The following is a 72,089-nucleotide window of genomic DNA, read 5'->3' on the forward strand; positions in this document are numbered from 1 at the left end:
TTACAATGACCTCATCATACCTGAGATCAATTTTTCCACAGGGCTTTGCTATTTTCTCCCTATTTTCTCGGTAACATGAAATGTTGGCTATTCCTACCATGTTCTTTACACCCACTGTAGATACTCAATTTTTAAACATTCTTGGTTCTCTTTTTATATAACAGTAAGATGCCCTCTAATGTAAAAATTCATTGAACATCTTATATACTAGTGCTATTTTATCACCTTCCATTCTTCAACCTTCCAATTTGCTCTCATCCAAATTATCAGGTAATAATAGCTTTCCCAAAGATTGCCAGTTGCCTCCTTGCCCCTAAAGCAAAATTTGTACTTTCTACATTCTACCTAACTTTCCTTTACTATAGTTTTAAATGATAGTAAACACAAATTCCTGCTTTTTCAATTCTATATTTCCTTATCAGGCAATCCCACCTGTAGTCATGATTTTAATTATACATATACTAACAACTCCCAAATAGTATTCGAGCCTTAACTCTTCCATTAATAAACACATTTATGCATATAAGAAAAGAATTTCTTGAAGGCTCCTCTATGTTTACAATGACATAATAAGTACATTCAGACATCATAGTCACCTAACATCATACATGTCTATTCTTAACTCAGTAAAGTTTGATAAAGATCAGGCAGACGTTCTCCAAGTAATGTCTTAGGGATTCCGTCTCTTTCCACTATATTCCTCTGATATTTTGAAATCCTAGACTTTCAAATTTGTGTCCAAGAGTTAATGGGAGGGCAGCAAAAATAGAAGTGGCAACATTATACCTGTTGACCAGGAGTAGCATATCCTAGAGACAAATAAACTGGGAAATGTAGTTTTCTCACTAGCTCAGGAAGAAAAGGAAACATGGCAAATATACTGCCTCAGATGCTTTCCCCCTCAATGTAAAACATTAAAACATTTTCATATCAATCAAGTACTCTTTCAGTTTTCCTTCCCAGATGAATAGCAACACCATCTCATCAGTGATGCAAACCCCAATCCTAGGGACTATTCCTGACACTTCCTTTTTAACAGCTCCTATATCCATTCCATTCTATCAGCCCAACTTGATTTTACTTTCTTCATATATTTCTAGTCTGTCCATCCATTTATATTTCTACCATTCCCATCCTACCTGAGTCACCAAGAATTCTCACCCAGACTGATGCAATCTTCTTTCGTTTTTGCTTTCTATGTTCACTATACATCTGACCAAATCCATTCTATACTCTGTTGCCAGTGCTTATAAAATGAAAATCTCATTATGTTTGATCCATTCTTATCCCCAAATTAATTTTTATCCCATTTAAAACCTTTTAATCATCTGCCTTAGAATGTGTAATTAAAAAATTAAGTAAACATTTACTGAAGTGTAACATACACACAGAAAAGCAAAACAAAAACAAAAACATGGAACAAACAAAATTCAGGAACAGATGGCTTCACAGGTAAATTCTATCAAACATTTAGAGAAGAGTTAACAACTATCCTCTGAAACTCTTCCAAAAAGTTGCAGAAGAAGGAACTCTCCCAAACTAATTCTATGAGGCCACCATCATCCTGATTCTAAACCAAAGATCTCACAAAAAAAGAAAATTACAGGCCAATATCACTGATGAACATAGATGTAAAATCTTCAACAGAATACTAGCAAATCAAATCCAACAATATGTTAAAAGATTCATACACCAGAATCAAGTGTAATTTATCTCAGGGATGCAAAGATTCTACAATGTCTGCAAATCAATCAGTCCGGCATATTAATATATTAAACTGAAGAATAAAAACAATATGATTATCTCAATAGATTCAAAAGAGCTTTTGATAAAGTTCAACATCCATTTATGATTAAAAAAAAAAAAAAGCCTTCCAGAAAGTCGGTATATAGAGAGACTACCTCAACATAATAAAGGCCATATCTGACAGACCCACAGCCAACATCACACTAAATGTGAAAAGCTAAAAGTATTTCCTCTAGGATCAGGAACAGCTCAAGGATATCCACTCTCACCATTGTCATTTAACATAGTTTAGGAATTCTTAGCCACAACAGTCAGAGAAGAAATAGAATAAAAGAAATCAAAATTGGAAAAGAAAAGCTATCACTGTTTGCAAATGACATGATGCTCCACACAGAAAAATCCTAAAGATGCTACCAGAAAACTGCTAGCGTTCATCAATGAATTCTATAAAGTTGCAAGATAAAAAATCAATACTTTTATTTTGTTTTACATTTCTATACACTAACAATGAAGTTGAGAAAGAAAATTTAAGGAAATAATCCCATTTACCATAGCACCAAAATGAATAAAATACTCAGGAACAAACCTATCTAAGTAGGCAAAAGATCTGTTTTCTGAAAACTATTAGATGCTGATGAAAGAAGTAGAGGATGACAAAGATGGATGGAAAAATATACCTTTTTTTTTGGATTAGAAGAATCAATGTTATCAAAATGACTACACTAGCCAAGGCAGTCTACAGATTCAATGCAATCCTAACCATATTACCTATGGCATTTTTCACAGAACTAGAACTGAATGCTTTTAAATTAGTAAGGAAACACAAAGGACCCTGAATAGGCAAAAATATATTGAGAAAGAAGAACAGAGATGGAGGAATAAGGCAACATGACTCCAGACCATACTACAAAGCTGCAGTCATCAAAACAATATGGCACAGCCACAAAAACAGATATATTGCTCAATGACAGGATAGAAAGCCCAGAAATAGACCCACAAAGTTATGTTCAATTAGTCTTTAACTAACAGGGCAAGAATGTACAATGGAGAAAAGACAGTCTCTTCAATAAGTGGTGCTGGGAAAACTGGAGAGCTACACATGAAAGAGTGAAATTAGGACACTCTCTAACACCATATACAAAGATAAACTCAAAATGAATTAAAGAGCTAAATGTATGACCAGATACTATAAAAGTTTTAGAGGAAAACATAGGCAGAACACTCTTTGACATAAATTGCAGTGATATCTTTTTGGGTCCACCTCCTTGGGTAATGAAAATAAAAAGAAACATAAACAAATGGGAGTTAATTAAACGTTAAAAATTTTGCATAGCAAAGGAAATCATAAAAAAAATGAAAATACAACATATGGAATGGGAGGAAATACTTGCAAATGATGGGACAAATAAAGGATTAATTTCCAAAATATAGAGTTCATATAGCTTTATATATATAAAAACTCAGATGATTCAATCAAGAAATGGGCAGAAGATTTAAATAGACATTTCTCCAAAGAAGACATACAGATGACCAAATGGCATATGAAAATATGCTCAATATCACTAATATTAGAGAAAGACCATAATTCTTCTTATATCATACAAAATCCCGAATATTCTGATTTCATTTAGAGAAACTCCACCAAACTCCTATCATATTTTTCAAGTTACATATGTTTCATATCATATGTTTTCTGTACTTTTGAATCTCTCAACATGCTAGCCAGTTTTCTGTCTCAAGACTTTTGGCTATAGCATTCCTTCCCTTTAAATTCTTCTGTTATTTTTTACTACATAATTAGAATTCTTCTTTTAGATCTCAACTTAAACATTGCAGGAGGAAATTTTTCTTTAATCTTCCAATTTAGGGAATATTCTCCTATTTTACCCTCTGTCAGCTTGGCGTATTTTTTTTTTCATTTTACACACCATAGTTGTAATTTTATTTTATTTATTTTTTATTTTTATTTTTTATTTTTTTAATACTTTTTTTTATTTTCCCACTGTACAGCAAGGGGGTCAGGTTATCCTTACATGTATACATTACAATTACATTTTTACCCCCACCCTTTCTTCTGTTGCAACATGAGTATCTAGACAAAGTTCTCAATGTTATTCAGCAGGATCTCCTTGTAAATCTATTCTAAGTGGTGTCTGATAGGCCCAAGCTCCCGATCCCTCCCACTCCCTCCCCCTCCCATCAGGCAGCCACAAGTCTCTTCTCCAAGTCCATGATTTTCTTTTCTGAGGAGATGTTCATTTGTGCTGGATATTAGATTCCAGGTATAAGTGATATCATATGGTATTTGTCTGTCTTTCTGGCTCATTTCACTCAGTATGAGATTCTCTAGTTCCATCCATGTTGCTGCAAATGGCATTATGTCATTCTTTTTTATGGCTGAGTAGTATTCCATTGTGTATATATACCATGTCTTCCTAATCCAATCATCTGTCGATGGACATTTGGGTTGTTTCCATGTCCTGGCTATTGTGAATAGTGCTGCAATGAACATGCGGGTGCACGTGTCTCTTTTAAGTAGAGTTTTGTCCGGATAGATGCCCAAGAGTGGGATTGCGGGGTCATATGGAAGTTCTATGTATAGATTTCTAAGGTATCTCCAAACTGTTCTCCATAGTGGCTGTACCAGTTTCCATTCCCACCAACAGTGCAGGAGGGTTCCCTTTTCTCCACAGCCCCTCCAGCACTTGCTATTTGTGGACTTATTAATGATGGCCATTCTGACTGGTGGGAGGTGGTATCTCATGGTAGTTTTGATTTGCATTTCTCTTATAATCAATGATGTTGAGCATTTTTTCATGTGTTTGCTGACCATCTGTATATCTTCCTTGTAGAAATGTCTATTCAGGTCTTTTGCCCATTTTTCCATTGATTGATTGGCTTTTTTGCTGTTGGGTTGTATAAGTTGTTTATATATTCTAGAGATTAAGCCCTTGTTGGTTGCATCATTTGAAACTGTTTTCTCTCATTCTGTAAGTTGTCTTTTTGTTTTCTTTTGGGTTTCCTTTGCTGTGCAAAAGCCTTTCAGTTTGATGAGGTCCCATGGGTTTATTTTTGCTCTCATTTCGATTGCTTTGGGAGACTGACCTGAGACAATATTCATGATGTTGATGTCAGAGAGTGTTTTGCCTATGTTTTCTTCCAGGAGTTTGATGGTGTCCTGTTGTATATTTAAGTCTTTCAGCCATTTTGAGTTTATTTTGATGCATGGTGTGAGGGTATGTTGTAGTTTCATTGCTTTGCATGCAGCTGTCCAGGTTTCCCAGCAATGCTTGCCGAATAGACTTTCTTTTTCCCATTTTATGTTCTTGCCTCCCTTGTCAAAGATTAATTGACCATAGGTGTCAGGGTTTATTTCCGGATTCTCTATTCTGTTCTGTTGGTCTGTTTGTCTGTTTTGATACCAGTACCACACTGTTTTGATGACTGTGGCTTTGTAGTATTTCTTGAAGTCTGGGAGAGTGATGCCTCCTGCTTGGTTTTTGTTTCTCAGGATTGCTTTGGCGATTCTGGGTCTTTTGTTGTTCCATATAAATGTTTGGATTGTTTGTTCTAGTTCTGTGAAAAATGTCATGGGTCATTTGATAGGGATTGCATTGAATCTGTAGATCATAGTAGTAATTTTATATGTAACTATGTGGTTACTTAAAATATACTTATCCCTTCCATATGTAGTATGAACATAAATAAGGATAACATGGGGATCTTTCATTTCCACATACTGTACACAGGACCTAACACATAGCAGAGATTCAGTAAATATTTAGTAAGTGAGTGAATGACCCCCAAATTTGTTGTTTATTTGTAAAATGTTTCCCAGGAAAGTCTGTACCAATTCATGCTGTCATTTTCAGTGAATGGGAATCCCAATCTATCACATACCATCACTAACACAAAAATCAAAATTAATTTTACCTTCTATTGAGTTTAAAGTTATTTCCTATTAAATTGTATATATGCTTTTTGGATGGTAAGGGGTTTTATGGCTGCAATAATTTAAAATCACATTCTACATTTGAAGCATGGAAAACTCCACCTCTCCATTCATTTTGAAGTTCCAGAAAAACAAAAAGTTCTAAGTCTTTCCTTTTATTTTCTATCCAAGAGAGTCTGCAGCTTCAATTTTCTGCCACTATATAGGCATATGGGAAATCATAATTTTTTTTTTGTTTGCTCCCCACATGAAGTGGAACTAGCTGATTCTGTCTTTTGCCAATTTGGAGTATGGCCTTTCATTTCCCAAGGTCTTATATACTTTCAGAAGTAATTTGCACTAGGAGAATGATATTAGCAACGTGACAAACAATGGAGCTTCAGGCCCTCATTCCTACATGCAAAAATGAAGTAGAAAACAACACGGTAACTGAAATAAATTTGTGGGAGGCCCTGAAACCACTCAAGTTTCTGCAGCTGCCAAATAGAGTCCCAATTAAGGAAAAAAACACACAAAAAGCATAGAAAATTTTTTTTTGTCTTCATCCTTGTGCCACTCTTTCCTTAGAGGAGCACAGCTTGAACTGTTGGGAAGAAGACATCCAATTGCCTGCTTATCCATCAAAATGGAAGGAAAGGAGCAGAACAAGCTTGCAATGTGTGGCTTGCCTGGGGTTACGCAAGGGATTTATTTCTGTCTTACCTGACTTGGAGCCTAGACAGGAATGAAAGCAGAGTTTAGATATCAGGTTGGAGACAGTAAAAGTAGGGGAAGGCATTCCTTCCAGCAGGTGAAATAATGCAGGGGAATTGAAGACCCAAGGGTGTCTGAGAGTAAATAATGAGAGAGGAATATATCAAATATCTAAGTCCTTGAGAAAAAGCAGGATTGAGACTTTTAGGGAAATGAAGACATTTAAAAGAGCAGCGTATGTAGGTAAACTGGGACATATGTGTACACGCCCAGGGAAGATGCATGTGCTGAGGGGAATGAAAATAACAAGCCTTCATGATAAACTAATTACTGTGCTCAATTATGTGGATCCACTCTTCAAACATGCTTTTTTTTTTTTTTCCAGATACCCAATTTTCAGCTAAAGATTATGAGGCAAAGAAAGAAACAAGGAAACATGATCCATTTAAAGGAAGAAAATCAACCTCCTAAAGAGTCACAGGATTCAGACTCACTAGAATTCCCAAAGAGCTAAAGGAAAATATAGAGAAAAACTTAATATATATAAAAAATTAGAACAATATATAAAAAAATGAGAATATAAACATAGACAAAAATTAGAAAAAACAAACTATGACTCTGGAGCTCAAAATGCAGTAACTGAATGCAATGTCAAACTTGGAGAGGCAGAAATAATAATAAACTTGAAGATATGTTATATAAAGTTATTGTGTGTGTAGAAAAAAATGAAAAAAGAATCAAAGCCTAAAGAATTTCTGGTGAACCATTAAATAGACCAATATATGCATTATGGAAGTCCCAGAAGGAGAGGAGAGAAAGGGAAAGGGGGCAAGAGTTTATTTAAAGAAATAATGATCAAAATTTTTCCAAATTTGAGGAAAGACATGGATATACAAATATAAGAAGCTTAATGAACTCCAAAAATCCAGAAAATCACACCGAGACATTATAATCAAACTGTCAAAGTAAAAGAAAAAGAGAGACTTGAAATCAGCAAGAGAAATTTAGTCATCATCTGCAGGAAATCCTCCATAAAACTGTGAGTGGATTTTTCAGCCAAATTCTTGAAGGCCAGGGGGCAGTGGGATAATACAATTAAAGTGTAGTTGAAATAAAACAAACAAAACTATAGACTAAGTATACCATATGCACCAAAATGGTCCTTTTAAAAATGAGGGGGTAATTAAGAAATTCCCTCATAAGCAAAAGCTGAGGAGGTGGTTCATCACCACCAGCCTGGCCTAAAAGAAATATTGAGGAAACCCTTCAAGTTGAAGTGAAAGACACTAGAAGCAACTCAAAACCAAATGAAAATATAAAGCTCTCCAGGAAAGGTAAATATATAAACACATATAACAATAGGCATATTATTATTCAATTTGGTAATTCCATTTTTGCTATTTTCACATATTAAATGTAATGGGTGACATTAATAACATAAGCGGGAGAAAGTCTAGTTAATTTGTTTCCTGCTCCCCTCCTCATAAAGAAATTCATGGCTCTTCTAATAACAGATTGAAGACACAATTCATCTAGCCTTCTTGTTAAGATTATCTGAATAAATAATTTTAATGAAGGGAGTTCCTGTTGTGGCTCAGTGGAAATAAATTTGACTAGTATCCATGAGGATGTGGGTTTGATCCCTGGCCTTGTTTGGTGGGTGAGGGATCCGGCGTTGCAGTGAGATGTGGGGTAGGTCAGAGATGCAGCTTTGACACCCCCCCTGTTATGGCTGTGGTTTAGGGCTGCAGCTGTAGACCCCTAGTCTGGGAACTTCCATATGCCCTGGGTGCAGGCTTTGAAAGGAAAAATAAAAAATTATACATATATATAATATATATAATTATATATATATAATTAAGGTGGGTGGTTGTTAAAAAGAAGATTTGAAACAGGAAGACCTTATATCAAGTACTATTAAAACTGAATCATGATGGGAGTTCCTGTCGTGGTGCAGTGGTTAACGAATCCAACGAGGAACCATGAGGTTGTGGGTTCGTTCCCTGGCCTTGCTCAGCGGGTTAAGGATCCAGCATTGCCATGAGCTGTGGTGTGGGTTGCAGACACGACTCAGATCCCACGTTGCTGTGGCTCTGGCGTAGGCTGGTGGCTACAGCTCTGATTAAACCCCTAGCCTGGGAACCTCCATATGCTGCAGGAGCAGCTCAAGAAAAAGGCAAAAAGACAAAAAAAAATTAATCAGGATGGCTTAGTGCTCTTTGATAATGTAACTGCACCTTTTCCTTACAATAAAAAAACATTAGGTAGGTGCTAAATATCCTACCAAAATGTAGGTACAGAATACATTTGTGGCAGCTTTGCTTATAGAAGAAATAAGACAAATTACCCCACTTTCGTTTTTGAGATGCTGAAATGATCGCCATTTCTATTTACATCAGCTTAACACAGAAACTCCAAGCACACCCCCACACCTCTGCACAGTGATCTCAACTCTTGAGAAAAATGTCCCTCACATTTGATAAATGTGATATTATCCTGGAAGATCTATGATTATACCTGTCTCTTGAGAGTTCTCACTTTCCTTATTTTGCATCATTATTTTTCCATATTTTCTCCTCTCTCTTTTCTTTCTTTCTTTTCTTTTCTTTTTTTTTTTAGGGATGCACCTGCAGCATAAGGAGGTTCCCAGGCTAGGGGTCAAAATCAGAGCTGTAGCTGCTGGCCTACACCACAGCTCATAGTAATGGCAGATCTTTAACCCACTGAGCAAGGACAGAGATCAAACCTGTGCCCTCATGGATGATAGTCAGATTTGTTTTCTGCTGAGCCATGATGGGAACTCCTCCTCTCTCTTTTCTGACTACTGCTTTATTTATTTATTTTTTAACTACCTTTTTCCTAGCCCTGATTTCCATATTTGACTTTACCTCTCACCTGCCACACCTGCCAAGTACAACTAGATTACTTTTTTTCTTTTTCTTTTCTTTCTTTCTTTTTTTCTTTTTTTTTCTTTTTTTTTTTTTTTTTTTGCCTTTTAGGGCCTCATCTGTGGCATATGGAAGTTCCCAGGCTAGGGGTCCAATTGGAGCTGCAGCTGCCAGCCTACACCACAGCAATGGAGGACTCGAGCCACATCTGTGACCTACACCACAGTTCATGGCAATGCTGGATCCTAACCCACTGAGCGAAGCCAGGGATCAAACCCACATCCTCATGGATACTAGTTGGGTTGATTTCTGCTGAGCCACAACAGGAACTCCCAGATTATATATTTCTTTGTAGTCACATTTTGACAATTTCTCAGCCAATTTTTTTTCTAATGGGTCTCCCTGGAGAACTGATCATTTTGTGTATCTAAATGATAGTTCCAGTGGGTTCTAAGGAGTTCTGTGCAGATTGCTGACAGTGGAAGGATTAATTTCCTATGTGCCACATTCCTCTAGAGATAGATGACAGCCTCTCATTTCAATTCTTAGGAGTCATCAGGAGGAACTGGTTTTAGTCATTATATTCAGATAAAAGAGCAGATTTGGGGACACGTTATCAATGTAAGATTTAATGAAAGAAACTGTGGATGCTCTGATGCTGACTGACACTGAGGAATACCTTGCTTATTTATGAATAAACTGGTCCCATCTGAAAAAACAAAGATTCCCCCTTGAAAACAGTCCCTCCTGGTAAAATTCTGTCTTTGCTGAAGGGTAGAATCAATTAATCATCTTCAGATCACATCAGCAAATTTTAACATCAACTCTTATGCATGTGGCACAAAAAATAAATGGAAATACTTTGGGGAAATGAAAATGAAAAAAGGTAATACTTATATACTGGAGTATAAAATATGCTCTACAGTGGGATCTTTCTGAGCTCCAGGATGTGAAATGAATGGCATCTTGTTAGAGCTGAAGAAATCCATGTTATCCTTTCTAAGTACAGAGATAGCTCAACGCAAAACGTCTTGCCTGGTTTGACAACCAAATAGAATTCAACATAGAAGCCACATAATCACAGGGTTGAAAGAAATGGAATTTGTTCTCAATCAGTGCTGCGATGAACTCTATTTAAACAAATAAAAATATATGTGGGAAGAAATAGAAACAGAATATTTTGAAATGACAAAACCAAAAACAGCTGGATCATTTCAGCATGGCTGATCCTATTTTCTTGCCATAGCATGTAATTTATAGCTTTGTTAAATAACTTTTGTTTATTAAAAGAATCCAAGCATATTGCTGATTTTTGTTTCAATTGTAATAGCAATTTGAGCAAACAAATGACCACTTAAAGCCATGCATTCATGGGGTATAATTTGTTTCAGAGTGCTACCATTTTAAATATGGAAAGCGTTCCCATATTTTTCTCACATCTGTTTGTTCAAGGACATTTAAAGAGTGCTGATTTATCCTCTTTAAATCAATGTACTTTTATGCAGCATTTATAATAGCCATTCTCAGCTACCTAAGGAGAGCAACAAATAAAACTATTTTGAATGATTATATCTACAAGGCTCTAAGAAAATAATAGGTGGGGTACCAGGAAGACCCGGGTCCTGACCTTCTTGCAATGCTTATACCCTCAAGGGGTAGATATCTGGCACCAGCAGCCTATATACACATGAATTCATCCATCCAAAGAATAGTACATTCTTCCGACATTAATTGTAATGTTTAGGCAAAGGTTACAGATCTACAGTATGGCAAGGTTAATAAAAATAGAAGTGTAGCATCTGATAAGGTTACTATCTTAGAAGTTAGAATCATAGGCCTCAGAAGCTCATTAGATGTGGAACTGAACAGCAATAGCCAAGTCAAATTGATCTACGGTTTTAAACCTCTGAGCCATGGAGTGCCATCAAGTACTGCCTGAAAGAATAATTAGATGGATAATGGAATGCATTTTGGTTAGAAGATTGTATATTCATTTCTGGAAATGCTAAGATTGAGACACAAGTGAGATCTCCAAGTGACGCAAATATACATTCCAAGGGCTGGCCTAGCTCAGTCAGACCATAATGCCTAAATATCACTCCTAAAACACACCAGATATTTTCAGATCTCCACATCTTTTTATAAGCACTAACACAGATGACCTTTGAGGTCCTTCCCACCAGACAAAGCATGAGACAGTCTTCAGTGTTCCAGTGACAAATTCTCTTTTCTTTTTCTTCAAAACTCAGGTCTTCAACCACGCAGCTCTGTTTCTAATTTAATCCATGCATTTCTTTGTTATACATTATAACGTTGTTACTCTCCACTTCTGCATACAGTCATGTGGGCGTAGAGAGAACCACTGTCTGTTTTGTGCTTTCTAGGGGTTGCATATTAAGTGGAAAGTGCGCAATTAAGTACTAAAATAGATGAATTAGTTCTAAGGCTTTCTAATACCTTCTGAATCCCCTCTTTAAAGCTTTATCACATTGAAAAATTTCAGAGAGGGATGATTGTCCATTAGACTCTAATAGCCTTGAAGAGGGAGTTATTGTCATATTATTTTGTTTTGTCTTCTCTGGAGCTTTATTTATAATGGAGATCAAGGAACACAACTTTTAAGGATGGATGGTTAAGGGAGTGCTTTAGAAATACAGAAGCACAGGGAGTTCCCATTGTGGTTCAGTGGGTTAAGAACCCAATTAGTATCCCTGGGGATGCTGGTTAAATCTCTGGCCTCCCTCAGTGGGTTAAGGATCAGGTAGTGCCATGAGCTGTGGTGAAATCACAGACACAGCTCAGATCTGGTGTTGCTGTGGCTATACTGTAGGCCGGCAGCTAGAGCTCCGATTCGACCCCTAGCTTGGAAACTTCCATATGGAGTAGGTGTGGCTCTAAAAAGACAAAAAATAAATAAGGTGACTGTTTTAGATAAGTAGAGAGGGACTACAAAAAGGTAAGGCATTATTTTATGTACCATTCATTCATTTATTCATTTAGTACTTATTTTAAATGATGAATAAACATCCTAAGCAGGAGGAGGGAAAAAAAAAAAAAAAACTCAGAGAAAGATACAGAAGTGAGAAAGGGAACTAAAGATTCCTGAAATACTGACAGAACTGAGCAGAATGTTAGGCAGGGTTTGCTTTTCATAAGAAGGAGTGGCCCTATTGAGGAGGCGGATTGTTTAAAGGAAGATAGACCTGAGGGTGTGCACATAGCTAATTCTTATAAAGTTCATTTGTGAAAGAGCACAAAAGACCACATCATTTGAACCTAAGCTACGTGCTTTACTGTTATGCAAATTTTCAATTACACTGCAGAGTAATTTTGACAAGGTGGGTGCCATCCAAAAGTTATTTTGCTTTTTAAACAGCCAGTGTGCAAATTAATAACTTCATGGCACAGAGCAAGCATATTTCAGACCCAGAGTTTTTCTTTTCTGTTTTAGAATATTACATGTATATTTTGAAAATAGAGTTTTCAAAACTCCCAAAGATGCTATCTTTGGAAATCTGAGGGTTGCCCCTTGGAAGTTTCTGATTGGCTGCATTAAAGCCATGCCCAAGCTTGTGATGGGCACTGCAGGCTGTATACCTTATTTTTAATTTGTAAATTCTGTTTAAAAATCTCAGTAAAACATGACAGACAGGGTCGTTTGCAGAAATTATGACACTATTCAAGTAGTTGAGCTTCCTGAGTCTATAGCTACTGTGCCTTGTTGCAGCACTTGAAGCAAATAATATAGCAACGTGCTTATGACTTGAATGAGCTTCATCCATTCTAGTGACTCCCAGGGAGATTTGTGAATGGCATGTGGGTGGAAAACTGATGAGTATTTCTTAGACATGGAAAATCAATTCATTTGTAGTGATGTTCTACTCAGGGAATGATATCATCTTTGGTCTATTAAAAACAAAACAAAACAAAACCTTGGAGTAAGTAGGGTTGATGTTTCTGTACAGGACTTGTTCAAGAGCCTCCAAGACTGGATGTGAAGGTTCAGGAGAAAATAAGGCAAAAGGCATGTATCAGTCTCTGCTTTGTACTTATGACCCTATTGAGTCACTTGATCTCTGTAAATCTCAGCTTTTTCATCAACAAGTTGCCAAGTTGAGCAGTGAAACTTTAAGTGTTCTTTGACAATCAGTGAGATAACTAATTACTTAGTACCTGGGAAGTGGTAAACCTTCAGTAAATAATAGCTACTTAGGAATTCCTGGCTGGAGATTAAGAACTCCAGAATAGAAGTTCTTAATAGAAGAATAGAAGGACTATTCTATTCTTCTATTAAGAATCAAAGGTGGAATAGAAGGACTGGAGTTCAACTTCTCTCCAAAAAAAATAACAAAATCCAACCCAATGCTGAGCAATCTTCAACAAAATGGACTAGAAACTTTCAAAAAGATATCCTACTCCAGAAGACAAAGAGGAGGCCATATCAAGAGGTAGGATGGGTGATTACATGATATAAGTAACCCCATACCTCCTGGGTGGGAAGCCCCATGGGCTGGAAAGTAACTGTATCACAGAGACTCGCCTACTAGAGTGAAAGTTCTGAGCCTCACATTAAGTTCCCACACCTGGGGATCTGGCATTGGGAGAAAGAGCCCTTGGAGCATCTGGCATTGAAGACCAGTGGGACTTGTGTATAGGAGCTCCGCAGGACTGGGGGAAACAGAGATTACATTCTTAAAAGGTGCACACAGATTTTCATGTTTACTGAATTCCAGGAAAAAGTGAAGTCTCCATAGGAATCTGGGTCAGATCTGACTGCAGTTCTTTTGACCATCTCCTGGGAAAACAGGGTGTGACTGTGGCTTGTTTTGGGGGTAGGGCATTGGAAGCAAAGCTCTTGGGAATATTTATCAGAGTACATTTTTATGGAGGTGGCCATTTTGGGAAAATCTGTCCCCACCCATCAGTGCTGAGAAGCCCCAGGCCAAACAATCCAAATGGGATCACAGTCCCACCCATCTGTAAACAGGCTGCCTAAAGACTAGCCAGACACACAGCCACCTCTAATCTCACCCAGAGACAAAGCCCCACACACCAGAGGGATTAGAATCAGCTCTACCTTCCAGTAGGCAGGCATCAGTCCCTCCCATCAGGAAGCTTACAGCAAGCCCCTGTACCATCTTCAGCCACAAGGGGGACAGACACCAGAAATAAGAGAGGCTACAACTCTATTATTTATAAAAAGGTCACCATACAAAAAAACCTATAAAAATAAAAAGACAGAAAATTATAACTCAGATAAGGGATAAATGAAAAAAAAAAATAACAGAGAGAGGGCTAAGTGATCAGAAGATTCACAGCAGGGGAAAAACCTCCAAACAAGATTACTTTACCCAACAAGGCTCTCATTCAGATTTGAAGGAGAAATCAAAAGCTTTACAGATAAGCAAAAGCTGAGAGAATTCAGTAACACTAAACCAGCTTTACAACAAATACTAAAGGAACTTCTCTAGGCAGAAAAGAAAAGGCCACAATGAGAAACAAAAATACCACAAATGACAAGGCTCACCAGTAAAGGTATATATACAGTAAAGATACAAAATCATCCATGCACAATTATGCCACCAAAATCAGAAATCATGAGTAGAGGATAATACAAATGCAGGACACTGGAGATGAAATTGCAATTAAGATATCAACAACTTAAAGCAATCTCATCTACATATGTATGGAAACATATCAAAACTTCAGAGTAACTGCATACCAAAAATCTACAACTGATACACAAACAAATAAGAAAAATCAACTCAAATACAACACTAAAGATAGTCACCAAGACACAAGAGGAAGGAACAAGAGAAGGGAAGAAGAAAAAGCAACAAAAACAAATCCAAAGCAATTAATAAAATGGCAATAAGAACATACATATTAATAATTACCTTAAATGTTAATGGACTAAACACCCCAACCAAAAGACATGGACTGGCTGAATGGATACAAAAACAAGGCCTATATATGTGCTGTCTTCAAGAGATGCACTTCACTTCTACAGACACATACAAATTGAAAATGAGAGGATGGAAGAAAATATTCCATGCAAATGGGGATCAAAAGAAAGCTGGAGTAGCAATACTCATATCAGACAAAATAGAACTTAAATTGAAGAATATATTAAGACACAAGGAAGGTCACTACCTAATGATCAAAGGATCAATCCAAGAAGATGTAACAATTTTAAATATCTACGCACCCAACATAGGTTCACCATAATATATAAGGCAACTGCTAACAACCTTAAAAGGAGAAATTGACAATAACACAATCATAGCGGGGGCCTTTAACACCCTGCTTATAGCAAAAGACATATCAACCAAACAGAAAATCAATAAGAAAACACAGACCTGAATGAAGCATTAGATCAGATGGACTTAATAGATATTTATAGGACATTCCATCCAAAAGCATCAGATTACACACTCTCCTTAAGTGCACATGGAACATTCTCTAAGATTGATCACATCCTGGGCTACAAATCCAACCTTGGTAACTTTGTGAAAATTGAAATCATATCAAGCATCTTTCCCAACCACAACACTATACGACTGGAAATCAACAACAAGAAAAAAACTGCAAAAAACACAAACACGTGGAGACTAAACAACATGCTACTAAACAACCAAGGGCTCACTGAAGAAATCAAAGAGGAAATTTAAAAATACCTAGAAGCAAATGACAATGAAGATACGACACTGCAAAACCTATGGGATGCAGCAAAAGTTGTTCTAAGAGGGAAGTTTATAGCAGTACAAACCTACCTCAGGAAGCAAGAAAAAGCTCAAATAAACAACAAACCTAACTTACAGCTAAAGCAGCAAGGGAGAGAAGAATTGACAAGACCTAAAGTTAGCAGAAGGAATGAAATCATAAAGATCAGAGCAGAAATCAATCATATAGAAATGAAGAAAACCATAGAAAATATCAAAGAAACAAAAAGGTGGTTCTTGGAAAAGTTCAAAAAAATTAATAAGCTCTTAGCCAATCTTATCAAGAAAAAAATAGAAAGGACTCAAATCAATAAATTTACAAATGAAAAAGAAGTAACAACACACATCACAGAAATACAAAGTGTCATGAGAGACTACTGTACGCAACTATACACCAATAAAACAGAAAACCCAGAAGAAATGGACAAATTCTTAGAAAAGTACAATCTTCCAAGACTAAACCAAGACGAAATAGAAAAGATGAACAGACTAATCACAAGTACTGAAATTTAAACTGTGATTAAAATACTTCCAACAAACAAAAATCCAGGACCAGATGGCTTCACAGGTGAATTCTATCAAACATTTGGAGAAGAGTTAACACGTACCCTTCTGAAACTATTCCAAAAAATAGGCCGAGGAAGTGATACTCCCAAACTCATTCTATGAGGCCACCATCACCCTGGTACCAAAACCAGACAAAGATTCCACAAAAAAAGAAAACTACAGGCCGATTTCACTGATGAACATTGATGCAACAAAAATCCTCAACAAAATACTAGCAAACCGCATCCAACAATACATTAAAAGGATTGTACATCATGATCAAGTGGGATTTATCCCAGGGAGGCAAGGATTCTTCAATATCTGCAAATCAATCAGTGTGATACACCACATCAACAGACTGAGGAATAAAAACCATATGATCCTCTCAATAGACACAGAGAAAGCCTTTGACAAAATCCAACACCCATTTCTGATGAAAAAACCCTTCAGAAAATGGGCATAGAGGAAACCTACCTCGACATAATAAAGGCCATATATGACAAACCCAGAGCTGATATCATTGTCCATGTTGAAAAGCTGAAAGAATTCCCACTGAGATCAGGAACAAGACAGGGATGTCCACTCTCTCCACTACTATTCAACATAGTTTTGGAAGTCCTAGTCATGGCAATAAGAGAAGAAAAATAAATAAAAGAATCCAAATTGGTAAGGAAGAAGTAAAGCTATCACTCTTTGCAGATGAGATGATACTGTACCTAGAGAATCCTAAAGACTCTACCAGAAAACTGTTAGAGCTCATCCATTTGGCAAAGTTGCAGGATACAAAATTAATACACAGAAATTGACTGCATTTCTATATAGTAACAATGAAAGATCAGAAAGAGAAATTATGGAAGCAATCCCGTTTACCATCACATCCAAAAGAATAAAATACCTAGGAGTAAATCTACGTAAAGAGACAAAAGACCTGTACTCTGAAAACTATTTGACAATGATGAAAGAAATCAAAGATGGCACACATAGATGGAAAGACATACCATGCTCTTGGATTGGAAGGGTCAATATTATCAAAATGACAATACTACCCAAGGTAATCTACAGATTCAATGCAATTCCTATCAAATTACCAAGGACAAATTACCAACGACATTTTTCACAGAACTCGAACAAAATGTTTTAAAATTTGTTTGGAAGCACAAAGGACCCAGAATAGCAAAGACATCCTAAAAAGAAAATTGGAGCTGGACGAATCAGGTTCCCTGACTTCAGACTATACTACAAAGCAACAATCATCAAAACCATATGGTACGAGCACAAAGACAGACATGTAAATCAGTGAAACAGGATAGAAAGCCCAGAATTCAACCCACGCACCTACAGCCAACTAATCTATGACAAAGGAAGCAAGAATATACAAAGGCAAAAAGAACACCTGTTCAATAAGTGGTGCTGGGAAAACAGGACAGCTACATGGAAAGGAATGAAAGTAGAACATTCCCTAACACCATACACAAAAATAAACTCAAAATGGATTAAAGACCTAGGTATAATACCAGACACTATAAAACTCTTAGAGGAAAACCTAGGCCTAATGCTCTCTGACATAAATGACAGCAACATCTTCTCAGATCCACCTCTTAGAGTAATGACAGTTAAAAGAAAATAAACAAATGGGACCTAATCAAACTTAAAATTTTCTGCACAGCAAAGGAAACCCTAAAAAAAATTAAAAGACTACCCACAGAATGGGAGAAAATCTTTGCAAATGAATTGACTGACAAGGGATTCATTTCCAAAATTTATAAATACCTTTTGCAGTTCCATACCAAAAAAACCAAAAACCCCATCAATATATGGGCAGAAAATCTAAACAGACAATTCTCCAAAGAAGATACACAGATGGCCAAAAAACACATGAGAAGATGTTCAACATCATTCATCATTAGAGAAATGCAATTCAAAACCACTATCGGTGCCACCTCACACCAGTAAGAATGACCATCATCAAAAAGTCTACAAACAATAACTGCTGAAGAGGGTGTGGAGAAAAAGGAACCCTATTACACTGTTGGTGAGAATGTGAATTGGTGCACCACTGTGGATAACAGTATGGAGATTCCTCAGAAAACTAAACATAGAACTACCATTTGATCCAGCAATCCCACTCCTGGGCATCTATCCAGAGAAAACCATGACTCACAAAGACACACGTATTCCAGCGTTCAGTGCAGCACTATTTTTAATAGCCAAGACATGGAAAGAACCTAAATGTCCATCGACAGAGGCGTGGATAAAGAAGATGTGGTACATATACACAATGGAATATTACTCAGCCATTAAAACGAACAAAATAACTGCATTTTTAGCAATATGCATGGACCTAGAAATTATCATGCTAAGAGGTGTCAGTCAGACAATGAGACACCAACATCAAATGCTATCACTGACATGTGGAATCTGAAAAAAGGACAGACTGAACTTCTTTGCAGAACAGATACTGACTCACAGACTTTGAAAAACTTATGCTTTCTAAAGGAGAGAGGTTGGGGATGGTGGGGATGCTGGGGGTTTGGGATGGAAATCCTATAAAATTGGATTGTTATGATCATTGTACAACTAGAAATGTAATAAATTAATTGAGTAACATAAAAAAAGGAGTTCCTGTCATGGTGCAGTGGAAATATATCTGAGTAGGAACCATGAGGTTGTAGGTTCGATTCCTGGCTTCACTCAGTGGGTTAAGGTTTCCGTGTTATTCTGAGCTGTTGTGTAGGTCACATCCATGGCTTGGATCTATTGCACTGGCTGTGGCATAGGCTGGCAGCTACAGCTCTGATTAGACCCCTAGCCTGGGAACCTGCATATGCTTCAGGTGCAGCCCTAAAAATACCAAAAAAATAGCTCTTTAACTCCTGATATCCTTAATATTCTCTTCACTGTGTGCTGTCATACTAGCCAAGCTATGGTGTGCCTAGCATCAGGTCACTCTTAGGAGCCAGCTAACATCCTTTGAAGAGAGTAGTGTTTTTATTTTTTTTCACTATGTCTTTTAAAATATTTAGTGGTTTCTCTAGGTTTTACCACATAGCTCTGAAGTTGTCAGAATCAGTTCTAGATTTATACTAGCTTAATTCCACATATATAATAAACATTACGTCTATACAACTCTGTTCCCTCCCCCATGCTTTGTGTTAATGAGTATTATATATATATATATATAAACATACATTATTAGTGTTACAAGCTCAGTGATACATTGCTATAAGTATAACATTACCATCTGTGATCGTCTCCTTAGCCAGTAAGTCTTGCTCCCATTCATCTCCTCTGTGCTGTTATTAGAAAATATATTACACATGTATAATATATTTCCATATGTTATGGAATTAATTATATATATATATTTATGCATATATAATTATATTTAATTGTTTTTAAAATAAATTGAGAGAAGAATTTAGAAAACTAAGCCTTTAAACTGTGCTTTATAATTATATAATTATATTTATCAGTGGTCTTTCTTTTTTTCAGGTGGATTTGAATTACTCTCTGGGATCCTTTGCTTCTAGCCAGAAGAACTTTATGATTTCAATAAATTCTCATAGTTTCATTTACATGGGGAACTTTTAATTAATTTCACCTTTATTTTTGAAAAATAGCTTTTCAGGACACAAGATTCTTAGCAGTTTTTTGTTTGTTTAGTTTTGTTTTTTTTCCCACCCCTCTGAATCAGTTTCTCACTGCTCTCTGGCTTTTATTACCTCTGCTGAGAAGTCAGTTGAAAATCTTATTGAGGTTCCCTTGGAGATAACAAATTGCTATCTTGCTACTTTCAAAATTTTCCCCTTGTCTTTGATAATTCAGCCTTTTTTAAAATTATGGATTATAACTGTGGATATCTTTGAGGTTATCCTATTTTGAACTCACTGAGCTTCATGAATGTGTAGGTTATTATTTTCAGCACATTGAGGAAGTTTTCTGTCATTTTCTCTTTGGACATATTTCTGCTCCTATCTCTTTCTTCTCTTTCTGGTACTTATTTAGGTGTGTTTATTGTGAAGCTCTCTTAATTTTTCCCTTATTTGTTTTTTGGCTTACATAAACTCTATCTTCAAATTCACTTATTTCAGCTTCTGCTAGTTTAAATCTACTCATACCTCTTTAGCTATTTTATTTTACTTTTATTTGTTATACTTTTTTGCTCCAGGGTTTCACTTTGTTTTCTTTTTGCTCTCTTTATTGATACTCTCTATTCCTTTAAATATGGTTTCTTTTTGATTCTGTGAACATATTTATAATGGATATTTTGTAATCCCTTCATTGTTTTCCCACCTTTGGGTCATACTTTCCTGCTTCTTTACATGCCTCATAAACTTTTGTTTTGTTTTGTTTTGGCTGGAAATTGAACATTTAGTAGCAACTCTGGATACTTCCTTCCCATTGGCAGTGTCTCATTATTTTCTTCTTTTTGTCGTGTGTTTGGCTGGATTATTTCAATGCAGTCTATTTCCCTTCTCACCGTGTTAATCCTAAAATGCTCCGCAAGGATGCAAAGCTTTGAGTGTTCCCACAGCCATCCTGGGACTCTCTTGTTCTGTTTCTCTGATCACATCCAGCTGTTAGGTTCCACTCTTCAATTGTTCTCAACACTGCCTTGTGGCATAAGTTGCTGTATAAACTAATAAAATCAGATTGTGGATCTTCTGCATCAGGAATAGTTTCCAATATCAGGTTTTGACATTTATTCTGATTCCAGGAGGGCTCCTGTCAGATAAATTACTCCTTAGTTTTCTCCAGTTAACTAGCTGGCCTAGATTCTAGCCTGTGTCTTGAATCTCCTCCCAGTTATACTTTACCACAACTTCCACTGTTTTTAATAGTGTCTTTATGCTCAAACTTCTTCACTCTTTGTTGTAAAGAAAACCAGTTCCTTTGAAAGAGATTAAGAGTTCTCTGTTTTACATCCTCCTTCTCTAAGCAAGATCTGTAGACCAGAATTCTGGAGTAGGATGTGGTCTAGGAGGCAGGTTAGAAAAAGACCGTTTCAGCACACTTTCCTGGCGCAAAACCACTGCCTCATGCTCAAGGCAAGGACAATCACCTTCTTACTGTGCTGTGCCTAATGACGCTTCACATATAAGAGCTCACCCAGGATTTAGCCTCCACAACAGGAAGCTGGGGTCAGGATAAGAAACATTGACATCCTGCTCCTTCCAGGAATGAAGTCCTCTGTCTGAGAGACAAGGGGAGAGGGATCCTTGTATTCTTGGCTGGAGGAACCTGGAGTGGTGTTTCTATCTCACTGAGATTGGAGCAGAGGGAGAAGGCAGTCTTGCTTCAGACACCACAAACTTTCCCCTTTCTTAACAAGTTTCTGCTGATGTTCTTGAATGGCTGTTTCTTCATTGACTGTTTATCCTTCACACCTTCTTTTCCAGAGAACTTAAATGGTAATTTTTTTCTTTCTGTTTTTTTTTTTTTAAATTTCTATTCTTTTGTTTTTTGGGCTGCACCCATGGCATATGGAGGTTCCAGGCTAGGGGGCAAATTGGAGCTGTAGCTGCTGGCCTACACCACAGCCACGGAAACATAGGATCCAAGACGTATCTGCAACCTGCACTACAGCTCACAGCAATGCTGGATCCTTAACCCACTGAATGAGGCCAGGGATCAAACCTGCATCCTCTTGGATGCTAGTCAGATTCGTTAATTGCTGAGCCATGACGGGAACTTCTTAAATGGTATTTTTTGAATATATTTTTTACTACATTCACTGGAGAGAGGATCAGTGGAACCTCCAACACTGTCGTACAACAGGTAGATCTCTTGTGGTTATATCTGCATGGACATTAGTTTTTATGCATAGACATTGCAATCATTAAAGAAGAAATAATATGGTAATTGGGGTTTAATTCAAAGTATTAGAAATGTGGTTAGAGATGTGTATGAAATAGGCTTAGGAATAATTAAATTGAGTAAAGGATGATCCAAGCTTATTAAATATTTCTCTCTCTTTTTCTTATTTTCTCTCTCTTTCTTTATCCTTTTCTCTCCAAACATACATATAGGGTGTGTGTGTGTGTGTGTGTGTGTGTGTGTGTGTGTGGTATGTGTGTGCAATTTCAGACAATATCTGGATCATATAAGAGAAGCCTACTCAGTAGCTGCCTCTGGTGTCTGGGGTAGGGAATGTGGGTGAGAAACTCAGTTTTTAGGATTTATCTTTTTCCCCTAAAAATGTTTTAGATGATTCTAAAATATGGCCATATTTCTAACTTGAACCCATAAATATAGTGCAGTGTATTATTTTGTAAAAAGCAGATCTGTTCAAGATCAATGATTAAGTTAGTGACAGAGTTATTAATTCTGAGATTGGGATTCAGACTCTAAAATCTGACTCCTAATTCAGGACCCACTTATATAATGCCACACTGCCACCCCAATTTTAGGGTGGTTTCTTCTGTTCTTTAGACAAGCAGGGAAAGGCCCATTAGAAATTATATGAGAAAATGTAGTTACCCAAAAAAAAAGGAAAAAATATTTTGGAAAATTGAAGTTAGCATGTACTTGCTTCATGCAAAGTTGTAACTAAAAGTTGACTTTGATTTAAATTACTTTTGGAAGAAGAAACCTGGTTGTGAGCAGGGAAACTAAATCATCTTATCAAGAGGAGCCTACATCATGACATCTACTGATTGTGATCCATATCTGCCTAGGTAATATATTTATTTAACTTAGGCCTCCCAGGTAAAATGAATCTTTGTGTAATTTTTTCAATAATAGCAATAATAATGACATATGTGCTCATAAGAAATATAAATGAGTAGGTCATGTATTATAAAATCACAGACTGAAAAAAATGGAATATTTAAAAACTTTAATAAATCTTAAATATTCCATAAAAGTCTTCATTTCTCAATGCTCCTTAGGCATCATAGTAGTGCTATAATGTTTTAAATTATCTTTATATATCTTTTTCTTTTTTCTTTCTTTTTTTTTTTTACAGCTCTGATTTGTAGAGTTTACCAACTTCTGCGATATAAATACTCCATAATTGGCAGTCCTACTGTGGCTCAGAAGGTTAAAAACCCAGTGTTGTCTTCGTGAGGATATGGGTTGGATCCCTGGCCTCGCTCAGTGGGTTAAGGATCCTGCATTGCCGCAAGCTGCCCCGTAGGTCTCAGATGTTGATTGGATCTGCTGTGGCTATGGTGTAGGCCTGCAGCTGAAGCTCTAACTTAATCCCTGGCCTAGGAACTTCCATATGCTATGGGTGCCACTAAAAAAAAATAAATAAAGTATTCTGTGATCGAGTTCAATCTACCAATGGATTAACAATGAGCCAACAGAATTCCTGAAAGTTTATCAATTGAATCTCACAAGCTGGCATGTCGGCCCCAGCACATCCACTGAGCGCACTGCCCAGTGAGAGCATAGGCATTTCAAAATTAAACCAAATTCAGCTCTAGGTTTATAGAGATAGTAGTGACAAATGGAGAGTTTGAAGATATGATGTCTGGTTTTATGTGTCAACTTGTTGGGGCTATGAGGTACTCAAAATAGTTAAACATTATTCTGCATGTGTCTGTGAAAGGGTTTCTAAAGGCGATTAACATTTGAATTTGTAGACCAATTAAAACAGACCTTCCCCAATAACATGGGTGATCCTCATCCAAAGACCTGAAAAAACAAAAAGGCAGAGGAAGGAAGAACATCTTCTGCCTGAATGTTGGGGCTGGAACATCTCTCTTTCCCAGCCCTTGCACTTGAAATTAAGTTGGCTCTCTTGTATGTTGAGCCTCCCAGCTTTCAGACAGAAAGTTACACCATCATTTCCCCTGGTTGTCATGTGTTTGGACTCAGCCTAGATATACCAGAAGTCCTGGCTTTCCAGCCTGCCCAACATAGAGTGTGGAACGTCTCAGCCTCCATAATTATATGAGCCAGTTCTTCTATCTATCTATCTATCTATCTATCTATCTATCTATCTATCTATCTATCATTAACCTATCTATTTATCTTCCTCTTGGTTCTGTAGAATCCTGGCTAATATGAACATTTCTACACACTTCATCTTTTACAAACAATGTTTAAGCAAAATGCTAAAACCTTTTGTTTCTTAGGTTAAGTCTTACATCTGGTGTAAGTACATTTCTACCTATATCAGCCTAGGATAAATCTCTTCATTTCTAAACACATGATATAGTTCATTAAAATAATCACCATTTGCTGAGCGCCTATTTGAATAACATGTACCAAGCACTCTTGGGACATTGCATTTATTGTTTTGAAATTTTATGAAAATACTGCCTTGACAGAACAATATGTGCAACAAAGAATCATAAAGTTTGTTTCAGCGAGTTAAGGACCTTGTAGCATATAAGATTCAGGACCCAAATACTCCATTCAAAGCCTATCTAACACCAAAGACCACACTCTTTCTACCTCATTCTCTGTTTTTATGCCTCTTTTTTTATTGTTGGATCTCAATCCATATGCATCAGTCTTACTCTCCAAAGGATATTAGCGTATATATTGTTGGCAAGTGAGAGAGACTGAAATGAACACAAATGGAATATCTTGGTCACGCACCACTGGCAACTTGTGCCATTAATTTCACGCTCCTAACAAGACTGGGTGTAGCACTGTTAGTATTATCCCAGTTATACGGATGAGGAAACAGGCTCAGATGATTTTCCATGATCAGGCACCTAGTGTGTGGCCAAATAGAAGTTAAAACCCCATTCTCAAATGATTTGTGTTCCTTGCACTATCTGAATATTCTTTATAGACATTGTAGTCATGTGACTTCCATTAAATCATAGGCTCATTTTACAGTGTCTTCCCATATATCATTCTTTCAAGCACTGAGATTCCAGTGATGTTGTCTTCTCATGAATTAAGAGGATAAAATAGGCAGGTGTTACAAGGATTCTCCACATTATACCAGAATGATGGGTTGCTCTGCCACTTCTGGATATGAAGGAAGAGCGAGGGCAGGGGTAGCGGAAAGGTGTCTGAATTTCTGCCTTCTCACACTCACAGGCTTTCCTCCAGCTTGCAGAGCTCAAGGTGGGAGGGAAAATGCTCAGATGATGTCTCAAGGAAGCTGATTTCAGCTGGAGGAATGGTGTGCAGTCTGATTAGGAATGACTATTGGGACCATATCCCAATGTCACTTTCTTCCTGCCCAGTTTGTCACAGTCTCTAAGGTGCCACCATGGGATGATATTTCTTTTCTTTTTTTTTTTTTGTCTTTTTGCCATTTCTTGGGCCGCTGCTGTGGCATATGGAGGTTCCCAGGCTAGAGGTTGAATCAGAGCTATAGCTGCCAGCCTACGCCAGAGCCACAGCAACGCGAGATCCGAGCCGCGTCTGCAACCTACACCACAGCTCACAGCAACGCCGGATCCTCAACCCACTGAGCAAGGCCAGGAATCGAACCCGCACCTCATGGTTCCTAGTCGGATTCATTAACCACTGAGCCACGACAGGAACTCTCCTGGATGATATTTCTGTAGCTCTCAGAGGTAGGTCCCTGAAGCTGGATGAGATTTCATTCTCTGTATAGAGCAAGATGAGTGAATGGATATTGACATTGGGCTCTTTGCTGAACTCTGCCTTGGACAATTTTCTTCACACAGCTAAGTTTTAATCTCTTGCAAAAAATGTACAGTAATATAGCTTGATAATTACCCCTGATAATGGCCTTCACCAAAATTAGAAAGCAGGAAGTTAAAACAGGAGGTTAAATCATAGACCAAGCTATCCTAAAATTCTCTAAGGTATTTACAAATATTGAAATCTAATTTTTGGCCATTCCATAACCCATCTTCCTTCATTCACTATTGAGGGAAAATAATCACATATTTACATTGCTTTAAGTTATGGAGCACATTCCATCATTAGTCAGCAATTAAATGAAATTAGAGTAATTTCCTTGGCTTTGCAATTACGTTGTTTTAGTACATATTTCTCAGTCAGTAAGATTGGAAAATTATTTTCTCATTCCATTTGACGTTCTGTATGAAGTCATGAAAATAAATTGGACCCAGTGTTGGATGGTTTAAAAGAAAGTGGAGAAAAGATAGAATGTGAATGTGTACAGAATGTTTTCTCAAGTATGTAGATACAGGGTTGTATAAAAATATATATTCTTTTCAGTTGAAAAAGTTTTCAGTTGGGCTGAGTGGGAGAAGTTTATTTTTTTTTAAATAAGGCAGAGCTGAGAGGCCATTTTACGTGAATTACAAAAAATCAGTGGAAACTAATAGCCTCCCATTTCTGTCTACAGATGTCACCACTGCAGTAGGTCTGGGGTCAGCCTTGTTACTCTTACCAGGGTTCCTGGCTAGACTGTTTCTTAAGAAAATACATTCTGTATTTCTTTGTTGTAAATGTGCAAAGTGTCTGTAAAATGTTTCCTATCACTCACAAGTAAGTGTTGCCGATTGTTCTCTTGTCAAAATGAAGAGTATTGCCCACAATACTTATGGGAATAGAGAATGGTGGGATGACAAATAAATAAGAACTTGACTTTAAGCTGAACTTGCTCATGGAATCACCCATCCCCCAGGTTCCAGCACATGAATTCAGTTAGCATGGCTGAAGGATGTAGGGCTCACTGCTTCCATGGTAAACATGACATTCTTGAGATTTTTCTGGAACAAATTCCTAGACAGCAAAATGGCAGCCTTGGAATTACTTGGCGATAAGAGACTCAGAAAATGTTAAACTCCATTGCTCATCTATGCATCTTTCCACAGCTTAATTCTACCCGGGAAGATGGAAACATGGACTGGGTGATTATCTGGTTTTCTTTTAGGCTGTACGTTCATTTGAAAGGTTGAATGAAGTTAAGCCCCCTTTAGAATTAAGCTGCCATTGTTCTCCTGATAGTCTTGTAGGTGTCATCTCATTGCAAGGCTGAGAAAGAGTAACACACTTTCAACAATTAATAATACAACTGTGAATTTCAGTGCTATTCTATACCAATCACCCTGCATACTTTAAAAGTTCTGAAAACGGAACTTTAGAAATATCTAGATCACCTGGAGGATCTTTGGAGTGGGTAATAATTAAGGTAATCATTTAGGAGTTCCCGTCGTAGCTCAGTGGTTAACAAACCCAACTAGGAACCATGAGGTGGCGGGTTTGATCCCTGGCCTTGCTCAGTGGGTTAAGGATGTGGCGTTGCCATGAGCTGTGGTGTAGGTTGCAGACAGGCTTGGATCTCGCATTGCTGTGGCTCTGGCGTAGGCTGGCGACCACAGCTCCGATTGGACCTCTAGCCTGGGAACCTCCATATGCTGCGGAAGCGGCCCTAGAAAAGGCAAAAAGACAAAAAAAAAAAATCACCATTTAAAGATGAGGCAAAAAACAAAGCTGTGAAGTGTCAGGTTCTGTCTCAGACACTATTATATACTAGGTATGTAAACATCTAAGATCACAATAATGATTAGACAAAGGTTTTATTATTACCCTTTTTCAAATGATGTAATTAATGCTCTGAGAGAAAATCTCCTACAAATGGGGAAGGGACAGACCTCTTCCAAAAGGACTTTCTCTGTCCCCAAGCTACCAGGATTAATCTATTGAGATTGGGGTCTTTCCATTTTGCAAAAAAGTAAAATGATCAGTGCACATCCTAAGCATCTCTGCTTCGATTAAAATGCAAGTTTATTCTCCTTTAAGGAAACCTAATTTCTCAAAATGCTGACCTCCCAATAGCTGTCACGCCCTCTTCCTGGCCCCTTTCATCATCACTTGGCAATAACTAATCTGCTTTAAATTTTTACGTGTTTGCCTGTCAAATTTCTGGACATTTATTATAAATAGACGCACCACTTTTTTTGTTACTGGCTTCTTTCATATAGTATAATGTTTATGCTATACATTAAAGTTATATATGTATACATAAAATTATCTATGAAGGTGCAGATATCAGCACTCATTCTGCTCAATGCCAAACAATATATTCATTGCATCAACATGAAACATTTTATATATTTATTCTCAGTTGATGGTATTTGAGTTGCTCGGCTATTATAAATAACAGCATTAAGAAAATTGTGTGAAAGTTTTGTGTGGATGTTTTTAGTTTTTGTATATACCTAGAAACGAAATTTTTGGGTAACATGGCAACTCTATGTTATACATTTAGAAGAACCTAAAGTTGTGTTCCAAAGCAACTGTACCATTTTATATTCCCACCACCAGTATATGAATGTTCAAATTTTTCTACCATTTTGCAGCACTTATTATTGCTTGATTTTTTTTTAATTATAATCTTCCTTGTGGTTGTAAATTGTATTGTGGTTTTGCTTTGCACTTTCCTAGGAATTAATGATGTTGAACAACTTTCCTGTGCTTGTTAGTTATTTGTACATCTTCTTGGAGAAATGTCTACTCAGATACTTTGGTCCATTTAAAAATTATCTTTTTTATAATTGAGTGTTAAGTACTTTTTATGTATTCTAAAATCAATCTAGTATCAGATACATAACATGCAAATATTTTCTCCAATTCTGTGGATGGCCTATGGACTTTATGGTGTATTTTGAAACAAAAATTTTCTAAATTTTGATGAAATCCAATTTATCTGTTTTTTTCTATTGTGTTTTGGGGGGCATGTATAAGAAATATTTGCCTAATCTAAGGTCACAAAGAGTTAAGCATATTTTTTCTTCTAAGAGTTTGAAAGGTTTAGCTCTTACGATTGTGTCTTTGAACTGTGATGAGTTAAATTTTTTTTTTAATGTGAGTTAAGTGTTCAGTGTCATTCTTTTGCATGTGGATCTCCAGGTGCCCCTGCACAATTTGTTAAAAAGTCTATTCTTTCCTTATTTTGAAACTGAACATTGAAGTGAGTAACTTTTTTTCTGGATTTTCTGTATGTTTTCATTGATCTATATGTCTATCCTTTGGTCAGTACCAGTATTTCTTGCTTATTGATTTTCTTGACTATTGTAGCTTTGTATTAGATTTTACATGGGAAAATACGAGTCCTCCAGTTTATTCCTCCCTTATCAAGATTTTTTTGGCTATTTTTGGTACATTTCTTTCCATATGGATTTTAAGATCATATTGTAAATATTTACCAAAAAAAGACATCTGGGATTTTATAGGGCTTACACTTACTCTATAGATAAATCTTAGGAGTACCGTCACATTGACAACATTAGGTTTTCCAATTCATGAACACAGAATTTCTTATTGGTGATTTAGTTCCTCGATTTTTTAAACGACATTTTGTAAATTTCAGTGTTCAAAATTTGAGCTTCTTTTGTTAAATTTATCCCTGTTTTTTTATGCTATTGTTGGTAGAATTATTTTTGTAATTTTATTTTCATATTGTTTGTTTGTAGTACATATAAATATAATTGATTTTTATGTTGACATTGTATACTGCTGCTTTGCCAAACTTGTTTATTAGCTTGAAAAATTTTTAAGTGAATATCTTAAAATTTTACATATGCAAGAATATATCATTAAACATCAAGATAGACTTATATTTTTCTTTCCTACTTGAATGCATTTTGTTTCATTTTCTTACCTAAGAGCCCTTGTTAGAACTTCCAGTACTACACTGAATAGAAGTGGCAGAAGTAATATCTTATTATCGTTTCTGATCTTAGAGGAACAATTTCATTCTTTAACAATTAAGTATGGGTCTTTTGTTTTGATTTGGTAGATGGCTGTTATCAAGTTAAGGAATCATCTTTTACTTCACATTTGTTGAGTGTTTTTATCATGAAAATGTGTTGGATTTTGATAACTGCACTTTATGCTTCTATTACAATTATGAACTGGTTTTTATTTTATTGGTATAAATATAATTGATATTGATTGTAATATGATATTGATATATTTTTGGAAGTCAAGCTAACTTTGCATTACTGAGTCATATCCAAGTTTGTCATAATGTATGATCATTTTATCTGGTTTTGGATTCAGTTTTTCATTATTTTTCTGAGAAATTCTATATTGATATATTAGCCTATAGTTTTCTCTCTTATGACTTTCTTTGATTTTTTGTTATCAGTGTAATACTACCTTATAGAATGAGTTGGAATGTGTTCCCACTTTTATTTTTGTGTTTGTGAAGTTTTCTTATGTTCTGTTTTATTGTTGATCTTCTGTCTAATTATTCTATCCATTATTGAGAGTGAGTTATTAAAGTTTTTGACTATTATTGCTGAATTGTCTATTTATTCTATAAATAGTTTTTTTTTTTTGCTTTCTTGTATTTTAGGTCTGTGGTTAAGTGCATATATATTTATAATTATTATGTCCTCCTTACGATTTGTCCTTTTTTTATTTTATTTTTTTAAAATTACTTATTATTATTTTTTTCCCACTGTACAGCAAGGGGGTCAGGTTATCCTTACATGTATACATTACAATTACATTTTGTCCTTTTTTTTTTAATTGTAAAATACCCATTTTTTTTTTCTTTCTTTTTCTTTTTTGGCCACAGTCGCAGCATACAGAATTCCTGAGCCAATGATTGAATCCAAGCCACAGCTGGTACCTACACTGCAGCTACAGCAATGCCCAATCCTTAAACCACTGTGCCAGGCAGGGATCAAACTCGCATCACCACAGAGACACCACCAGATTCTTAACCTGCTGTACCACAGCAGCAACTCCGAAATGCCTATCTTTAAACCTTTTTGTTTTAAAGTATATTTTTATGATATTAATATAGCCACATCCAATATTTTTTATGGTTGCTATTTACATGATTTTTCTTTTTGTTTTAACCTATCTGTATCTTTGAATCTAATGTTTTCCCTGTAAACAGCATACAGTTGTATCACATTTTTTTAGTCTTACATTCTCTGCATTTTTGTTTTTTGTTCTGTTTATAATGGACACCCTCTTGCAGAGGGACTCTTGCAGGAGAGCTCCCATCCCATCCCAGGGAAGGCAGGAAGATGGGGGAGGGTGATTCAAGCAGCACTGCTCCCGGGGGTGTACCACTGGGAGGTCTGGTGGACCAGAAAGTGTGGAGCCCTTCAGAGCCACCTTCCCCACCAGACCCCCAGGCATTCTGGAGCCAGTCATGGCTCAGGGCACAGTGGAAATGCACCCTGCAGCAACCAGTCACTGGCCACTTCTCTGCCTTTTGATTATACTGTTTAAATAACTTACCTTCAATGTTGTACTGATATGATTTTATTTGTGTCTGTCTTTACCTTTTTATTTTCTTTATTTCCCTCTGGTTTATGATGCTTTTGGTTTCCATCAACCTCCTTTCCTGCCTCCTTTTGTAGTAAGCAGATGTTTGCTATTGCAGTATTTTAATTCCATTAATCATTTTTACTCAATTTTTAAAGTCTTTTTTTTAAGTTATTGCTTTAATGTTTACCTTGTACATTTTAACTTACCAAAATCTACTTGAGGTATTACTGAATTAATTTAGTGAGTTAAAGAAATACTGCTTTTTTGTAGTTCCATGTCCTTTTTCTCCTTTCTGAGTTATTACTACATGTAGATAGGGTACAGACCCAAAAATAGATTTTAGAATTATTGCATTGCAAAATTTTATGTCTCTTTAAAATGCCAAAAAGAGAAGGAAAGAATTATATATTTTTATTGTATGTTATAATACTAAACTCCTTATTTACCATTTCTGGCTCTCTTCATTTGTTCTTGTGGGGTTCGATTAACCATCTGGGGTTATTTTTTTCTTTCAATACAGCTTTGCTCCCACCCATCAGCGTTTTGCTGTTATTGTCCAATATGTGACATTTGTATATATTCTAAGCCCAATAATACTATTATCTACATATTGCTTTATTATTTTTGTAAAATTGATTCATAGGAAAAAAGAAGAAATATGCATTTTTGATTTTTTTATAATTACATTAACAACTTTATCAGTGCTCCTTTTTGGGGAGGAGTGGGTATGTGCATTCAAGTTACATCTTGTGTAATTGGTTTTCAGCATCAAGATCATCTTTTAGCATTTCCTGTAAGGTATACCTGCTAGAAAATTTTCTCATTTTTTGTTAACTTTGGAATGGTTAACCTTTATTTCTTCCTAAACTGTCAAACTAGGAAGTCTTATCAACAGTTCTAGCTGTACCCTTTTTAGCCATCCTCAACAAAGTGCCAGACACATGAGTGTGAGCATCTTAGCTCCTCCAGGTGAGCCAATCCACTGGCTGAAAATTCTTTCTGTGGTTACTGTGTGGAACAGAATGCCACAGGGAATCATGTAATGAACAATCTTTTGTCTTAGTCAACTGGGGCCGCTATTATAAAAATACCATAAACTGGGTAGCTTATACCCAATAGATATTTATTTCTCACAGTTCTTGAGGCTTAGGAGCTCATGATCAAACTACCTGTAAAACTACCTATCAAACTACCTATCAGTGTCTGGTAATAGATGATTCCGTGTTCATAGATGATGCCTTCTTACTGTGTTCTCATGTGGTAAAACAGGGGAGAAATCTTTTACAGGAGCATGAATCTTATTAAGGGGGAATGCCCTCAGGATCTAATCACCTTCAAAATTCTCACCTCCTAATACTATCATCTTGAACAGTAGGTTCTCAAAATATGTATTTTGTGAGGATTCATTCAGTCTACTGAATGAAGAGAGGAAGAAAAAGCTGAAAGTTATATTGAGGACATATTGGCTCTCTGACATTCTGACTATGATCTTCTGTTAACTATTTATCATCTATCATCATCATCATCTATTTTCTATCATCTATATATCTATTATATATCTATCCATCTATTATTATAATGTCTATCATCTATCTATTATCTATCATCATCATCTATCATCTATCACTCTACCATCTGTCCATCTCTGTCTTTTTTTTTTCTTTACTTTACTCTCTCTGCTAATCAGGATTCACCAAAAGAATTTTAGAGCTCTCTAATTGATTATTCACAATTTAAAACTCCAGCCTTGTCTTATACTAGGTCTTTTGTTTGTTGGGAGATAATGAATAAGATATAATCTTCCATCGAAGTGTTAATAATTTGACAGCTGTTTAATGAATCACTCTGCAAGAGTTCTGAATTAGGAAGAGAAAGGTCATTACTCTCAGGGAATAAGGACCTCAGATTTACACTTTCTTAAAATTCTAAGTTAAGTTTGTTTTATTTATAAATGAGTAGTTAAAAATAAGGTCATGCCTATAACTGCTTAGACAGTATTTTCCATATTTTAAAGAGTTTAATATCTCTTTTTCTCTGGATAACATTTAATTGCACTTATTTGTATCTCACAAGTGAGTGTTTATTGGAGCACTGTCTCTGCAAGATCTCTGGAAGCTGTTGGACACACCATCTAACTCTTCTGGAAGAGAAAGAAGGCCCCTAAACTTCTTTGTGCAGTATATGCAGAGTAAAGTCCAGAGACGGCACCCAGATAAACAGGCATTTTTCTCTTCTTAAGTAAGGAGAAAATAAAGTAGAACTTTTTCTTATTTACTTATATTTCTTTTAACTAGAGAGGATTCAGGGACATACCTTCCTTGAGAGCAGAAGAAATAGGGTTCATTCATAAAATCTCCAAATGGAAATCAAAAGTTCATGTTTTCTGTACCCTTCCTTAAACTGTCTCTTGGCATCGAAGAGAGGTGGTTTGTGAAGTGGATCAATAGGGCAACTGAAATGAGTGGGGAGGTACTAAACTCTAACACCAAGAGAGAGTAACAGCAATTTTTCATAAATATGTCTCATATATCCAGCTGTATTTATAGAGAAATTTTTTCACAATTAAACAAGACTAAAGCATTACAATATCTGAGTACACCTACTAAAAATTAAGCACACCTTCTTAAAACATTTAGAAAATTGAAAGTTCAAAATATCTTGCAAAATGATGATTTTCCTGGATAATAGTGTTTTGTAGGGGAAGTTTAGTTATGTTTCTAAGAAAAGTTACAACTGCAATGAATGTTGCTTTTGAAATCCATTATGGTGATTTGATATAGAGCAATCAAAATTATAAATTTTCACATTGAATGCTCTCTTTGGGAAACAGACTTTCTTCATTTGAGTAGGCCTCTTTGTATGCCAAAGAGGGAGAGAGTTTTACTTTCACTGTCCATGGACTGAGAAACATGAAACATCAAAGTGGTCTGAGCCCAGAAGTCAATCTAGTGATTTGCTCAAGGTCACTCAGCTTGTCAGTGTGACCCATGTGCATTCTTGGTTCTTGATCCCAGGCCAGTAAGCTTTTGATGACTTTATCTAATAACTAAAGTCACCTTTTCTAGATGAAAAAATTTGCTTCAGTTAAGAGAGATATTTATCTCTAAGGTAATTTCTCATATATATTATACAGACTTTCCATTAAATAGATAAGAAAACTGATCAAAAAGTTCAAACAGGTTGCCTAAAATCAAACATCTAACACATAGCAGAGCTGATGCAAAATCTTTGGATTCCATTTTTTGCTGCCTTTCAAAATATTAGGCAAGACTGTCTACTATTAGAACAGAATATTTAGTCCATACATAATTAATCCAAACAGAATTTAGCTTTTTATAGTAAAAAATGTAATATATGTAGGACACAATAGTTTATTATGATTTTTTCATGTCCACATTCATGGCATATGGAAGTTCCTGGGCCAGGATCAAATCTGAACCACAGGTGCAACCCATGCCACTATAGTCAGAATCTTAACCCACTGTGCCACAACAAGAACTCCAATTTGTTAGGATTTTTATCTTTTGGATCCTTTTGCCAATACATTTGATGTCTTTGAAAATATAAATTTTAAAGAACATTATATTAAAGTTCATTAAATGGATATCCATTTAATTAGTCCATTTGTATCTTTTGTTTGCATTATTTGCTTTTTACTGCAAGGATACAATTAATATTTAAATTTTATTGTGCAGACTCCTCACACGCATGCTATACTCCAATTGGCAAGTGTATGCTTCTGATCAGAATCTTGGCAAAGTCGCTGACTTGCTGTGTCTGGAGTTCAATTTTCTTTGTTTAGTTCACTAATACCATTTGCAGTGTTTTGAAAGGTAGCCTGATAGCTGTTCATCTAAGTAATTGACACAGCTAAGGCTCACATGAGCCCCCTGCATTTACCTCCTTCACAAACCATTAGCCAAAGCAATTTTATTTCACTTTCCCGCTAACTTATTCTTCAAGTTGCTGATTCCCTTGGCAATTGGATTTAGTAGATAAAGGTGAATAAGGGCTGGTGTTTATTTTATAAAACTCAAGTTCAGCTTTCAATCTAATTCTTCAGTGTTAAAGGTGGTGTCTACACTTTTGAGGAAAAGACTTAAGACATTTCCTGTCTTTGAGTCTCTTGATGTTCTTATTAGACATAACTGGTGCTTGAGATGATCAATATGATGTTGTTATCTCTGTTTATATAGCTTGCTTCTTCCAATACAAGTCAATATAATGATAATTTTCTTTTTTTTCATGGTATAAAATCAATGTATTGTATTAGACATGTTGCTTTGTGAAGAGTAATAGATTTCAAATACAATGCTGTTGTACTTTGGATTTTGACTGTGTGATTGGCTTATCAAGATCTATATGAAAATTGTCAATTCTGTAATGCAATTTAGCACCAGAAAAGGGCCTAGGCTCTAAGGGAAATTCATAAGAGGATTTGAAAGAAATATCATATCCATTTCATTGCCCTTCATGTTTGTTTATTTTAGGTTATTTAGGATTATTAGTGAACTGAAAATATTGTTGATTTTGTTTTTTTAGTGTTAAACAACTAAAAGGAGATATACAATGCAGTTGAATCAATCAAGAATATTTATTGATTATTTACAACTTGAATATTTGACTTCAACTTCTTTAACTTTGATAATTAGATGAATCAATTTATGAATGGACCTCTTCATTAGTTCACACTGGAAGAAATTCCCAATAGAAAGATTCTGTGATTTGTCAAAGGTCACCAAGATTTTTAAGTGTAAATAATTCAAATGCAAAATTTTTAACCACCACGAGTTCATGTAAATAAAACCATTGTTTATGAAACATACTGTGGGTATTTAAACATGAAATGACTAAATAACTGTATGTATTTGTGTATGGCTTTTGCTCTTCTCTGTTTTCAAATTTAGAATCCAAATAATTCTTGTTAAAAGGAATTTTGTGTTTTGATTTATTCTCACTTGATTCCTGGGTCAGAATTTAGAAAAGATATCAGCGGATTCTTAGACCCTAGGCTTGTGACGAAACCAAATGTTCCATTTTTTTTATTGTTTGCCATTCCTCTGAACTCACTCTTCTATTGATGTTCTCATTTTCTTTACTCAGTACTGCCTATCTTAGTATTCCAATTTTTCTCTAGCTTCATCTTTCCTGTCTTTTTGGTCACTTCTTGCTTTGCCTGGATTCAATGAACATTTTCCTACAACATTCTCTTTGACAAGCTCTTTTTTCTACTCTACATTTTATTTTTTTGTGATTTTAACTATTTTTTTCATTTCATAGATATCCCAAATCCTTACGATTTTCAAATGTCTATTTGTTTCCATCAGTCATTCCCACCTCTACTTATCTTTTTCACATGGATTTATTGACATCACCTCAAAATATTCTTCTAAAAGCCTCATCCACTTCTAGAAAGAGGAAGGAGATGGCTGTTGCTCTTCCCATGCTCCTCATGTTGACTAATACTATAAGTAACAATTTCAATAAGTCATGTGGGAAAAGTTATTTGACTTCTCCCTCTGAGAGGGACACCCATTTATTTTCTTTCTTTCTTTTTTCTCTTTTTCCCTAGTGCTTCTGTTTTCTGCCTTGTGGACTGTGATGGCTCTGCGCATATGCATCAGTGCTCTCACCATCTTGCACTTTCTTGCAAATGCCTACATCTTTCTTCCTCTGTTATTACCCCTGCCTTTCAAAGTCTATCCTGTGTTAATCTCATTGCTTGGATTTTAATCAACTGTTGCAAAACCTAGGTTTCTGTGTAGGACTATGTAGATAACAAAACCATATGAATTGAAGCTCCCACTTGGGTTACCTGAAAATCCTACAAAGAAAACTGTCTCACTTTTTTTTTTCTTCTTTTTAGAGCCACACCTGAGGCATATGGAAGTTCCCAGGCTAGGGGTCAAATCACAGCTCCAGCTGCCAGCCTACAACACAGCCACAGCAGCACTTGGATCTGAGCCACACCTGTGACCTACACCACAACTCACAGCAACACTGGATCCTTAGCCCACTGAGCAAGGCCAAGTATCAAACCCACATCCTCATAGATACTGTGTAGGGTTCTTAACCTGCTGAGCCACAATGGAAACTCCTTTCTTATTTTTTTGAGAAGGATAATTTCTAGCCTTCACCATGCAGCTCAACTTCTTTGATCTCTCTCATTCTTGGTAGATAACTCTAGATTTCTACTCCCAAGACAGGAAATATCTTCAAGGAGAAGTTACCCAAACTCATCACCACACTACTACAAATTCACTTGTATGCCATTCCACCCTAACTCCTTCCCTTGTTCAGCATCTCTTTGTCCTTTAAATATTCACATTCTCATGTTTCAAGTGCACAATAGGCTTCATGAAAACTATTAGTACAGATTTCTAACAAGAAATCTTCCAGGTATGTCCCTTTTCAAAAGGCCCCTGAATTATTTTCATGAATTAGGATAGAGAAACATATCAAATCCTCTCTTATAAAGTAACCTCTATGATTCTGTCCTATTGTGTACTGAACACATTTTAAAGGTCTTTTTCAAGGGATTTTTATGAATTGAAGAGAAGTATCCTTAGAGAAAGCCCTGCTTTTCACTATTTACTTTCCTTCCAAGGTATTTCCATGAAAAGTGGGGTTTAGTTTTTGCTGATACTTTACTTCTACTGAGTGGAAGTCTGCATAGCAGTGTTACAGCTTCATCTTGTTTAGGGGAAAAATACTTTGTAATACATAGAAACTATTTTTATGGTCAGATTTCATTGATCAAGTTTCAAAATAATTATAATTCTTTTCATAAAAATGCATTCTACATTTAAACATAAATTATCTATAAGGACACAGTTTATTACTTTTCAAAAGATGTAACTATGATAATATATTTTTTTACAAAATTCATATACACAGGCTGACATGCTCGACCTTTTCTTTGTCACTGACAGTAACAAAGAAGATAAACTTAAGATATATATCATTACTGCTTCAAATATAACCCCCATTATGCTTCCAAGGAAATCATATTAAAACACAGATCTGATTAAGCCGTTTTATGTTCAGAACAATTTTCTGTCTCCCATAAACCTCAGAATAAATTAAAATCCTTCAGAATGGCTTTGATTCTTTAAACCAAGTCTTTGCTTAACTGTCAATATCTCTTTCCAGTCCCAACTCTTGCAACCATAGTTGTCATAGTACATAAATATTCTGTGTACATCCATGCCTTTTTGACTGCCTATTTTCAGTTTCTTTTGCAATGAAGGAAAGTCAAATCTTTCCTCTGATAGTTATCACAATTTTTTAAAGCGAATGATTGAATAAAAATTCATTAGCTTTCTAAACTATTCTTCATATTCTGTGCCTCCACTCTTTCTCTACCATGACACATTTGCCTGGGACTCTTTATCATAGACTAATATTTCTCCATCTCTTTTTCTTTCTCCAAACTCCTGCCTGTCCATCCCTTACTCCATCATCAAAAGAATGATTTCTTAATTTAAAATACATTAATGTACTCTCTCTTTGAAAAGTACACACTAAATTGTCATTACCTAAAGAATCAAGGGCTAAGTTATTGGCACTCTACTCAAAACATCCACAATTTGTGTTCAAACTGTCTCAGCTTATACATTCCTATGCTCCCTCCATGAATGCAATTCCAAAGAAGCCCAAATACTCATCATTTTCCTGAGCACATTTTCATCTCTATTGCTGGTTCATGTTAAGGAATCTAAAATGTGGCAGAAATGAACCCATCTGCAGAGCAGAAATTGACTCACAGACATAAAGAACAGACTTGTGGTTGCCGGGGGGGTGGGATGGGATAGCCTGAGATTTGGGGGTTAGTAGATGCAAATTATTATATTTAGAATGGATAAGCAATGAGGTCCTACCATACAACACAGGGAACTGTCCAGTCTCCTGGGATAGGACATGATAGACAATAATACGAGAAAAAGAATGTATGTTTATATATAGAATGCTTTCATTGATTTACTTAATATAAATTTCACAATAATCCTGCTGTTTTTCTTTCACATGGTATCAAGATTTACAAAATGTTTCAATGTAGGTTTTTGTTATTGTTATTCAGAACCTTTTTTTTCCTTTTTTTTTTCTTTCTGGTGCTGCAGAGATGCCACCAATCCCATCATGCTACAGTGAGAACTCCAGAACATTTTTATTTAAATATGGCTCTGAAAAGCTTTTCTTTCAGGACTCTGATACCAGGTGTGTGGGTTTTCTCAGACCATCCAATTATCTAACTCTTCAGATACTGACTGTGTGTCCTCCAAATTGATTCAGTTGTGACACTAACTACCCAGAGTTAGTAGAGATCCCACAGGCTAAGAGCTCAGCCCTATGAGACTGTCCCTAGTCCAGACATCAGTCCTTCCTGATTCCCAGCTACCCCCTCCTCAGGCTCAATAATTTGCTAGAGCAACTCTCAGAATAGAAGGAGACACTTTGTTTTCATTTACCCACTTATTATATAGAACACAACTCGGGGACAGCCATATGAAAAAGGTGCACAAAGTGAGGTGGTGGGGTACAGGGAGCAGGGCTTCTGTGCCCCCTTCAGACACACCTTCTACCCACCCCCTCAGCAGTTGGCTGTGTTCACCAGTCTGCAAGCCATTCACCAATTCAGAATTTCCCCAAACCTTGATGCTTCAGGGTTTTTATGTAGGTTTCATTTATGTTGGCATGATTAATTCAATCATTGGTCATTGGTGATTGAATACAATTGTCATTCCTTTTCCACTTGCTGTAGGTCTAAGTGGTGGAGCTAAAAATTCTAGTCCTCTAACCAAATGGTCATTTCCTCTGACAACCAATCCTCATCTTGAAGCTACCTAGAAACTCATCCAGAGTCCCTTTATTAGCATAATCTCAGGAAAGCTTAAAAGGGGCTTACTAGGGATAAGGAAAGATGCTTTTGTCACTCATCATTCAGGAAACCAATGGTTTTAAGAGCTATGTGCCAGGAACCTGGAACAAAGATCAAATATAAGTATATATATCACAATGGCTTAAACAATTATGATTTAAACTTTAAGGATATGTGCCTATTTAGACTCATCTTTTGTCATCCAAATCAATTTCTAAACTCTTAATTGTGAATAGCAACGGTGGGTTTTTCTTCATGAGAGTTAAGCCATGGTTCTACTGCCACTAATTAAAATCATGAATATGTTACTGCACAGTCACTCAGACCCCTTCCCTTAAGGGGACACAGGACAACACAGGACCAGAGGAAGGGGCAGGGAAAATATCTGTGCCTGCTTTGCATTCAGGCTTATTCCTGTTGATGGATCATAAGACAGAGAGGAAGTTGTGCTTTTAGTAAGCTCAAGGGTCTTTTCCATTTTTCTTTGTGAATGGATTGTTTCTGCATATGCTTTTTTATACTGTAGAAATCCCTATGTTCAGAAAAAAACAAAGTTCTTTTTCTTTTTTTTTTTTGCAAAATTATTGATGAATTATGTTTACCAGCTATTGCCTGCTTCTCACAAATTGGCAAAACTAAAATTAAAAAAAAAGTTTGGATTCCTTTAAAGTTCTATAGGAATTCAAATGAACACATTCATAAATATTTTTTTTTTATTTATAAAATTTTTATGGCCACACCAGTGGCATATGGAAGTTCTCAGGCTAGGGACTAAATCCAAGCCATAGCTGAGACCCATGCCAGATCATTTAATCCACTGTGCCAGACCGGGAGTCAAACCTATGCCTCAGCTGTGACCTGAGCTGCTGCAATAAGATGCTTAACCCACTGTACCAAGATGGGAACTTGAATGTGAAAATTTAAAGTATTTCCAAAATAAACTCTTAAATTTGACCCCCTCTGGCATAGAAAGTTACTATTTTTCACTAACATATTCATATACATAAAATACACTATATTTTTTCCTCAAATTGATGTTTTCTCTATAAAAAGTCAACATTTCCTGAAATGCCCTAGTTCCATGCAACATAAACAAGGGTGAAGTAGCTGATGATTTTCCGAGGAAGCATTACATTGAGGAGAGAGCCATACTTACATGCTTGCTTGCTCCTGCTGGTAGCTATGTGACCTGATTGATCATGTTCCTCTTTATCTGGACTTCAGTTTTCTTGCCAGGAAAATTGGAGTGACTTAGTTACCTCAAGCAATCTTTCCACGCATAAATGCTGTATTCTCATTGTCCTAGTCACAGCATTCTAGGCAGGCACACTGAAGGATAAGGGTAGGTAGGAAGCTGAGGTCAGCAGAGCAACAATGCTCAGAATTCAAACAAAGAAGGCTATTACCTACCAGCAATGAAGCCATGAAGCAACCTTGCTGTTTTAGTTGTCAGATCCTGCCTTGGGGTAGTGGTAGAGAGCATATTGGGTCAGAAATCCTGGCTGCATGTTCTAAGTATGTATTCATCAACAAGACCCTTGATATCTTTTTCTTTGTTTTAGGGCCCCACCCTTTGCATGTGGAGGTTCCCAGGTCTACAGGTCAAATTGGAGCTATAGCTGCTAGCCATAGCCACAGCTGCAGCAGCCCAGGATCTGAGCCGCATATCTACACCACAACTTATGGCCAGATCCTTAACCCACTGAGTGATGCCAGGGATGGAACCTGCGTCCTCACGGATACTAGTCAGGTTAGTTTCCACTGAGCCAAGATGGGAACTCCGAGACCCCTGATATCTTGAAATCTCAGATTTATCATCTAGCACTTGGACACTATCCTTTCATGAAGGAAAATCAAATGATATTATTCATCATGAAAAAGTAGATTCTTATTTATAAGAAATGATTTCTCAGGAAGGACCAGAAGAGAGTCTTCCTTGTTTTGGCTCACTACATTTGATGTAAAAATGTTTCAATTGTTAAATAAAAGTTTTGGTCATCTCAAGTTTAGAATTTGAAACCTTGAAAGTCTTCTTAGACTTTCTCCTTCAGGAAGATTTAACAAATGTAATTAGCATGGACATTTGAATTTTATGTAAATGTCCAGGAGCAGAGCAGGAATATAGCACACTTTAAAGGAGTGAGCAAATTGAATCTCATAAATAAATGAAAGCTCCAAGATCCAATATTTCCTGCTTTCTTTTTGCAGGATGAGAATTATCCTTGACATTAAAGAGATAGATCATCCTCTGAGCAAAAAATCATTACTTTCTAAAGTAAATAAAAGCTAAGTGTTTCCAATTAAAAGTTAAATGTTGAAGAAAGGAGAACTTGGCTTTTAAAATCCCACTTTTCCTCTTTGGGTTTAATTTTGTCAGCTAGGGCAGTTATAGCATCACCTAGTCTTGTCTTCAGCAGCATGGCAGGTAACAATCCATATGTTATTAAACACTGACAATGAGATGAACTTGGAGAAAGCAGAGGAATGACTCATTAAGTAACAGAAACTTTGTGTATGATCAATAATTGAGTAATTCAACAGGGAACCTAAAAATCATGCACACAACTGGCATCAATCAGTCGCTCCCTTTTTAATCCCCAGTATTTACAGGTTGCCCAGCTGCCTCTCTCCTCTCCTTTTGTCTCTCTACAAGATGTTGCCAAAAACATCTCTTTACCTCTCTGCCCATCAATCTTGGCTTGCCTGTCTCTCTTTCTTCCTGTTTTCACATCATTGCATCAGGCCTGTTTCAGTTTTACCTTAAGTGCAGTCTTTTGTAACATCTTGTCATTTAAGATCCTGTTGCATGAATGCTCTCCATACATGGCATCCTGCTAATGGTTTAACTTTCAAATTGCATCCAGAAGATAACAGAAGGGGGCTGGAGGGAAGGGCTCTACATACCAAAAGGGCTTAGTTGGTGAAGCCTTCCTCTAATTGCAAACTAGCTTAGTGTGCCATTCAAGTAAGAATAACATGATGTCTCTGAAAGGAAGGCAGATTTGGTGCCCTGTAATTCCCTTTCCATTCTAAGGAGGTTAAATTCCTTAGATTCATTTGAATCCAAAAGGAAGCTTTAGGAGGACAAAGCACCCATCCTAATAGAGGTCTAAATTTAGACCTCCACGTTTGAGCTGTTCAATCTTGCTTTCCCAAAAAATTAAGTTTTAATTGAAAGAGATGGTGATTTTACAGCAACTTCTCACTTTGCGTCACCAGCCAAGGAAATCACCTTAACTTACTTATCCTTTCACTGTGTTTTTTATTTGTAAATTTTCACACTAAATGTTTGCTTGGTATTGGAATTTGCTACCATGAACACATTAAATAACATATCCCTCTAAGTGGCATTTATATACATTTCTATCTAGGAATCAGTCACTTAAATGGATAAAATAATGGGAAAAAAATGGCAAAGTGAATTGCAATTCACAGGTAAATTTCCGGAAACATAAATCAGAGACACCTTCTAGATAACTTTAACTTCAAATCAGAACCACATTATGCTTTTTCATAAATAAATAGCAAATCATTCATTTATTCCAGAAATATAACTCTGTTATCAGTTATTATAAATTGACCAAAGAATCCCTAAAGCAAAAGTTATTTTTATAGTTTCAGGAAATGTAGGTTGCCATGGAAACCCCACACTTCATTTGCATCATCCTGTTACCATTTCCAGTTACAAGACCAAGAGCAGTGGCCCTACTTACATTAGTGTAGCTATTTATTTATTTAGTTCTGTATAGAAAGGTCATTTTTGCTTTCATATGTGTTTATCAAAGATTTTATTTTCATGGTCATTGAGATAACTAAAGTATTGAATAATTTGCCTGTAGACCAAGTTTTGACCCACCATAAAGTTGCAATTATCAATTTAACACATTTATTAAGCAACAAAATTCTTTCTTCTACTGGAAGAAGTTTATCATATAAATTAGAAAAAAATAAATTGAAGTTTAAGAGTTAATAATAACTGAGATAATTCTGCAAAGCCTCTAGAACTCTGATTGCTGTTCTAAATCATATGCAGTATGTGTATACTTGTAATTTGAAATATGCAAGTAAAATATATATTTAAAAATTAGCACATGCCAACTTGCCTATCATGGAGGAAAAAAAGACCATGATTTTCTTTTTATTTAGTTCTTCAACATGAATATGAGTTTCCTTGATTACAAAGACGGCTGGGTAATGCAAGGAAATATGAGATTTATGGAATTAGAAGATTGAGATATTAAGGCATTTTGACACTGAGACAGACACCGAAAGTCTGGATGCAGGCAAATGATAAGCCTTTGAGAGCAGATATAACACGTTAAAGTTGTCTGCTTAGTTTCAATCTAAGACACTATTCTATGACCTAGGTTGATGGGACTAGCTCAAGCATTGCCTTCTTTAGCCACATCCTGATTGTCATTTCTGCGCTTAGAGATTTCAGAGAAAGAAATACGTATTCCCAGATTCTGTTGTATCTAAAATGTTAGTAGGTGCAAACTATGATATTTAGAATGGATAAGCAGAGAGTGCCCGCCATAGCTCAGTGGTTAATGAACCCAACTAGTATCCATGAGGATGTGGATTTGGTCCCTGGCCTTGCTCAAGTGGGTTAAGGATCCAGCCTTGCCATAGCTGAAGTGAAGTTTGCAGATGCAGCTTGGATTCCGAGTTGCTGTGACTGTGGATGTGGCACGGGACTGCAACTACAGTTCCAATTCCACCCCTACCCTGGGAACTTCCATATGCCACAGGCACAGCCCTAAAAAGACAAAAAGACCAAAAAAAAAAGAAAAAGAAAAAGAATGGATAAGATATGAGGTCCTACTGTATAGCACAGGGAACTATATCCAATCACTTTGATGGAACATGATGGAAGATAACATGAGAAAAAGAATGTGTGTGAGAAAAAGACTGAGTCACTTTGCTGTACAGCAGAAATTGGCAAAACACTGTAAATCAATTATAATAAAAAATGCTCTGGATTGTACTATGCATATGCCAAGTCTTAGAAGATGGAAGTTAGCAGCATGGCTTGATGCCAGAAATAGGGTGCTTAGATCTAGGGCAAAGGCTGCGTTTTCTGTGTAAGCTATTGTAGTGTTTCTGCCTGTGGTCCCTAATATCACAGGTATCCAGAGTCAGGGATGGGAGAAATTTTTATTAGCATGGTCCCAAAATGTGGGTGGGCATTTTTGCCCACCCCACACTATTCTTGGCTAAGTAGCATCCAGTCTTGATTCATCGATTCTAGAAATCCTATAAGCTGCAGAATACCCTAAAATAAATCTCTTTCATACAATCGATGTTTTACAATTAAGAACTTTTATCATAGAATTTTCTTGTTTACAATTAAGAACTTTTATCATAGAATTACCCTGTTAAACTGATAGTTTGTGAGTGCTCAGAACACTTTTCTGTAATGAAAAATGATTTCAGAGTTACCCAAGAAATTTTTTCAAATGGCTATTCTTTATTGCCTTACCAAACTTCATTTCAACATTCTATTATATCGCCTGGTATACCAGAGCCTCCACAGATGTGACAGTCCTGTGTAGATTAAAAAAGGTGAATAGTTGATTCCAATATGCCAACATAATTAAGAACCATTGACCTAAGTCAGCCATCCGAATCTGCCTCACATTAAACTTTCATTAAAACTTGAGCCTGTGAAACTTACAGAGCCCTGGGTCTATTGAAACAGATTCCCTGAGGTACAGACTAGGAATTTGTATACTGAATAAGTTCCTCAGGTGACTTTAATACTGCCAGCTGGGGACTTTGCTAGGTCTCAGTGTTTGGAAGGCACTTACATAAAAAATAAGTCAGTTACCAGTTGGGCCTAGTATAAGTTCATTGAACTCAAACATTTCTTTATTTGAGAGGATCAGTAGATTACTCAAGCAAGGGAAAACTGTACAAATCGTAGAACTGGACTTCCAAAAAATACTTAATAAGATGTCTCGTGATATATTGGCAAAGAAGATGAGTAAGTCAAGCTGAATGCACAAATCAATTCAATGGGCATTCTGGTGTGGCTCAGTAGGTTAAGGATCCTATGTAATCTCCATGAGGATGTGGGTTCAATCCCTGGCCTTCCTCAGTGGGTTAAGGATCTGGCATTGCCACAAGCTGCAGTGTAGGTCTCAGTTGCGGCTAGGATCCAGTGTTGCTGTGGCTGTGGCATAGGCCTACAGTTACAGCTCTGATTTGAGCCCTAGCCTGGGAATTTCCATAGGCTGCAGGTGTGGCCATAAAAAGAAAAAAAAAATTGATGGGTTGGATTATTCAAAGGTGCAATGTCTATACAGAAAAGAATCTGATCAAAAAAATGATATCCTTCTAACCTAGAAGTTCTATCTGCCAAATAATCAATATAGATTTAATATAGATTAAGTTGTATTACAGTAAAAACAAAGTTTGATTTTTTTTTTCATGCTGTAAGTTGTTGATTTGCTAGAGGCTCTGATTCACAACATTCTCACCATGGCCTTAGGCTGAAGGAATGACCATAATTTGGAGAACCTCTAATGGGATGGGGTGGAAATAGATATGACTTAAAAGGTGTTTAATATTCTCCACACTTATCAAATATGTACAGTGTCATTTTTCCCACGTTAAGCAATTCCAATACTAATTACCTGGAGTTGGCACATACCACAGAGGTTAAGGGCTCAGTCCTGCAAGACTATCTTTTTTTTTTTGGTTGCACTCATGGCATGCAAAAGTTCATGGGCCAGGGATCGAACTGCAGTGACAACGCTAAGTTTTTAACCTGCTGGGCCACCAGGGAAGTCCATGGCTGCCTTCTTGACAGGCCAGTTACAAGTCCTGGCTATCTGAACCTCTGCCTAGCAGATCAAGGATTCCCATGCCCCTTTCCTTGGGTTTGATATTTTTCCACAATGGCTCATAGAACTCAAGGAGATGGTTTATTTACTATAACCAGTCAGTTATAAGAAAGAATACAAATGACCAGCTGGATTAAGAGGTATACAGGGAAAGATCTGGAAGGACCTCAAGTGCAGAAGTTTTCTGTCCCCAGTAAATTTGGAGATGATTGTCCTCCCATGTAGATGTGTTCACCAACCCAAAGAGTCTCAGGATCCTGTGCTCCATCATTTATGAGTTTTAAGGAGGTTCCATTACCTATGTGATTAAATCATCAGTGGCCATTAGTGGTTTACTCAGCTTCCAGCCTGTCTCCCTTCCACAAAGTTTAAGGAGCTGGGCTGAAGTTTCCTATTATCTCATCACATGGTTGATTCCTTTGTCACACAGCTCTCTCCTGAAGCTATCTAGGGGCCCACCAAGAGTGCCCTCATTAGCATAAACTCAGGTTTGTTTGGAAGGTATTTATTTTAAAAAACAAGAGATCTTTCTCTTACTCTGTCACTCAGGTAGTAATAAGGATTTTAGAAGCTTGGTCCCAGAAACTAGTGGCAGAATCCAAATATACATTTCCTTATTATGTCACAGACTAGAAAATATGCATGCCTTTTAACCTTCATCCCATTGAATAAATTAGATACTCGATCAGGCCAACTTTAAGGGGCTGGAAGAAAGCAATTCTGTAAGCAATAGGATGCAGATAGGGGTCCCAGCAGAAAGAAAACTAGACCTGGCTTTCTTGACACAAGAGAAATTGTTTTGGCCTAAGCCATTTTGGGATCTAAGCCTGGCCACAATGCTTGCTCTTGAACAAGTCTCAGTAATCAGTGAACTTAAATAAAAAAAGGAAGGCAGGAACAGAGAAAATGCAGTCAAATAACAGTGCAGTGATAAAGTAGAGTCCTGGTTCCTCCTCAAGGGGTGTGTGTAGTAATATCTTCGAGATTTGCAGGAACAAAGGCCCCCAACCAGGGGGAGGATGGAGTAATGATATTGACCCTTCTGACTTCAATCAATCAACAAAAGCTTGGACTCTTTCGACTTTTGCCCCAATTCTATACTCAGGTCACCTCTGCTCAAGCCCCTTCATGAATATGCATGTACCCTTAGCTGAAAAATTACCCCAATTTTGCTGTTGGGGAGACAATGCTTTGGGAAAGATTCCCAGTGTTCTCCTTACTTACTGCAAATAGTAATAAATCCTTCCTTCTCCCCAATGGTTGTGTTTATTTGCTCAACATCTATTAAGAGGCAAACCCAGTTTTATGGTATCAATTCTATTTTTTTTTTGGCTTTTTAGGGCTGCATCCATGGCATATAGAAGTTCCCAGGCTAAAGGTTAAATCAGAGCTGCAGCTGCTATCCCATACCACAGCCACAGCAACTTAGGATCCAAGCTGAGTCTGTGACCTACAGCAACACCAGATCCTTAACCCACTGAGTGAGGCCAGGGATCGAACCTGTATCCTTGTGGATACTAGTTGGGTTCATTACCACTGAGCCACAAGTGGAACTCCATCAATTCTATTTTTTTAAATTTTCTTTTTTGTTTTATTTATTTTTAAAATAAATTTTATTGGAGTATACTTGACTTAGAAAGTTGTGTTAGTTTCAAGTGTATATCAAAGTGACTCTTTTATACATATACATATACCCATTCCTTTCCAGATTTTTTTACCATATAGGTTATTATACTGTATTGAGTAGGTTACAATGTGCTATGCAGTAGGTCCTTGTTACTTATCTATTTTATATATAGTAGTACATGTATGTCAATCCCAACCCCTAATTTATCCCTCCCAACCCATGTTATCCCTTAGGCAACCATAAATTTGGCTTAAAAATCTCTGAATCTGTTTCTGTAAGTTCTTTTGTATCATTTTTGTTCGATTCCACATACCCATTCTACCATGAGCCTAGGAAGAGAATTCAAAAATGAGAATTTGCATATTAAGTAGGTGAGTCAAATATCCGTCTTAATGTTATATATTGAGACAAATTATTATTTTACTTTATTATTATTATTGATTAGTATCCAATTCTGATATTGAATCTTGAATCTCAGCCCACCAGATCTGGTACACTGGGTCAAATGTGATGGTGGGAAAGAATAAAATGTCAATTTTAGAAAAAAAAAATCTAGTATTTTGTAGGGTAGGACTGAAGGGCAAACTGTTCATTTATTCTTCTAGATCAGTGTTTACCATATGGGCTACACATTAGAGTTGCCTAGGGAATTTTTAAAAAATCCAGATGTCCTGATCATACCACAAATCAATTTAAATCAGTATTTCTTGGAGTGTGACCAGACTCCTCATTTAAAAAAAAAATTCCCCAGGCAATTAGAATGTGCAACCAAGGTTAAAATCTACAGTTTTAGATCAATGTTTCTTATGCCTGTGTACATACAGGAATCATCTGCAGTGTTGCAGAGTGTTGTAAAATTACACTTGCTCAGCAATCCCTGTTCCAGGCTATGTGCAGTTAAAGTTATAGAGATATGGGTTTCAATTGAATATTAGAAACATTTTCCAATAGAGAATGGCTCAGAGATGAAATGTGTTCTCTTGGTAGGCAGTGATTAACACTAACCGAGTGACCACTTGACAGGACAGTGCAGGAGGATGTTTCAAGACGGCCTGGGTACCAGCCCTGCTCTCCTTGGAAAACTGGTCTGTCTGTCCTATCTGGCAGTGCACTCTCATAAACCAGCATCAGTGTTGCCCCTACCTGGTGAGAGAGTCTGAATCTCCCAAGGGGCTGGGGGAAACTGGGGTACAGAGATATCCAAGAAATACTACCCTTAATGAAAACTTCACTTTTATCGGAGGTATCTTTATAAGGTATGTGCACTCATGGGGTATGCTACTATGTTGGCTCTCTGTAGTTGTTTTGTGCATTTCTTTATCTTTTGCTTACATTATTATAAATTTTATTTTATTTGATATGTCTTTTTATGGCTGCACCCGCGACATATGGACGTTCCCAGGCCAGGGGTCAAATCGGAGTTGCAGCTGCCCCTCTATGCCACAGTCACAGAAATGCAGGATCTGAGTCACATCTGCGAACTACACCAAAACTCACGGCAACGCCGGATCCTTAACCCACTGAGCGAGACCAGGGATCGAACCCGTGTCATCATGGATACTAGACGTGTTCGTTAACTGATGAGCCATGACGGGAACTCCAGGAAATTTTATTTTATTTAGTTATTTTTTTGCATAAAAATTTTGATGTCCTTTTATCAATTACTGTCACTCTTAAAGACAAACATGTAGATGCTGTAGAAGGCATCCAAGTATTTGGTCCTATAGGATAATGTTTGGATCTAATACTAATGCTAATTAAACATTCATTTTTAAAGTCCTGATTTCATTAGCATGTAATTATTTTCTGTCTTTCACATAAAATAATGGAAGAATAACAATCTGTGTGAAACTCCAGCCCCCATCATTAGTTAGCTTTATTACATCAGTCACTTAACTTCTCTGAACACTGGTCTCCTTGTTCCTAAAATGCTAGTTATAAAATCTAGCAAGCAGACACTCCACACCAAGTGTAAAAGGTGTTATAATGATCTGAGTTCAGTGGGTATTAGTTATTTTCATTTCTTTCCTGTTACAACTAAAAATAACTCTCTGTGAGCCACTTAACTAAATTAGGTATTTTCATCTCAATTATTAACTCAATGAGGACAAGTGCTTTCTATTTTCACATTATGTTTTCTGTGTGGCATGGAAAGAGTTTTGAAATATTAATATTCACTGCCTACTCCACAACCCTCCCTTTTTCTGAAGTTATCACTATCCTTAACCCTAATTGATTGAGTTGGGATTCTTCACTTATGACAGAAAAATGAGTCATGCAGCAGAACAAAGCTATAAAAAAGTGTCAGATTGTTGGCTTGTCATGTTCAAGAGCTTGGGCTTAAACATAGATGAGGATTTTGAATAATGGCCCAAAGCAAATTTTCCTCACTGCTTATGATATTCAGGATGAGGGTGGTGGATAAACTGGAGGGAGAAGCTAGGGGATTTAGCTACTGATAAACTTGAAGATACACTCTACTCTCCCCTTGACACCAGTGAGGCTGTTTCCTGATAGGTTTAGAAATGCTGCTGCATTTCTAAAGAGTCTGGAGATAGTTGATTGAATGAGAGAACTAAGCCTCCATGTCCTTGCATCTAGGATGGGACCAGTTACGTAGAAGTCTTGGGAAATGGAGAAGATGGTTACTCAAGTCAATTATTGGCATTTAGCGCAATTGAGGCATTCTGGCCAAGAGAGGCTGGTCTAGGTAAATGGACAAAAGCAGCCTCTCAGCTTTTCCAGTGGCTCAGAAGCAGGTGGGAGCACCAGAGTAACCCATGTAGACAGGAGCCAAAAGCAAGTGTTACTAGAAGGAATCCAGACCTGGGAAGGCTTGACACTAAAATGAGGATGTGCTCAGGGATGGGATCTGTGAACTGATATGTTGAAGTCTGATGTGAACATGGTGAACCTCAGGTGTCTCAGGGTGGATGGATGACAAGCAAGGACTAAGGCACCTCCTCCAGGGCCATGCCCATCCTCTGCAGGAAGCCTCTCTACTTCCTAGGTTCTGAGAAGGCAAATGAAGACCCTTTATGTACTGTGGGCAAGCGCAAAGAGGCAGAGTGGAGTAGAGATGGTCAAAGTAGAAATTAAAATTTAGACAACGAGAGTTACCTTTCTTTTTGGATACTGGAATTTTTACTTGTTACGTTGAATTTTGCATTACTCATAATTGAAGTCAATATTTATTATAGTAGTCAATTGAGTTATTGGATGTGAAGACTCAAAACTATCCTATAACAAAGTTTCTCAAATAGTTGTTATTGTCCTGTGTAAATATACAAACTGAAAGCCCTTATTTTATCTCAAAAATGATGTTTCTAAAAATATTTTACTTAGGGAAATAAATATATAGATGAACAATGTTGACCTATGGGGACATTTCATTCATATAACAGTTTATTTTTTTAAATGCAATTTTATAAACAGATGATATTTTCTTTCTGTTTTTTATTTTTATGCTAAAGATAATATAGAGAAACTAAGAGACTTAATATTAAAGAAATTATATTTTTTAATTTGGACATAACTCTAACAATCAATTCCATTGGGATTTTCTAGTTCTCTTCCATAGAAATATAAAAACGAAATAAAAGTTTTATTAATAATTATAGAGATATTAAATACCATGTGTTATAAATCATAGCACATTAATGACTAGTGTTCAGCAATATCTTCTTTCATGTCATATTTGGAGCAGAACTGATTTAAGTGAAGGTAAAACTATGAAGTATGTGCAATAATTACTGAACTTATTAGAAAAATAATTCAGCAGTTGGAGAATGATTTCAAACACTATTTCAGATTCTTGCCAATCTCTTTTCCAGTGGGTAGAAGCTTTGAATCATTAGTACATTTCTCCATAAAAGTGATTAATTTTGATGTACAGGGCTAATTTTATGGTTTCCAATTTTGTGACACCTCAAATAAGCTGTTTCCACTAGGAATCTTACCTGCTTGAATTGTCAGTTTCATTGTATTTTTTTTCTCCAGCAATTAACTTCAAAAGTCACAAACTTAACCATCATTTACCACTGCATTATTATTTTTTTTTACTTTCTTTCTATTTCATTATTTTTTATTCCTGATTCATGGCCAGTCTTAAGTTTTTTGGATTTGTTGTTGTTGTCGTTTTTCAACTCAAATCTTCCACCTTCACCTAACAGTATTCCCTGAGATCACAAAAACTTTTGAATTCAGTAAAAATTTAATAATGCACCCCCCTAAACACACACACAGCCTCACACATCCTCATTTATCAACAAAGGGGATAAAGTGGTCATAGGAAGAAGAGTTAAGAGCAATACATACCTGGGTTCTTACAGCAGCATGTTTTGGAACTGACTGCTTACTCAATAACTCTTTGGATTTATACTGAAGACTTTGCAGTCTGTTTTTGGAAAAGAGAAAAGAATGAGTAGTTTGGGAATTAAGTAAAATACTAGATTATAAAAAGAAAAAATTATATAATCTGTATATATTTTATCTTGAAAAAATCTTGAAAATTAGTAATGTTTTCAATTTCTTTAATCATGAATGGAGTCTATCACTGTGTATATATTTAACTCCTCCATTATTTAACAAAATTTTTTGAGGGTAAAGTCAGTTCCCATTTGTATATGTGCCAGCTGTACAGTCATTCTTTACTTCTATCTCCACATACAGCATGTAAAAATGCAAGAAACAGGATAAGGGGTCCCAGTTTAAAGCTAAATTAATCACTATAGTGATTAATGCATATATTAATAAAAAAGAAATGATCTGTAACAAAGTCTAACTGTACCCTTCAAGGAACTAGAAATAGAAGAAAAACTAGGCACAAAGCTGTCAGAAGGAAAGAAAAACAAACATTAGGGAAGAAATAAGTGTGAGACCATAAAAACAACAGAAAAAAATCAAGAAAATTAAGGCTTATTTCTCTTTAAGATAGACAAACCTCTAACTAGACTAACAAAGATAAAAAGAAAGAAGACCCAAATAAATAAAACATAACTGAAAGAAGAGACATAACCAATACTAAAGAAATATATAGGATCATGAAAGACTATATATATTTATATCCAAAAAAAAGGATAACCTAGAAGAAATGAATAAATTCCTAGAAATATATAATCTACAAAGACTGAATCAAGAAGAAATAGAAAATCTCAATAGGCCATTAACAGTAAGGAAACTAATCAGTAAATCAAAACCTCCCAACAGAGAAAATCCAGGACTGGGGGCTTCACTAGTGTATTATACCAAACTTTTGAAGAAGAATTAATACCTATCCCAAATTCAAATATATTTTTTAATTTGGACATAACTGACAATCAATTGCATTGGGATTTTCTAGTTCTCTTCCACAGAAATATAAAAATGAAATAAAAGAGTTTTATATTACTCTTAAAGAAACTCTAACTTAAGAGTAAGAGTTTTATTACTCTTATTAAGGAAACTCTCTTAGTTTCTCTATATTATCTTTAGTGTAAAAATAAAAAAACAGAAATAAAATCATATTTTTATAAAATTTCCTTTACTATATATAAAATATTTATCCTCAAAAAATTGGCAAGGAAGGAATGCTTCTCAAGTCATTCATTCAAAGGCCAGAATTACCCAGATAACAGAAGCAGATAATGATACTATAAGACAGTATTTCTGATATGCAAAAGTTTTCAACAAAAATATTAGCAAACTGAATTCAGTAACACCTTTAGAGGATTATACATCATGATAAAGTAGAATTTATCTCTAGAATGCAAAGATGGTCTACATTCATAAATTAACAAATGTGATATATCACAAAATGTAATTAGAGAAAATAATCATTTAGTTATCATGAAGAAGATTTTGTCGAAATACATCTTTTCATGAAAAAAGAAACCTTGACAAATTGGATATAGAAAACAATACCTCAACATAATAAAGGCCATATATAACAAACGCACACTTAACATTATAATACATAGTAAAAATTTGAAAGCTTTTTCTCTAAGGTCAGGAAAGAGACAAGGGTGCCCAATGTCACCACTGTTATTCAGAATAATACTGAGGTCCTAGCCAAAGCACTTTGGTAAGACAAAGAAAAAAGAGCGTCAGAATTGGAAAAAAGAAAATAAATATATCAATACTTGCATAGGATATGATCTCTTATATAGAAAATTCTAAAGTTTCAACCAAAAATCTATTGGAACTAATCAAGGAAATCAGTAATGTTTCAGGATATAAAATCAACATATATAAATCAGTTATGTTTTGATACTCTCATAATGTAAATTTGTTCGGCCATTATGGAAGAAGTATGGGGGGTCCTCAAAAAAATTTTAAAATTAGAACTGCCATATGCGTCTTTTTCAAGGAAAGTTTTGTCTGGATATATGCCCAAGACCGGGGTTGCTGGATCATATGGTATTTCTATGTATAGATTTCTAAGGTACCTCCATACTGTTCTCCATAGTGGTTGTACCAGCTTACATTCCCACCAACAGTGCAAGAGGGTTCCCTTTTCCCCACAGCCCTTCCACTATTTGTTTTTTGAGGACTTATTAATGATGACCATTCTGACTGGTGTGAGGTGGTACCCCATGGTAGTTTTGATTTGCATTTCTCTAATAATTAGGGATGTTGAACATTTTTTCATGTGCTTGTTGGCCATCTGTATCTCTTCATTGGAGAACTGTCTATTCAGGTCTTTTGCCCATTTTTCAATTGGGTTGTTGGCTTTTTTGCTGTTGAGTTGGATAACTTGTTTGTATATTTTAGATATTAAGCCCTTGTTAGTTGCATCATTTGAAACAATTTTCTCCCATTCTGTAAGTTGTCCTTTTGTTTTCTTGTTGTATCCTTTGCTGTGCAAAACTTGTCAATTTGATTAGGTCCCACTGGTTTATTATTGCTTTTATGTCTGTTGCTTTGGGAGACTGACCTGAAAAAAGTTTGAAAGGTTTATGTCAGAGAATGTTTTGCCTATGTTCTCTTCTAGGAGTTTGATGGTATCTTGTCTAATATTTAAGTCTTTAAGCCATTTTGAGTTTATTTTCATGCATGATGTGAGGGTGTGTTCTAGTCTCATTGATTTGCATGCAGCTGTCCAGGTTTCCCATCAATACTTACTGAAAAGACTGTCTTTTTCCCATTTTGTGTTCTTGCCTCCTTTGTCAAAGATTAATGGACCATAGGTGTCTGGGTCTATTTCTGGGTTCTCTATTCTGTTCCATTGGTCTGTCTGTCTTTTTTGGTACCAGTACCACACTATCTTGATTCCTGTGGTTTTGCAATATTGCCTGAAGTCTGGGAGAGTTATGCCTCCTGCTGTTTTTTTGTTTGTTTGTTTTTCCTTAGAATTGCTTTGGTCTTTTGTTGTTCCATATAAATTTTTGGATTGTTTGTTCTAGTTCTGTGGAAAATGTCATCGGTAATTTCATAGGGATTGCTTTGAATCTGTAGATGGCTTTGGGTAGTATGGCCATTTTTACAATATTAATTTTTCCAACCCAAAAGCATGGAATATCTTTCCATTTCTTCACATCTTCTTTAATTTCCTTGATTAATATTTTATTGTTCTCATCACATAAGTCTTTTACCACCTTGGTCAGGTTTTTTTGGGGTGCAGTTATAAAAGGTATTTTTGGGAGTTCCCGTCGTGGCGCAGTGGTTAACGAATCCGACTGGGAACCATGAGGTTGCGGGTTCGGTCCCTGCCCTTGCTCAGTGGGTTAACGATCTGGCGTTGCCGTGAGCTGTGGTGTAGGTTGCAGATGCAGCTTGGATCCCGCGTTGCTGTGGCTCTGGCGTAGGCCGGTGGCTACAGCTCCGATTCAACCCCTAGCCTGGGAACCTCCATATGCCGCGGGAGTGGCCCAAGAAATAGCAACAACAACAACAACAACAACAACAACAAAAAGACAAAAGACAAAAAAAGGTATTTTTGTATGCCTTTTCTACTATTTCATTGTTAGTATACAGAAATGCGATTGATTTCTGAATGTTAATCTTGTATCCTGCTATTTTGCTGAATATGTTGATCAGTTCAAGTAAAGACACGTGCACCTGCATGTTCATTGCAGCACTATTCACAATAGCCAAGACATGGAATCAACCCAAATGTCCATTGACAGATGATTGGATTAGGAAGATGTGGTATATATATATACAATGCAATACTACTCAGCCAAAAAAAAGAACAAAATAATCCCATTTGCAGCAACATGGATGGAACTAGAGACTCTCATACTGAGATAAGTAAGTCAAAAAGATCAAGACAAATACCATATGATATCACTTATATCTAGAATCTAATATATGACACAAATGAACCTTTCCACACAAAAGAAAATCATGGACTTGGAGAATAGACTTGTGGTTGCCAAGGAGGAGGGGGTAGTGGGATGGATTGGGAATTTGGGGTTAATAAATGCAAACTATATTGCCTTTAGAATGGATAAGCAATGAGATCCTGCTGTATAGCCCTGGGAACTATGTCTGGTCACGTATGATGGAGCATGATAATGTGAGAAAAAAGAATGTATACATGCATGTGTAACTGGGTCACCATGCTGTACAGTAGAAAACTGGCAGGACACTGTAAACCATCTATAATGGAAAAAAATAAAAATCATTATATAAAGAAAGAACTCTCATATGATCTATCAATCCCACTTCTGAATGTAAATCCAAAGGAGGTGAAAAAAGATTTCAAAAGGATGCTTGTACTTCCATGTTTATAGCAGCACTATAAACAATATCCAAGATTGCAAACAATATAAATTTTTATCAGTGGATTAATGGATAAGAAAAAAGTCACACATACAGAGTAAGAAAGGACTGCATGGTATCTGGTATGAAAAGCAGAGGAATCAGATGGGGACACATGTGCCTGGTAGGGGTCGCAGAAGAAGATCCTCTGGGCAGTGAGAAGTTCAAGCCACATATTGGGCATCCCATCATTGGGTTCCAAAACCAGGAAGATGAGTCCCCTTAGCTGGACTAAAAACCATCAGGACATACCAGAGAGTTGTAAAAAACTTAAGGATTTTTCTTATAAAGGGTGTAGGCAACACTGACTCCTGTGAACAAGGCAGAGCAAACAGACTGAGAACTACAAGAGACATTGGCTGGTTTCTCATGTGACTGTCCCAGTAGGTACCTGGGGCCTGCCTGCTTCAGCCTTTCTTGTTCCTGTGCAGCTCTCCCCTGGGAAAGAAGAAAAGAAATCAGAGTGGAAATAAATAAAATAGAGACCAAAAAAATGGAGAAGATTAATGGAACCAAGAGGTGGTTTTTTGAAAAGATTTAAAAAAAAAGAAAGAAAAAAAAAAGCCTTTAGCCAGGCTCATTAAGACAAGAGAGAGAGAGAGAATTCAAACAAAATAAGAAATGAAAGAAAATGCAAACAATTTCACAGAGATACGAAAAATCACAAAAGAATACTACATTTATATGCCAAAAAGGAGGGCAATATAGGAGAAATGGATACATTCCTAGGAACATGCAATCTTCCAAAACAGAATTAGGAAGAAAGAGATAATCTGGACAGATCAATCTCTAGTAGTAAAATTGAATCAGTAGTCAAATGACTCCTAGAAAGAAAATTCCAGGATTGGAAGGCTTTGCAGGGAATTCGTTACCCTGCTCACACTGTTATTAAACTGGCAGCTGGTCCCTTAATAATGGCTTTCTACCTCTAATGGGGGATAAGAAGAGAGTGTCTAGGATGATGCTCAAAACTGGAGACAGTTAATATAACTACCATGTGATTCCACTTGGATATGGGATAATGAAAATATTTATGATATGTACTTGCTTTTCACACCTCAACATTTCAAAAATATAATTTTAAGATATATGTTAGAGTGATTTAGGAAAGGGAGAAGCATAGAGGTGCAAATGGAATGGAGGAGGAGGAGTGGGGGAGAAATGATAGCCTCAGGGCTCCCTTGGTTAATTGGATTCCTTATGTTGTATTGTCAGAAAACTATAAACACAATGCTGTTGCAGTGATTTGAAATGAGCATACCTTAGCTTGCCTACTTCTACTTCTACATACATCAGGGAACAGAGAGACAGACAGACAAAGAGACAGACAGAGAATACTATCTGTTTTGATTAAATATCTAATATTTGAGAGTGTAAGTCAACATTCAGTTAAGTCCAAGACCAAGCCTGAGGATGCATATTACCATCACTTATTAAACTTGTGGAATACAAGGACAAATCCCAAACTGTATCCAATAAGTATGATAATACTATTATTACTAAAATTTCAAAAGTCATGTTATTGAAGTCTGCTACTACTTCTCAACACCATCGGTGGCTCCATGGCTCCTGCCTTTCCTATATGATACATTAGTGAAACCAAACAGAGTTTCTGATGAGGCTAGTTGGGGAATCTGAGGGGCATGGATCAGTACTTCTGGGAAAAGACTCTGCATATTTTGATGTTGCCAAATAAAGCATACAATTTCACTTCCTCCCAGTTATAACTGACTGAGGTGAAGACAAATTTATTTCAGTTCTACCACTTGAAGATTTGGTCAGTGGTAACACAGAAGTTCCATGTACCCCTTGAAAGAACAGGTGTCAGAATATTTGTAGGAGCAGAGTTAAGGCTGTTACTCTAACATTTTTTTTAATTTGTAATATTTGTATATACAATTGCTGCTTCACAATGACTTGAAACAAATTTGTCCTTAATCCTTATATCTAGAAATGAGGATGAAGCCATGTAAATGGCACACAAAATATTGCCTCTGAATTTCTATCCACCTCTCAGCGTCCCTTGCATGACACCAATTTCAGCCTCTTCCCTGGAGTGGAATGATTTGTATATCTTTACAGCAGGCTTTGTGTAAAAAATATTTGCACTCTTGAAGCACAGCAATTTGATTACTTATTCAGCAGGTTCCAGCAAATGAAGTTCTTTCTCTGCAAGCCCTGTATTATTGCTATCTGTGTTGTACAATATTAAGGCTTTCTTTTGTTTAACCAGCCTTTTAAAATGTAATAGCCACTATTTCACATTGGATAAATATTTTGCATATGATTAGAAAGCTCAGAAATCATGCAGTTTTTTAACTAGAGAAGAAATGTAGGGGTGTGTGTGTGTGTGTGTGTGTGTGTGTGTGTGTGTGTGTGTATACATACATATATTCAGTAAAATCCAAAACCAAGACTGAGGATGAATATTATCATCACTTATTAAACTTGTGTAATACAAGGACAAATTCAAAACTGTATCCAATAAGTATGATAATAGTATTATTATTACAATTTCAAAAGATATGTTATTGAAGTCTGCTACTATATATAATATATATATGTTTTGCTTCTGGTCAATATTTCTTTGATATTAGTGGTGCTAAACACAATGAACTGTGATGAAGACAGTGTACCCTTGGGGTTCTTAAATTTCTCAGAGCTTTTTTCCCTTGTGAGTTTCATCATATAGCACATTCCCCCCTCAATATGCCATTCTAAAGCAGTTTGTCAAATAGTCATGTTGCTAGTGGCTTGAGATCCTGAAATGGTTCACCAAGCAAGTAAACCAAAGGAATAATCATTCATTTGTTCCAATGCTGTTTTTTGAAAAAAACTATTTAAACAATTTAAATGCTAACTCAAAACTATAAGTATGATATACCATAAGTGTTGTTGTACATGAGTTTGGAGCTTTTACAAGTACTGAAATTTTAAGGTGGCACAGTTGACATTTTGTTCATTATAAAATTCTCAGAATAGCTTTTTAAATTTTTTCATTCCTGGTTTCCATGGAATCAAACAACCAAAATCAAAATGTACATAATTCTTCATCATGATTTTGGTGAAAGTTTTGGAATCTAATTCACCATTCACCTCTACACATGTTAAATTATAATACTATATATTTCTTATTTTTTCATCTTATATTATCTTAAAATTTTTACAGAAATATATTAGCTCAAAAAAGGACAACTTTTTCCCCCTAAAGTTATCTGGTTAGCATAAATTTCAATGGTTTCATAGATTAATAGCTTTAATGGATTTAACTGCCAATCTTTCTCTCCATTTGTAACAATTTCAAAGTTCTTAATAATGACTCTAGCACACAAATCTGACAGCTTTTACCATAATAATTAATGGTTGAGTTATTTTCTTTAGCAATGACAAATAACTCAGCTGACTGATATTCTTTCTCATTATAAATCACATAAGAAGATTTCATTTAAAGTTATGTCTGTGGGGCTTCCCTCTGTTTACAATTGTATATTGAGATGTTAGCAATAAATCACATGCCTGTTTGTAATCCCAAAGTTGCCATGGTGATTAGATATGATGTTACATATACGATCATGTAGTCATTGATCACATAGAAACTTAGGGATGCCAGCCAGAACAGGTGAGATGTTGGCATCAGCCTGTGTGGCTCTCCAAAGGTCAAGAGAGAAGCTGAGGCTAAAGGCCACATAAAGGGGCAAACACAAACTTGGTTGCATTTGCAATATGGGCTCATTTGAAATAGGTGCAACAGTTGCTGGGCTTACTCACAGCAGAGGTGGGGACCTGCAGTTGGGGGTGACTATTTAACAAATGCTGCTGAACATCTATGCTCCAAGTGACATGCTGGGTGCTAGGGATATAAAGGTGGAAGTCTACATAAATCCCTGTCCTCCCACAATCCCTTTCTAGTAGGGAAACTGTATGGTGAACAGATCACAGCTGCTCTATGTGCCAGATACCACTGGAAAGTCATCACAGGGAAGCTTTTGAGGGTGGGGACTTATGCCATGGAAATCAGTTCTGCTGTGAAGAGGTAAGTACAGAGGTGTTCCTTAGAGAGACAATAACATGAGCCCATGGCCTCGCATCTTCAGGAAGCTAAAACTATTTTATTTTATTTTTTATTTAATTTACTTATTTTGCTTTTTAAGACCCATACCTGCAGCATATGGAGGTTCCCAGGCTAGGGTTTGAATCAGAGCTGTAGCCACTGACCTGCACCAAAGCCACAGCAACGTAGATCCTAGCTGCATCTATAATCTACACCATAGCTCAGGGCAACGCTGGATCTTTAACCCACTGGGCAAGGCCTGGGATCAAACCTGCATCCTCATAGATACTAGTCAGATTTGCTTCCGCTGAGCCACAATGGGAACTCCCTAAAACTATTTTAATATGGCTGAAGTGTGGTGCCAGGGGAGGGGAGGTGAAGGGCAAGGTGGGAGTGTTACCAGAACCAGATGATGCAAGTGTGTGAGGCTGTGCTGGGAGTGGTTTCAGAAATGACTTCTAATCCAGTTGACCTGGGGTGAGATCCACGAACTTTATTTTTAGGAGGCAACATTGCTGTACTACTATATGTAACAAGAAACCATGGATATATTTTGGAAAATTGTGATGGTATTTCCATTCCTGAAAGATCACTTCCATAGTAATAAAGGGGTAAATGGGATGGCTGGGCAAGGAGGTAAAGATGAGGAAGCCAGTGAGAAGGGCAGTTACCTAGCTGAGGGCTGATCCAGTGTGGTGGCAGTTAGGGTGATGAGAGGAATAGAGATTCCTGAGCTGTCAGTGGGGCAGAATGGAAAGGAATATGGAAGCAGATTTCAGGGGCAGGGTGTGGGAATGGAAGAAAAGGGAATTCCATTGGTGAGGTCAGCTACTGTGTATGCTCACAGTAATTCTGAAGTGACCATTGGACATCCGAAGGAAATGTTGGTTTAGGAAATGGCATTTATGAGTCTGGACTATAGTAGAGAACTACCAGCAACAGCTGGATTGTGCACATGAATTTTATTCTCAGTGGTTAAACATGCCCACGAGTATATGGGAGAAAGTTCATCTAAAGAGAGGGTATAGGGAGTTCCCACTGTGGCTCAGAGGGTTAAGAACCAACATAGCATCTGTGATGATGCAGGTTCGATCCTTGGCCTCACTCAGTGGGCTAAATTTCCAGCATTGCCTCAAGCTGTGGTATAGGTTGCAGATGAAGCTCGGATCTGGTGTTGCTGGGGCTGTGGCACAGACTGGCACCTGTAGCTCCGATTCAACTCCTAGCCTGGGAAATTCCATATGCTGCAGGTACAGCGGTAAATAAAACCACAATAAAAATTAAAAAGTAAAAAAAAGGAATAGAATAAGAAGGAAAAGGAATGAGATTGATGTCTTCCACTTTCTACCTCGGACACTGCTATGAATGTCACCAATGCTAATGGCTCCTTAGGGACACAAGGTCAACAGGCAAGGAGGAAATGAGATCACCAGGTGAAGCTCAGCTACTAACAAGTTCCCCTCTGTCTCCATGACCCAGTGCCTGCTTGTGACCCCATGAGACTGGCCTTCACCTCAAACAGGCCTCACATCATGGTTTGCACTTTCATTTCTCTTTGTCTTCCTAAGATGTATCTAATACTTGCTTTTAAAATGCTTATGAGAGGTACCAGAGTAAGGTTTACTGGACTTGTTTATTGACCTAGTCATTAAAAAACCCCTTTCCCATTCTATGAGGGCTGAAAAGTAAGATATATCCTGAGGAAAGTGAAGCTATTTAACAGTGTATGACTTGCCTTAGAATGATTTTCAAGGCCATTGGGAAGATACTAGGGTAAACCATGAAGCCAAAAACTAAGAAACCCACCCACACCCTGTACTAACCTCTTAGGGACCTGGTGATGCTGCCTGTTACACTACAGGCAAAGGGGGAGACCGATGAGAGGCTTGGTGTCTGTCTGTCAACGTCACACATTGCTGGGGAGTTTAAGCTCGAGTAGATTCCACCCATTTAAGTGTCTACAGCCCAGGACTCCTCTGCACAGCTGACTTTGGCCGAGGCTGGCAGCTGGCCCAATCTAGCGCCTCTTCAAAGATGTTTTTCTTTTTGTCCGGGGCTTCAAAGGCACCAAAGCTCCTCTCAATCTCCCACCTCCCTGAGGCAGTTGAAGGAGAGCCAACCTGAGTCAAAGGGCACATGGCCTGGCTTCTGCACTTTTAAATTGGCATTGTGTGATGCTTAGTTGAAATTATTTCTCAGGGCCTGAGGGATAGCTGTTTCTAATCAAGATGAAAAGTAATTAGTGGGAAAATGTGAGGTGGGAACAAAAAATCTAAAATACCTCTGACCCAGTTGATACAGTGTTTATATGTGATGATAGCTTCATGTCTTCGCATAAAAAAATCCATTTCTTTAATTAACAAACTTAAGACTGCAGTTTATATTAAGACCACACAAGCGTGGCTTATTCTCAGATCTAAATGAAGGAAATAAAGTCAAGGATCATAAACCCAATTTAACAGGGTGAACTTGCCAGGGCAGCAAGAGGCTGCTGTGAACCATCTTCGATCCTGGGTTGGGTACTGAACTCAAATCCCACACTTTCCTGGATGGAAAACTTCTGTATTCACTCCTCATTTTGAAAACACCCAGTTTTCCCCAAAGGCCTATGGAAGAGTCTCAAATGCCTTAGATCAGAACAGATGGCCTTTCACATCAGGCCTACTCTGTTCCATTTCTAGCTAAGACCTCCACATGACCACTGCCTAATCATGTACCAGCCACTCTTCACATGATGCTATTCATGTGGCCTCTGCAATCATGCCATCTCCTCCACTGGAAAGCCTGAGTCTCTTTTCTCCACCAATTATTCTTATTTGCACTCTTCACTTTGATAGACTCTCCAGTCAGTCATCATCATTCAAACTCAACATCATTTTCTCTATGTCTTTGCTTATATTGACTTTCACCAGTCCTCTGCTAAATGTTTTTGATTTGATTGTTTTATTGAAGTACAGTTGATTTACAATTTGTGTTAATTTCAGGTGTTAGCAAAATGATATATATATATCACTCACACATATATATTCTTTTTCAAATTACTTTCCCTTATAGGTTTTTACAAGCTATTGAATGTAGTTCTCTGTGCTGTACAATGTCTTTGTTGGTTAGATATAGATATAGATATAGATATAGATATAGATATAGATATTTAGATATAGATATATAACTTTCCTCTGTGGTAACCGTAAGTTCATTTTCTGTCTATATTTTCTAAATAAATTCACTCGTATCATATTTTAGATCCCATATATTAGTGATCTCTTATGATATTTGTCTTCCTCTGTCTGCTTAGTTGACCCAGCATGATAATCTCTAGTTGTATCGGTGTTGCTGCAAATGACAGCATTTCATTCTTTTTATGGCTGAGTAGTATACCATTGTGTGTGTGTGTGTGTGTGTGTTACACACACCATGGTAAAAAGTATGAAAGCCTTCCTGCTAAAATGAGGGGCAAGACAAGGATGTCCACTCTCACCACTTCTATTCAACGTAGTATTAGAAATTCTAGCCGCATCAGTCAAACAAGAAAAGAAATTAAAATGGAATATGTTTCTTATTTGCATATCTCTCTTATAACTATGAGAGTTCCAACAAAACTCCTTGAAATCAGGGACAAATAAATTGACCTGAAGAGAATTAAACCAATTACTGTTTCAGTATTAACAAGAACATACTCAACAGAAATTGTAAGAAATAAAAAACTGTACAATTTACTTTAAAATTCCATTCATTTGGTAATATTTTTAAGAGATTACTATTTGTCAGCTCTGGTTCTAGGTTCTCAGACTATATCAGTGACCAAAATATGAACGATCTCTGCTCTCATGAAGCTTTCAGTCTAGGAACTGAAAAATAAAATAAATAAATAAATAGATCAGGAATTGGTTAGCATGTTAGAGGGTACTGCATGCTTTGAAGAAAAAAAAGAGAAATGCAAAGGTTTCTGAGAATATTTGATTTGGGGATTAATTGTAATTTTAAATAGAGTGGTCAAGACATGCCTCATTGAATTGGCAGCATCAGAACAAACACGAAATTAGACATAAGATGTCTGGGAGATGATCTTTCCAAGTAGAGCCAACAGCCAGTGCAAAGTGTATGAGGCATTTTTGAAGAATACCTAGGAGGTCAGAGTGGGTGGGATGGAATTAGAGTCAGAGAAATTTGATGTGGGAGAGGCACTCGAAGTGTGTGGGGGAAGGAGGAAGGGTCAAGGAGGATAGCTTGTGTAAAGCCTTGTAGGCATTTTAAGGTTTTGGCTTTGATGGTCAGGGAAAGAGGGAGCCTTGCAGGACCGTAAAAATTCAAAGTAGAATGATTGACCTTTCCCTGGTAAAGGATGATTTGTTGAGAACAAGCTGTAAGTTCACAAAGATAGAGAGGCTCATATGAGTCAGTAGCTGCATCTAAATAAGAGATGTTAAAGGCTCAAATGTAGGAGCCAACAGTGAGATGGTACAAATGGTTTAGCTTGAGATGGAATCAACAGGGTATCTTAAAGTGGGGTTAGAGGTAAAGAGAGGTGCTAAGAATGAGAAGAAAACATTTTGCCCTGAGCAACTGAAGGGATGAACTCAGCATTTACTGAAAAACTTGTTTCCACACGTGGAAGGAGAGGATCAAGAATTCAAGTGTGGACGTTCTAAGCTTGACTGTCTTTCGGGCATCCATGTACAATTCAAAAAATTGTGGGAAAGATGATCCTGGATGCCACCAGACAGGGCTGAGATAGAAACACAAATATTGAGAGAAATTGCCATATGCATGGCATTTAAACTCTGAGATGGGATGAAATCAAGAGGAAGGTTCCTACAAATAGAGAAAAGAAAGACACCAGGCAAGGGCTGAGCCCTGAGGAACTGCAATATGAAGGCTGAGAGGGAAAAAAATTATTAGCAAAATGAAGCCAATTTGGAAATGAACTAATTTGAAAGGAACACTCCAGACAGGGAAGCCAGTCAAGCAAGCGGGGAATGCTTGTTGGATACATACCAGACTGAAAGGCTCTGGGGGGCAGGGTGATTTACAGTCAAATGGGAAGTAAGAAAGACAGATGCCCAGAGAGAAGAGTGGATACACATACTGATGATATTATTAATGATGAAGAAAGCCAACCTGAGTCATCAGCAAAATGTATACCATATTTACAGAATATCAAAATATCTGCTCTCCCAGAGGAATTCGGATTTGACTTGGTTCTTGGAGGGGGGAGTTTGATCCTCAAATGAGGAGGGCATTCCAAGCACTAGAAAAGCCTGAGTGAAGAAGCGAGTGTTCAAGTCTGCTAACTTCTGCTAGGAAGAGGAGTCAGTGGGCTAGAAAACAGGTGAGAGCTGGGAACAGAGAGTCCTGGTATAAAGACTTGACCATGGAGGTGAAGAAGATCTGAGGAGGCTGTTTAAACTTGACTGTTACTAGTGAAAGAAGGATGTTTGAAGACATAACTGATTGTTCCCCAGGGAGCCAATGTCCTGTGTTTCCTCTCCCACCACTTTTTATCTTTTATGTAATCATCCCACTGGCCTGCGCTGTTGGCATAATTTCTCATGTCTCTTCTGCACTTTTGCTTTGATGACAATAGTCCAACAGAGCTGCCCAGGACTTTGATATCAGTTATGAGGAAGTCAGTTCCCAAAGACTCTGGAAACATTTTCCAGGAGCTTTTCACTCAAATCCCCCCAGTTTAAATTACATGGCATAAATGGAATAAAACTTTCCACATCAACTCAGTTCAATTCAACTGGTATTTGTTAAGCATCTACTGTAAGCCTAGAGCTTTGCCCCACTTGTGTGACAGAAAAATAAATAATTCATGGTCTCAGCCTTGATTTTTCACTGTCAATATTCTGGAAACCAGTGCTCTCAATATATTATGATATGGAGTGCGACAGAAGTACACCTGGCTGAAAATGGGAGCCCAGAGGGAAGTGAAATTTACACCGGGAAAAATTTAATTTCTGTTAAAGGTGATACCCATTCATTCTGTTTTGAAGGTAACCAGGCAAACTATCAACTATCAGTGAAGGCTATCTATGAGATCCGGGGTGATAGGATTGGTGAGAGGGGTTATTTCTTTCTATTTTCTATTTTTTTTTCATTTTTAAAAAGTTTTATTGAAGTATAGTTGATTTACAATGTTGTGATAATTTCTGCTGTACAACAAAGTGGTTCAGTTACACATGTACACACACCCATTCTCTTTTAGATTCTTTTCCCACACAGATTATCACAGAATATTGGGTAGAGTTCCCTGTGCTATACAGCAGATCCCCATTGGCCAATCATTCCATATACCTTAGTGTGCACTTGCCAATCCCAAATCCTCAGTCCATCCCTCCCTCCACCCCATATGTATCTTAAGGTGTACTTTAATTTTATTTTTAAATAGAAAATTGTCAGGATGTCATACAAAGGGAAGGAAGATGAATTTTTTTATAATAATCACTACATTTATTACATAAACAATTCAATGATACTTATAATTTTAACTTTTTAAAGATTTCTATTTTTCTATTGTAGTTGATTTACAATGTTCTATCAGTTTCTGCTGTACAACGAAGTGACCCAGTCCTGCATGTATGTGTACATTCTTTTTCTCACATTATCCTCCATCGTGTTCCATCATGAGTGAGTAGATACAGCTACATGTGCTATGCAGCAGGATCTCATTGTCTATCCACTCCAAATGCAGTAGTTTGCATCTACTAACCCTAAACTCCCAGTCCATCCCACTCCCTCCCCTTTTTCCACACTTTAATGGAGAGAGGTCATCCCACAAAGAAGGTGGGGGAAGGGTTTCCTCTGCCTCCAGGACAGTATATGTGGAGGACTGGCAGCAGAGAGCACATGTGGTGAGCCAGGTGGGGAGACGGGTGTCTGGGAGTGCAAGTTGATGGTTCTCTGGAGACCCCTGATGTCAGGAAATGGGCATGGCTTCCAATCCCAGTAGAGCCCTTCACCACCCTACATTAAGGGATGCTTGTTTAACTTCTCTGTTCCTCTTCTTTTATATGGAGAGCACAAGCTAAATAAACACTGGCTCTTCTCTTGAACCTGTTTTCCTATATATCCTCTTAGAGCAAGGTGCCTCTAAGTTAGAAAGGTAAAATTCAAGGGAAAAGTACTCACATTTTATCAGAAAAATAAAATCTCCTGTGATAATAAGTAGAGTAGGGCTGACAGCTGTAATCCACTTGTTCTGTTACACATGAGAAGCATGCATGTTTTGTACTCTGAAATCCAAGTCTGAAGGTGACAGAATTCACTGACAATGTCGGCAAAGGGACTCATGGCTGATAATCCCAAGAAAGCCCCTCACAACAATCAAGTAGGCAGCCTCATTGAGGAAACTGTGCATCTCAAATTTTCCTGGTGGTCTTATTACCTCACTTAGACTATTCCATATACTTGAGTTCTGGTGACACCTTAACTGGAAACAGATAAAAATCATAAGATGTCCTTTTAGGAACCAAGCTCATCATTACTAGACTGGACCAGAAAGGGATTGTGGTTCTGACTCTGGACTCACTCCTACCCCCCACCCCCACATGCATGGGGTTTCTAAGAAAGTGACAATGAGTAATAAAATCACATCTTTAATAAAGTTTGTAGAATTTTTGACTGTTATCCAAATTGTTACAGCCATATCATTTTTATTATTCTGACACTATATTATGTGGTGTCTTAGCTTGGAAACAAACTGAAGCCAGACATGAGCCACAGAGAATTTACTGGGGAACACTCTTAGTAGATACGTTTGCAAACATTTGGAAAGCAGGGAGTAGCTAACCATGATGGGACTAAGCAAGACCTCTTAACATTTTGCAGGAAGCTCTGGAGCTAGTCAGTTATAGAACTGTACCCAGCAGAAGCCTGGGATGGGGTCTCACCTTCTTCCATTAGCCAGTCACCTACAGAAGGCTGGCCCTGGCCCCCTGGCTGTGCAGAACTCTGCCTGCAAAGACTGTGCATCTGTGAGCCATCACCAATAGGATATTCCAGCAGCTAAGAGATGGATACATCTGCCCTGAGGGGGTCTGGGATGTGGGTAGGACCCAGTACACAGCCTGCCCACTGCTGAGTGGGTTATAGACATACCTTGTGTCAAAGAGCATGATGGGAAAACCAGCAAGTTTCAGCACTTGAGCAACTGCGATTCCACCTGCTCTGGTTAAATGGGTCATGATCTTCTGAATCCCTGTGGGCCCAAGTTAGCCGTTGAGTCTAAGTTTTATTTGACTTGGGGGATTTCACCAAAAATAGGACCTTTTACATTTTGATAGATTTTTTTTTCTTAGCTTTGGAAAATCACTGCCCTAACTTATCAGAGGGAAAAGAGAGGGATCAGCAAGTAGAGAGGGCAGAGACAGGAGAAGAAGCCACAAGGCAGAAGAGCTGTGTGGGGTTGGATTTAATGTCACTTATAGGGTGGAGAAATCTTACTATGAATTTGTCTGCTTTGTTCTCTGATTTGTGCTGGGCAGAAAAGAATTACAAGCTTGGAATCTGATCAGGTGGATAGGATTTGATAATCCCAAGAAAGCCCCTCACAACAATCAAGTAGGCAGCTTCACTGAGGAAACTGTGCATCTCAAATTTTCCTGGTGGTCTTATTACCTCACTTAGATTATTCCCTATCTAAGTGATATGGAATCAGCACATGTCTCAACAGCACTTGAGCAACTGCGATTCCACCTGCTCTGGTTAAATGGGTCATGATCTTCTGAATCCCTGTGGGCCCAAGTTAGCCATTGAGTCTAAGTTTTATTTGACTTGGGGGATTTCACCAAAAATAGGACCTTTTACATTTTGATAGATTTTTGAGCACATGTGTTAGGTTTCCTGGAGACATGGGGGTGAATATTGAACAAGATGCACTAGAAGAAAAAGCGGGACACCCTGGGCTGGAAGTTTGAGTCCTCAGTTCTTGACATAGCTTTAGACTAATCCCGCCCTCTTGGTGGCACAACCTCATCCGGGCTGTGTCAGCTTCTTCAGCTGTTAATGGGGCCTCCTTAACTCACCAGGTTATTGTGAGGATCAGATAGCAGGTTCTTTTAGAGGTAGTGCAAATTATAGAGCATTAAGCATTAATGAATGGGAAGTAGAGCTCTGTCTGCAGGACTCGGGGTGAGAGTATTCATGTAATAGGTCAGGAAAGTCCAGAGCTCTAAGTGGATGTTTCACACCACTAAGTGTCACCTTAACAATAGTCTTTCTGAAATAAATGAGGTGATAATCTATATGAAATGCTAAGCACACTGCCCTCACCTCACACAGTGATGTATGAACACTGTTACTCTCTATTTTATAGTCAGAGACCTGGTCAGAGGTACTGTGTAAAATGAAGACTGATCAGGGAATCAGATAGTTATTGGGCAGGAGACAAATAATGGTAGCCTTAATTTTTTTTTCCCATTTCTCCATTAAGGCCCCTTGGATCAGTTGGCATATCAGAATCTCACTCAGAGCAGATGTTTCAAGATTTTTTATGTCCTTTTCTCTTTAACTGACTAAAGTTGTGCAAAATGAAGGTTGTTAGTGAAGAGCAAGAGTGTTTTTTGAAATAATGTTCCCTCCACATTCCAAAGTCCATATGCAATACACTTCGCAAGTTTTCTTTTTTAATTGTAGTTGATTTATAATGTTGTGTTAGTTTCAGATGTATAGCAATGATATATATCTATGTGTGTGTGTACTTTTATATATATGCGTACTTTTCCAAATACTTTTCCATTATAGTTTATTACAGGATATTTCATACAGTTCTCTGTGCCACAGAGTAGGACTTTTTGGTTATCTATTTTATATATATAGTAGTGTGTATATGCAGCACTATTTGCAATAGCCAAGACATGGAAGAAACAAGTTTTTAAAAATGCGCTTGGGGTTAATAGATGCAAACTATTGCCTTTGGAGTGGGTTAGTAATGAGATCCTGCTGTGTAGCATTGGGAACTATGTCTAGTCACTTATGATGGAGCATGATAATGTGAGAAAAAAAGAATGTATACATGCATGTGTAACTGGGTCAACATGCTGTACAGTAGAAAAAAATTGTATTGGGGAAATAACAGTAAAAAAGATAAAAAATGTATTCAATTGTTTTCTATGGACAAATTTGTTTTGCACTGGACAAATGGTTAGAACTTTGTAAAACAGCAAGATCAGATTGGCTACAACATATGCTCAGTTGAGATTGAGAAAGAACCCCTCTCTATAATAATTTGAAGATGTTGCACATATAA

Source organism: Phacochoerus africanus, chromosome 3, assembly GCF_016906955.1.
Source record: "Phacochoerus africanus isolate WHEZ1 chromosome 3, ROS_Pafr_v1, whole genome shotgun sequence".
In the NCBI taxonomy this organism is placed as follows: Eukaryota; Metazoa; Chordata; class Mammalia; order Artiodactyla; family Suidae; genus Phacochoerus; species Phacochoerus africanus.